The sequence below is a fragment of the Vigna umbellata genome, chromosome 10 (genome assembly GCF_029865625.1).
Source record: "Vigna umbellata cultivar VRB3 chromosome 10, Vumbellata_1.0, whole genome shotgun sequence".
Taxonomy (NCBI): Eukaryota; Viridiplantae; Streptophyta; class Magnoliopsida; order Fabales; family Fabaceae; genus Vigna; species Vigna umbellata.
Window position 1 is genome coordinate 8,845,502 of NC_142174.1, and position 72,089 is coordinate 8,917,590.

At 36.4% G+C, this 72,089-nt stretch overlaps 1 protein-coding gene and 1 pseudogene across 4 annotated transcripts; one reads left to right on the forward strand and one right to left on the reverse strand.

Annotated features, from left to right (window-relative positions):
• Positions 1–8,548: 8,548 nt before the first annotated feature.
• LOC148191818 (uncharacterized) lies at positions 8,549–15,399 on the forward strand. 4 transcript variants are annotated; one of them, XR_015782491.1, is made up of 9 exons: positions 8,549–12,457; positions 12,831–12,910; positions 13,416–13,482; positions 13,911–14,002; positions 14,098–14,215; positions 14,513–14,554; positions 14,751–14,812; positions 14,950–14,988; positions 15,115–15,399. XR_015782491.1 is itself a non-coding variant. In XM_088099915.1 (8 exons), the coding sequence occupies exons 5-8, from the start codon at positions 14,527–14,529 to the stop codon at positions 15,253–15,255; spliced, it is 270 nt and encodes an 89-aa protein (XP_087956041.1). In that variant the 5' UTR covers positions 8,549–12,910; positions 13,416–13,482; positions 13,911–14,002; positions 14,098–14,215; positions 14,513–14,526; the 3' UTR covers positions 15,256–15,399. The 4 variants fall into 4 exon arrangements, 1 of the variants encoding a protein (XP_087956041.1); XR_015782492.1 differs by having other exon boundaries at positions 8,549–11,540; XM_088099915.1 differs by having other exon boundaries at positions 8,549–12,910.
• Positions 15,400–18,927: 3,528 nt separating this feature from the next.
• On the reverse strand, positions 18,928–20,496 carry LOC148191819 (uncharacterized; annotated as a pseudogene).
• Positions 20,497–72,089: the final 51,593 nt, after the last annotated feature.

The following is a 72,089-nucleotide window of genomic DNA, read 5'->3' on the forward strand; positions in this document are numbered from 1 at the left end:
CCTAAGACCGAACCATTGGTCCCCGGCAGCGGCGCCATTTTGTTGAGAGGGTCGCACCTCCCACAAAAGTTGTGCATAAAAGAATGCAGTATAAACTAGGAAGTGACTCCTAGGTCGTCTCTCAAGGACCAAATGTGGTTCGAGTCTTAGGTCAAACACGTAGTGGGGGGATTTTTAAATGTTTTGTGAATGCAATTGAAATAAATTAAAACTAGAAATTAAATAAAGATGTAACCAAAATTAAAAGCGTTGAAATAAATTTCAAAACAGTAAAAACCGAACGGTAAAAGACACCAAAATAAAAGAATGCAGAATTCATTAGGATTTGAAAATAAAACTTTGGAAAAGTAAAGGCGCAGAAAACATAACAGCAACCTAATTGAAATGCACCAAATGAACTTAAAGTCTAAACGCAACAATAGAAGCATCAGTAAAAGCAAACCGAGATTGAAGAGTAAAATGCAACAGAAAATAAAGAAACACTTCTAATGCTATTCAAATGTATCATTAAGCTAAAACATTAAATGCGCAATGTAGCTTGGAAGTAAAATTAAATGCTCAAGTTGCATGATAAATTAAAATACAAGAAGTAAGCGTGTGTAGCTCCAAAGTGAATAATTCCAAAGTGAATAAAAGGTACTGTGTTCTCCTATCAATCAACCTAATGTGTCCCCTATCCCAAGATGTAATAAAATGAAATGTGTTCTTCATTGCAAATTGTGATGTGACTACTCCCTGTCACCGTAATACTATTCTTTCTAGTAAAACTAATGAGCTATTCCTACCTAAAAACAATTTAAAAATCAGCGTGCTACTCTCCCAAAATCAAGCACCGCATGTGCTCTTCTCCCAATGAATCAACATTTCACTCTCATCCCTGGTGGCAGCTCTCCAATAATGAAGCACTTCTTCCAGCAAAATAAAGAAAAGAAATTAAACCATTCCAGCATTACATTACCGTGCACGGATACCTACATATTCCACTTCTTTTTATTCCATTCTAATCTACTGTGGCACCACTTCTACTCATGCTTTCTCCTCCAAAGTCAATCACGCTCTCTTCCTCAACCTTAACCCTCCATATGTGTTTTTCTTTCTCCAGCTCTTCCTCCGTGGCGGCTGGACGTGTGTCCCTATTTCCTCCAAGGGTTTGTTTTTAAACCCCATGTGCCAAATAAAAATAAGATGGGCCCTCTTCTTTCCAACTCACGTGAATATCCTTCGAGTGGGTTCCCTTCACCATTCCATTCTCCACCTTGTTTTGTTCACATGCTTCTAGCCACACACATTTCTCTGCTGGACCGTGGACTTGGGTGTGTGCTGGAATGCTGGAATTGAAGGCTTGCTGGATGCTATTGGATGCACCGCTACTGTGGAGCTTGCTTTTATTGGGCTGTGGCTGCTGCCTCGGCTGGGATCCCGTGTGCACCCCTCTTCAAAAATGAAAGCTTCCTTCCACCCGTCCAGCCCACTCCGTGACACCACCTTCTTCTTAACGTGCAGCCCCCCCTTTTTTTTTTCTTTGGGCCGTGGCAACTTCCCATTTGCTGGACCGGTGAGTGAACTTATAAAAATTGAAGAAGTCTTCTCGGTGGCAGCTGGAACGTGATGCTCTTCACATGAAAGCAAGCTAGGCCGAGGTTTGCTCTGTGCACCACGTCTTCATCCCAACGTTCCATCTCATCCGTTTGCACCCCTAATTGAAATCCACACCTCCTCAATCATTTTAGTTTAAACTATAATTCATGTGGCATTTCTCTTTAAGTCCCAAAATATTATCCAACAATTTCCCTACAATTAACAATGCAAATAATTAGCTCAAATAATTCAAATTAATTAAAATAAGAATTTTTGGTCAAATTAAGCACAATTAGCAAAAACGAAAAAATACCGGACTTTTAAGCACAATTCCCTGATTAAATCTAGCACAATAAGCTAAGTGAAATTGAGAAAATATTGACTCATCACTGGGCTAACAAGAAAATTGGTTTTTCTAGATCACAAAACCCTTGAGTTAAGAGAATCATATAAACACAATCATTCTTACTTTTTCCCAACTTTCCTTTGCATCTAGCTTTGCTTTTTCTTCTCTTTTCTTTTTCTTTTTCTTTTTCTTTTCACATACTTAATTCTTAGCTCTTAGCTCAATGCTTTCAATTTCCCTTTCTATTTTCCAACAACCCCAAACTTGAACATTTATCAATACCACAGAATGTTCTCATCTTAACTCAAGGTAAAACTTTTCAACGAGGGTTTTCAAATCATGTTCAAGGCTAAGGGTTCAAAGGATAGAACACATAGTGTTCTCTTTTAGTGGCTAATTTCATGAAGTTGGCTAATACAAGGATTACCAAAAAATGACCTTGATCATATGATGCAAACAAGCAAGTAATTCAATCATAGAAAACCTGCGCAAAGTCATTCATGATTTCACAGTAATAGCATTTAATCACACGAACTCTGAAGCTCAAAACCTCACATATAAGCTCATTCACATTTGACATACACATCCTGCTTAGTATCATAATCACAATCACAACATCATGCATTTGTTCATAAAGCTTGTGAACCACCTGTATACGTATGTAATGTGCACATCTCAACATCAATCAATATCAAAGCATCATCAAGCATTACTTATCAAACAATCACAATCATAAGCAAACCATCATAACAGACAAAATTTCCAATTGAGTACATCAAACCCTATTCTAAAAACAAAAGTGAATGATAAAACAAATCCTGCTCTAGTGCTTTGAAAAACTCAACCCCAACAATGATGCTCTCTCCCAACCCCAAACTTAGATGGAAAACTAGTGAGAAAGTGAGTGGAAGGGAGATTTTCTAAAGAGGAATGAAAGGAAAAATGTAGAGAACCTTTGGAAAAGTGTTTAGGAGTGTGTGTGCAGAGAAGAATATGAAAATAGAGGCCAAAGCGTGACTTGGGGTATAAAACTACCCTAATGGGCTCGGGTTCCGTTAAGGGGCAACTTAACCCATTTTACGACACCACCGCTCAGCGGTAGTTTGCCGCTCTGCGACACTTTCGTGAAGTGCTCTTCTTCTTCCTAGCTTACCCTAGGTGCCTTCTACTCATGCCCCTCACTTGCTCCCTGCAATTAAGTTCTCAGATCACTCATGCAAATCCCTATCATGCAACTAAAGTATAACAAACAAAAATATAATCAATCAACTTGGTTGCCTCCCAGGTAGCGCTTGTTTAACGTCACGAGCCTGACCCAAAATCCACCAACACCCATCAATAGGTGTAACAAACCTAGTATCTTTCAGTAGATACTTAACCACCTAGCATCCTTCAGTAGATGCTATACCCAAAAATTTACAGAAGTAATGTCCAACTGATAAAAATTTATAAAACCAAAATAAAATCAAAAGAAAAATTGTCCTCAAATCACTGGAATGCCTTCCAGCAAGCGCTCTTTTAACGTCATTAGCTTGACCCAATAAAGCTCAAGTTCCTTCTTCATGGTTGATGTTCATATCACACCAACTCATCAACTACTTCCTGTCCACTTTTTTGACTCTTCTGGAATGTGGAGACTCTGTCTCTATCATCTCATTTTCTTTGTAGCCTTTCACAACCCACAACTTGTTTTTGAATCTCACAGGTGTACCAAGTTGGAGTCATTTTTTCATCCAGTCATCATGGACTTTTCTTCCTCTTCCAATCTTTTCTTCTTCCTGTACCTGAAACAACAAATAATGTTTACCTTTAACCTTGGGCTTTTCATCTTCAGGGCTAGTCATGAGTACATCTTGAAATGAAGCTTTATGACTAGCTTCTTCCTCCTGCATCTGCCTCTTTTCTTTGAGCACATCTACAACAACTCTTTCTTCTCGGTCTTGGAGCACCACTATACCTTCATCCACATCAATGATGACTTTGGCCGTTTTCATAAACGGTCTTCCGAGAATAATGGGTATCTTTTCAGTCTCCATCTCCATCACCACAAAGTCTACCAAGAACTGTAGTTTGCCTACACAAACTATAATATCCTCTACTATTCCATAGGGTTTCTTTGAAGATCCATCTGCCATTACTAAATTAACCTTTATAGGCTTCACATCAACATCACCAATCTGCTCAAGTAAAGAATAAGGTATCAAGTTAACACTTGATCCTAAATCAAGTAAAGCCTTCTTAATCCTTTTCTTCCCTATTGTGCATGGAATGGAGAAACCTCCTGGATCTTTTGCTTTTGGAGGAAATGGCTCCTTTTTAACAACTTTATACTTCTTTGTATCATCATTTCTACGTCTTTTCTTTGTAGAGACTTCTTCTTCAGGTTTTGTATAAACTGCAATATGCTGTAATATCTCCTTCCAAGGTACATCATTGTCCACCATATTGAATAATTCTGTAAAATCAAATTGTTTCTCATGATTTAATGGAAAAGGAAAAATATCTTCACTCTTTATCTCTCTTCTCTCTCCTTTCTCTTTTCTCTCTTCTTTTTCTCTCTCTTCTTTTTCTTTCTCTCTGTCTAACTCAACTGTTTCATCATTTGTACTCTCCAACACTTTACATTCTTCCCTGGGGTTAACCTCAGTATTAGCCCCAAAATTTTTGTCAGGCCTTTCTTCCAACTGCTTAGTAATCTGACCCATTTGAATCTCCAAGTTTTTAATAGCAGCTTCAGTGCTCTTTTGCGAAGATTCAGTTTTCTGTATGAATTGCTGAAGAGTTTCTTCCATCCTTATTGATCTTTCATTAAGTATAGAAATCTGTTGCCATAAGGTTAGTTGTTGTTGTTGCTTGTTAAATTGCCCAGTTTGTCCAGCTTGCGCACTTTGTCCTTGACCAATGCTTGGGAGTGGTTTCCACCCTTGATTGAAATTCCCCTGTGTTGAAAGGGTCGCACCTCACACAAAAATTGATTGCAAAATTAATGCAGTATAAACTAGGAAGTGACTCCTAGGTCGTCTCTCAAGGACCAAATGTGGTTCGAGTCTTAGGTCAAACACATAGTGGGAGGGTTTTTGAAGATTTTGGGAATGCGAGTGAACTAAATTAAAACACGAACAATCCTAAACCGAACAGTGCACATCAGCCAGCTAATTAAAATTGGGCTTGAAAAATGAGTGAGCTAATAAAATAAAATAAACCGAACAACTAGTAACTAAAAACACCTTCCGACTGTGATAAAAGAACTAGCCATGAGACCGAACGGTGTACGTCAGCCTTGGAAGCAATAAAAGCATAAACCAATTAAATGGATAAACAACAAGCAACGAAAACGAGACTTCAATTCTAATCAAACGCTAATTGAAAAAACAAATCTGCAACTGCGTAAGTTGGAATTGAAATTTCTCAATTAGGAAACGCATAAGCCGTGAATGTAAGTATTGAAATACGCCAAATGAAAAACCATTGAAATTAATTTAAAACGTTGCAGGCATTAGTAAAACGAAGACCCGTGTTGCACTTCTCCAGCTCCAATAAAAGAATTGAATCTCCGCGCTTTCTCAGTATCACCATGTGCACACCTCTTCCAGAACGCAACTCAAACAGCCCCTTGCTCCACCTTTTCTCCATCAATGAAACATCGTCCTATTCTCTAGAAATAATCCCATGTGCTACTGCCCTACTCTCTCAATGCCTCTCTTTCTTTCAAACACTATCCCTATTCTAAGAAAGAAAAATGAAAGCTTCCATGCTGCTGGAAATAAACTTAAGGAAACGCATATATGCGTCAGCTAGTAAACGAACGCATAAATCAGCAATGTAGAAGTTAGAACCGAAATTGTAAAATCATAAAATCCATCTTCTGTGATGAATAGTAATGAAGATAATATATGAAATCAGCGTGTTGCCTTTTTTTTAAAAGAAAAGCAAAGCAAAGAAGATATGAGTGCACCGCTCTAGAAAAGTGCGTCGCCGTTTTCCAATTGAAATCAGCGCATGCTCCAAAAGTAAATAGCCTTCATCTTTTCTAAGAAATTAATAAAAATTCCAAGATGTAGCCTTGCTAAAGTAAGCTATGTGCATCACCCAAATTCCATCACCGTGTGAGTCTTTTTTTCTATCTTCTAAAAAAATGTTCCAGTAAAAGCCAAAAAATGAAGGTGGCCTGAAATGTTGATTTTTCTTTTGGAGCAATCCGTGTGCTTCCTTCCAGGTGGCGGCTGGACCACGCTAGCCGAGACACCACATGCTACTGCATTTCAATTTAAAATTCACCCATAACCCTCCATAGCTAAAAATGTCCGTTCTTCCTCCAATGTGCGTAGCCTTCCATGCGTGGTATCTGTGTGCTTCCCATCTCGGTGTCGGCTACTGCAGCAAGAAAAGATGATATATATGCCACCCGTAATGTGCTTCCTAAAAGCCAACAAAACCTGCCCTTGCTGGATGCTCCGTAAAACTTGTCATGGGCCGTCCGTGTGTTTCTTTCTTTTCAAGCCAAACTGCTGACCGTCACCCGATGCTCTTCATTGTCCGCGTGTTTTATTTAAGTGAAAGATGATGCCCCTTTTTCGGCTGAACACCTCCAAATATCAGGGTCATTGATGCTGCTGGACGCTGGACAGTGATGCTTCTTCATGCACCTCCAAACTGTTGGGCCTGTTGTGTGTTGGACGTAGCAAATCCCCTTCGAAACTTGCTTGCACGGGCCATGATAAAATGAAGAACGGAAGCTGCTTTGTTGTAGGACTTTACGTGCTGACGCGTGGTGGACTTCCTCAAAAGCTTTGGACCACGGAATGTGTACTGGACGTGTGTGCTTGCTAGAAAAATGAAGATGTAGGTCGCGTGTGCTGCTGGAAAATGCTGGACCTAATGAACCTGCCCCCTACTTTTGCCTCGCTTCCAGAATCAGGCCGTGACACTCCTAATCTCCGTGTGCACCTCCCTCCAAAGCCAAGCTGCTGGACGTTGCTGGATGTGTGCTACTCTTGAAGGCTGCTGGATGCTCTTTACTCCAAGAGCTCCTGCACATGGACCAGGCTGTGGAATGTTAATGCATGTGCTTCCAAAAAGGCCGCTGCTGTGTGCACCCCCCAAGCTTGTTCACTAGTGGAAAAATACCTTTCTATAACGAAGCTATTATAACGTATAAAAATTATCCGTCATACTAGGTTGACCGGTGGCAAGATGGTAATAAAAATAGGACATATTATAACGTAGTTTTGTAAATCAGTTATAATATGAAACGCGGTGGCAAACTTGTAAATAAGTGTAAGACATATTATAACGTAGTTTTAAAAATCAGTTATAATATAAAATGCGGTGGTAAACTTGTAAATAAGTTCAAAACCTATTATTGATGTATTATAACGGAGTTTTAGAAATCAGTTATAATATCTCTTCCTCTTTAATTTTTCACATTTCCCTCTCGCTAGATTTCATTTCAAGTTCACTCTCACTCTCGTTCTTTTCTTCCCCTCTTCGTCTCATCCCTCTCACTTGCATTTCCCGGCATCTCCGTCATCAGCCACATCATTTTCAGAACTTCAGCCACGTTGTGGAGCGTATTCCTTCGCTCGCTGTCACTCTTGGAGGTCTCATTTCATTTCCTCTCGCACATTCGAGAGAGCACTTTCATTTCTCACATCAGAGAGCCTCACTCTCATTTCTCTCCATTTCGGTTTCCTGGCGTCTTCCTTCTCGAGAGACATCTCCTCGTCGCAAGTCGTTCATCATCACGGAAAGGCTTCTTCACTCAAAATCATCTCTATTTCCTCTATCCTTCATTTTTCACCGAATCATTCATAGAGCTAAACCCTCTGTTGGGGTTTCTTCTCCTTTTCACCATTTCCCTTCGATTCCACCGATTAAAACCTTGTTTTCACCATCAGAAACATTTTCCACCGATTCAACTTTGATTTACACCGATCAATCGGTCCAGAATAGGTTTCCTTCTTCTTCTAGGGTTTCTATCAAGTTTAATCCTTTGTTTCTTGTTCTTCTTCGAGTTTTTGTCATATTTTCGCTACGTCTTCTCTCTGGAAGAAGCTTCGATGATTTGCGTCGCGCCTACAGTCATCTTCTCAGAGCTGCTCTTCCAATCGTAGTTATAGTTCACATTCTTCTCTATAACACTTTTCCCCTCTTTATCCTGTTAATTTAGTTTTCATATTTATAGAAATTTTAATAAAACATGTTTGCTTTTATTATCATATTATGTAAAGTAATGAATGCTATTTTCACTGTTTTTATCTTTGTTTTAATTTTTCCATCATTTGTAGACCCCTACTTGAACACTGATGCGGGGACAATGTCTCCTTTCGAGCATGCGGAGTGATGAGTCAATATTTTCTTCACTTCACTTAATCTATTGTGCTAGAATTAATCAGGGAATTGTGCTTGAATGTCCAGTATTTTCCTATTTTTGCTAATTGTGCTTAAATTGACCAGAAATTGTTATTTTAATTAATTTGGATTATTTGAGCTTATTATTTTCATTTTGGATTGTAGGAAAATTTTGGAAATATAATTTAGGACATTTGGAAGGCTGCCACATAATTAAGACTCTCCATTAAAGAAGTGTCTACAATAAGGAGGACATTATGGTCATTTTAATCTTTGAAAGGGGTGCTTTATTATTGGAAAAAGGGTGACATCCAGCAAAGTGAAAACTATTGAGAAAAGTGGTGCTGTTAAACGCATACAGTAGCACGCACGTTAAGTGATGTTACGGCTGGAATGGAGACAAAGCGTGGGTGTGCACATGGAAATGAGATTCTCGATTTATATTCCAGCAGAGGGAGAGCTCCAAGAGGTGCTGCAGTTTTCTTTATTCACACTTGCACCGAAAAAGCAGTCCAGCATCTTCAGCACGGCCCAACATGTATCTTCATTTTCCAGCAACAAGCCCAGCAGGGATGAGGCCTTCATGAGAAGCTTTCCAACAGCTTCAAGAATAAGGCACGGTCCAATAGCAACTTGGAGAGCTTCACACGTCCAGGAGGGAAGCGGTCCAGCAGAGGGGTGCGTCCAAAAAAGAGGGGTGCACGTGAAGAGGATTCGCTCTTCAATGGACAACAGCAGCAACATGCGTCCTAGGAGAGTCCAGCAGCGTCTAGCGTGGAGGTGGGCCAATTAATATGAAGTAGGGCAGCCGCCACCTGGGAAAAAAGGGAGAGAGGATTCATTCACTTTTTGGGAGAAGAAGAAACTTGGAGAAAGAAAACACAGACATCAATTCATGGAGGGCTACGACTAGCTCAAAAACACACATAGGCTGAATTGAAAGCACACTGAGGGAGCATGCATTGAGGGTTACGGTCCAGACGGCTAAGGCAGAGAACTGTGATTGAGTTTGGAAGGAGGAAGCACACTCTGCCCTTTTCATTTTGTTTATTTTCTATGCACTTTGATCGAAGCGCGTCATTACTTCATGGCTGGAACGAAAAAAAAGGGTGCTCATTTTCAATTGGAAGTAACGTTTTCTCTCTTTTCATTATGGTCACGTCAAAACCTTGCATTGTTTTATTTTATTTTATTTAGTATTAAGTGTTTTTTTTTCTTTGCAACGCTGAACCAATTTGCTTGAGAAAGAATTTGATATTAATTTCCAATTGTTGAACTACTAAAAGCAATGGGCCACCGGTTTTGAAGTTATTTGTTATGAATCACCGTTCACGTTTTTCAATGTTCATCATTAACTTTCCATGATTCTAATCCATTTCTATGTCCTTTTCTTTATATTTTTCAGGTGATAACTTAGCGTTTCATTTATTAGCTTTAGGATGCATTGCCTTTATTACATGCATTTAATTTATTAGCTTTAGGATGCATTTTATTTATTAGCTTTAGGATGCATTTTATTTTGTTTCCTTAAGAAATGCACACACGGTTATGGAAGCCTTAAAAAGAGGTGTTAGTTCACTTTTGCTTTTAGTAAAAAAAAATGCTTATTCATTACTTTGGAGGTGTTGTTACGTATTGGGTGAGGAAAAGCACACTGATATATTCAATTTGAGTGATTTATCTTTGAAAAAGAGCATGGCTACCACGTTCAGCCTTTTTATGAGAGTTCCACAAGCTTACTTCTTGCATTTTAATTTGTCATGTTGAGTATTTAATTTGCATTTAACGTTTTAATTTACTTCAATGCTTTCAATTATTTTTGGTTGTCTTTAATTTCCAGTTTTTAATTTAGTTCATTTCGAATCACAAAAACACTTTCAAAACCTCCCACTACGTGTTTGTCCTAAGACCCGAACCACATTTGGTATTGGAGAGACGACCTAGGAGTCACTTCCTAGTTTATACTGCATTAATTTTGCAATCAATTTTTGTGTGAGGTGCGACCGAAAGCACACTGAGGGAGCATGCATTGAGGGTTACGGTCCAGACGGCTAAGGCAGATAACTGTGATTGAGTTTGGAAGGAGGAAGCACACTCTGCCCTTTTCATTTTGTTTATTTTCTATGCACTTTGATCGAAGCGCGTCATTACTTCATGGCTGGAACGAAAAAAAAGGGTGCTCATTTTCAATTGGAAGTAACGTTTTCTCTCTTTTCATTATGGTCACATCAAAACCTTGCATTTTTTTATTTTATTTTATTTAGTATTAAGTGTTTTTTTTTCTTTGCAACGCTGAACGAATTTGCTTGAGAATGAATTTGATATTAATTTCCAATTGTTGAACTACTAAAAGCAATGGGCCACCGGTTTTGAAGTTATTTGTTATGAATCACCGTTCACGTTTTTCAATGTTCATCATTAACTTTCCATGATTCTAATCCATTTCTATGTCCTTTTCTTTATATTTTTCAGGTGATAACTTAGCGTTTCATTTATTAGCTTTAGGATGCATTGCCTTTATTACATGCATTTAATTTATTAGCTTTAGGATGCATTTTATTTATTAGCTTTAGGATGCATTTTATTTTGTTTCCTTAAGAAATGCACACACGGTTATGGAAGCCTTAAAAAGAGGTGTTAGTTCACTTTTGCTTTTAGTAAAAAAAAAAATACTTATTCATTACTTTGGAGGTGTTGTTACGTATTGGGGGAGGAAAAGCACACTGATATATTCAATTTGAGTGATTTATCTTTGAAAAAGAGCATGGCTACCACGTTCAGCCTTTTTATGAGAGTTCCACAAGCTTACTTCTTGCATTTTAATTTGTCATGTTGAGTATTTAATTTGCATTTAACGTTTTAATTTACTTCAATGCTTTCAATTATTTTTGGTTGTCTTTAATTTCCAGTTTTTAATTTAGTTCATTTCGAATCACAAAAACACTTTCAAAACCCCCCACTACGTGTTTGTCCTAAGACCCGAACCACATTTGGTCGTGGAGAGACGACCTAGGAGTCACTTCCTAGTTTATACTGCATTAATTTTGCAATCAACTTTTGTGTGAGGTGCGACCGAAAGCACACTGAGGGAGCATGAATTGAGGGTTACGGTCCAGACGGCTAAGGCAGAGAACTGTGATTGAGTTTGGAAGGAGGAAGCACACTCTGCCCTTTTCATTTTGTTTATTTTCTATGCACTTTGATCGAAGCGCGTCATTACTTCATGGCTGGAACCAAAAAAAAGGGTGCTCATTTTCAATTGGAAGTAACGTTTTCTCTCTTTTCATTATGGTCACGTCAAAACCTTGCATTGTTTTATTTTATTTTATTTAGTATTAAGTGTTTTTTTTTCTTTGCAACGCTGAACCAATTTGCTTGAGAATGAATTTGATATTAATTTCCAATTGTTGAACTACTAAAAGCAATGGGCCACCGGTTTTGAAGTTATTTGTTATGAATCACCGTTCACGTTTTTCAATGTTCATCATTAACTTTCCATGATTCTAATCCATTTCTATGTCCTTTTCTTTATATTTTTCAGGTGATAACTTAGCGTTTCATTTATTAGCTTTAGGATGCATTGCCTTTATTACATGCATTTAATTTATTAGCTTTAGGATGCATTTTATTTATTAGCTTTAGGATGCATTTTATTTTGTTTCCTTAAGAAATGCACACACGGTTATGGAAGCCTTAAAAAGAGGTGTTAGTTCACTTTTGCTTTTAGTAAAAAAAAATGCTTATTCATTACTTTGGAGGTGTTGTTACGTATTGGGTGAGGAAAAGCACACTGATATATTCAATTTGAGTGATTTATCTTTGAAAAAGAGCATGGCTACCACGTTCAGCCTTTTTATGAGAGTTCCACAAGCTTACTTCTTGCATTTTAATTTGTCATGTTGAGTATTTAATTTGCATTTAACGTTTTAATTTACTTCAATGCTTTCAATTATTTTTGGTTGTCTTTAATTTCCAGTTTTTAATTTAGTTCATTTCGAATCACAAAAACACTTTCAAAACCCCCCACTACGTGTTTGTCCTAAGACTCGAACCACATTTGGTCTTGGAGAGACGACCTAGGAGTCACTTCCTAGTTTATACTGCATTAATTTTGCAATCAACTTTTGTGTGAGGTGCGACCCTCTCATCACGGAGGTTTTCGTCTTAGATGATAGCGGAGAGGTAAGCAAATGAAAATTTTCTACAACAAGATGACAGTCATTAGATTTTTTATTTCCTTCTAAATTCAATGGAAGGTTGAGGTTGTATGTTATGTTATACTTTCCCCTGCTCTTTTCATTTTCTCATTTTACTTCATAAGTGCAAGCTAAAACTTTCTGAGTCGTAGTAAAAGAGGATATCTGTAGTTTGTTTTCCTCTGAAGTTTTAGATTGCCATTTTCATTATTTTTTTTGTTTGTGGAAGCTTGAACTTGATCTTGGGAACTACGAATGATTTTTGGACATTAAATTAACTGGCGACAATAACATCACTACTAGAAAAATGTATCAGGTGAGCCAGATGTTTCTAATTGTTTTGTTTTGGATGTTTATAGTTTGTTATTGAGAAGGAGAGAAGAGGAGATTATGGAAGAGGAGAGGTCAAGCTCGGGCAGCCTTGGGGGAGTTTGTTGAGGTGGGGTGGCTTACTCGATCTTAGTATTTGTAAATTTTTTTGAAGTTTTACCCAATTTGCATTGCGGATTGGAATTTATTTATTTATTTTTTAACCTGGGTATTTTAGTTAATCAATGCTTCATGTTAGGTATGTCCCATTGACACCCACCCTTAATGAAATGGATCTCTTCTGGTACAGAAAATGAAATGATCTTGAAATCTGGTTTTTACTTATGTTTGATTTGACTTATGAGGAGTAGAAACTTATTTGGTTTAGGCATTAACACTTGGGTCAAATATGTATTGTTTAAGCAAAACTAGTGCAGTTGTCAAGACTTATGTAGAGCCATGTTAAGGAACTGTTTGACTAGTGATCTTATTATATATATAGTTGAAAAGAAGGTGATTGAAATTTTTAGTTACTTAAGTAAGATCTCACTTGAATAACTTTTTATTATAAATGATTTTCTTGCACACATAACAATTCATAATGTGACATTGACTACTGCTTCTGGACATCTCAGGCTATTGAAGATTTGACTAAGGCTTTAGAGTTTGAAACCAACTCAGCAGATATTTTACATGAGAGAGGTATCTTTTTCTTTGACAGTCTTCTCTCTGGTCTCTAATAGTATCTTTCCTCACTTCTTTCATTCATAACATTTCTTTCCCGTATACTACTAACTCATTCTACTTGAATTAAAGTTTTCATTTAATGTCAGCCAAGTAACTTAGTTTACATTTGCATTTTTCCTTTAGTAACTTGTAGGTTTAACTCTACAAAACAGGTTTCATCTTTCATGCCTTTTAATGGTGGCTTTTTTGTTTGATGACTTTGTTACTAACCCTGTTCTGAATGTGTGATGGTAGTTGATCAGGATCTATCAGTGTGTGATTTATAAAATTATCTATTAACTATGAGATAGAGTTTTTGGCCTTTCATTTTATGTTATAGGGAAAGCTTTTAATTTAAATTATTTTGGCTGCTAGATTTAATCTGAACATGAGGTTTTTGGCAGTTCTATCAAGATATATCGAAGCCAACAAAAGCTCAAGAATGTCTAAGTCAGATGTTGCAAATTGATGGAAGGTAATTGTTGTTAATGAAAAGGTATGCTTAGTCTTTGATTCTTCTTTCCCTTTGAAGCTATTTGTAATTGTTGTTGGTGCCTTGGTTTTCATTTTTGTTTTTTGCTTTATTTTTAGGTAGTTGCACGCATAACAGATGCTATCCAAGAATGGATAGAACGAGTGGCAAAGATACCAGTTGACGGGAAAGAAGGACCAGCTGATGTTTGTGTCATTGAATTGGGTGGAACTATAGGTAAATAATACTCAAAGAAAACTTTCAATCAATATTAAGATAAAACTTTTTCAATATTATATTTCTATATCCATTCAATTTTTTCCCATATTTAATTCTAAAGATTATGGGTTAGTTGGAAGTTGAAAACTAAAAATTGAAAATGAATTATACTTAGCAAACAGTGGGAGAAAATAATATTCATATCCATATTTTTAGTACTATATTCTAAGGCAACCACCAAGTTTCTTCTCACTTGGTGGTGGGATCGGCTATATTTTAAAGCAAATAATTTACAATGACTTTTCTTTCATGCAGGGGATATTGAGTCCATGCCTTTTATTGAAGCACTACTCGAACGTATTTATGCAGTTTAATTTGTTAATTTCATGGTTTTGATGGTTTTCTTTTTTTCTTTTTTCTTTTAAAATTGAATTTCATACTTTTGCATTTTAAGTGGTTTAAGTTCATGCAATATCCTAAACCTTTTCCTTTGAATTTATCCTAAAGTGTTTGGGTCTTCAAACTAATTCCTTTATCATTTACAATGTTGCAGCAGAGCCTAATTTGAAGGAGTCGACTGCAAGGAAAAAAATTTATGACAGATGTGATGAAACTGTGAGTGGCAGACATCTCAAATATGCATCATCTAAAGAAAAAGAAAAAACATGTGTATAGATATTTATTTATCTTATTTTGGTTTTGGTTTTGCTTTTATGCAACCTCTGACGATTGATTAAAATATATTGTTGCAGGATCCTAAGGCATATAAAGTTGCATGGAATCTTTTAAAGGTATTCCTACTATTTAGACTAAACATATTTATTCCATTTTCAGATCTTTAATATTGATATATATGTTAAAATCTCATATAGTGATATATTATTTATTGGTTTTCTGTAATTGGACTTATTCTGCAGGGCGTTGATGGTGTTCTAGTTCCAAGAGGTTTTGGTGATGGAGGAGTGCAAGGGAAAATTCTTGCGACTAAGTATGCCCGAGAACATAGTGTTCCATTTCTGGGCATTTGCTTGGGGATGCAAATTGTTGTCAATGAGTAGAGATTTGTTCATGGGTAGACGATGTGAATCAACTACTACTGAATCATTTAACACAAGTGTATATGAATCATTTAAATATGCATAATATAAATGATGTATTAAATATTACACTATTTAATATTTGAAATGAATTTTATTTTGTTAGTTTCATTAAATATTTTTATTTGAACCTATATTGATTATAAATTGATGGAATAAGATGATAATACAAGTATATTATTATAATTTTCAAATGTAATAATTATTTTTTTTTAAAAAAAAAACATATATTATAACGTACTAAACCATGTACGTCATGATAAGTTGATCACATATTATAACGTACAAAAATATATGGTAATAATAAATCACATATTATAACGTACAAAAATTTCTACGTCATGTTACCTTCCACCTATTATAACGGACAAACGAAAATTTGTCATAATAAACTACGCATATTATGACGGATTTTAGAAACTACGTTATAATATGTTCAACATATTATAACCTAAATTTCTGCTACGTTATAAAATGCGCAGACTTACTATATCGCCCAGAACTATGTTCCCAGTAACTACGTTATAAAAGATCATTTTTGTACGTTATAAAATGTCATTTTTCCACTAGTGGTTGGACCAGCTCTTCTATTTTTTCAAGCACATAAATTACCGCATGCACCTCCAAAAAGTAAATCCACACCTCTCTCTCTTTTTAGTTTAAACAATTGATGTCACATTTTCTTTTGATCTCCAAAATGTCCCAAATATTATCCAACAATTTTCCTACAAGTAATAATGAAAATAATTAGCTCAAATAATTCAAATTAATTGAAATAAGAATTTTTGGTCAAATTAAGCACAATTAGCAAAAACGGAAAAATACCGCACATTTAAGCAAAATTCCCTGATTAATTCTAGCACACTAAACTAAGTGAAGTCAAGAAAATATTGACTCATCACCCTGACGGTATGGAAATTGATTGGCCATGAAGTTAACATCCTCTAAAGCTTCTGTTGGAAAGGCGCATTGACCATTGATATGGTCAACCCCACATAATTCACACAACTGTGGTTGAACCTGTGCAACAGTCTTTAACTCTTTTGGCAGTTGTGCAAGTGTTTTTGTGAGAGTCTCCAACTGTTGAGTTAGTATCTTGTTCTGTGCTAGCAAGGCATCATTGGTTTGTAACTGTAGAACTCCTTTTTGTTGAATAGGAGCCCCTCTTTCACTGTTCAGTTCATTATCACTAGTAGCCATATTTTCAATTATTTCTGTAGCTTCCTCTAGAGTTTTCCATTTGATATTTCCTCCTGCTGAGGCGTCAAGCATCATCTCGGTTTGTGAACCAAGACCTCCAAGGAAGATCAGGACTACTTCCACTTCGTCAAATCCATGTGTGGGAGTCTTTCTTAATAAGCTTTTATATCTGTCCCATGCATGACCTAGTGATTCCTCCATGCCTTGCCTGAATGATGAAATCTCTTGCTTTCCTTTATTTACTTTTGATTATGGGAAATATTTGTTCAAGAACTTTGTCACCACAGCTTCCCACTCTATAAAGCTTCCTTCTGGAAAAGAGTTCAACCAAAGCTTAGCGTTGCCTCCTAATGAGAATGGAAACAGGCTAAGTTTGATTGCTTCGTCAGGCACCCCATTTATCTTCACTGTATTGCAAATCTCATTAAAAGTTGTGAGATGCTCACATGGGCTTTCGTGAGACAACCCATTAAATTGGTTACTCTTCACTAGTTGGATTAATGTTGGTTTCACCTCCATATTAGCTGCATTGACCCTTGGTCTTGTTATGTTATTGAAATGCTGAGGTCCAACTACATTAGAGTAATCTGCAAGAGTCCGTCTGACATTATTATTCTCCATCTCCTCAATGCTATGGTAAGAACCTTGTGGTGATGGTTGTAAGAGATCTTCCGGAGGAGGGAAAAGTTCTCTAGATGTACGAATTCTTCTCCTCCGTCTACTCTCGTCTAAGCCTTCAAGAAGAGGTTCCGAGGTTTTCTTCCTTCTAGTTCGAATTGCTTCCTGCATACACAAGAAAACAAGTCCCTAGAAAAAATTTTTAGCACAAAAAGATAGAGAAGAAGATATAAAATCAGAGATAAAAAGATAAAATAAAAACAATAAAAATAAAAATAGAAAGTAAAAACAGAAAACAGAAATAAATAAAAACAAAAAAATAAAAACAAATAAAATAATAACCGAAAAAAATAAAAACAGAAAATAAAATAAAATAAAATAAAATAAAATAAAAACCGAAAAATAAAAACAGAAAATAAAAATAGAAATTCAAATTTCAAAATTCAAAATTCAAGTCAAAGATAATCAATAACCACACAAATAAACTAGTTAAACCACGAGTCCCCGGCAACGGCGCCAAAAACTTATGACAAATTTATGAACACCGAAAAACGGCGCCACAAACTTGTTTAACCCTCTGCAAGTGTGACCGAATCGTAACAAGTAATAAAACTCGGTAAGACCAAGTATCGTTCTCCCAAGGGACTCACGACCTAGTTAGCTATATGATTCGTTGATTATTTAAGACTTGTGAACAATTGATTTTAGGTTTTAAATGCAAAAGACAATAATTAAACATGTATGCATGAATTTGATCAATGGAAAAGAGGAATACAAACACTTTAATGAATTAGATGGATGAGTATGTTGTTGGGGTTATCAATTTCATCTTAGCCACTCTCATATACTTTTAGGAATTCATCATTCTTTTCATCAATGCTAATCTCACTCTCTAAATCACCTTGCAAGAAGGCCTATCCTTAATTACGAGTTCATACAATTCCTAGCATCCCTAAAAATTAATTCTGAAGCATAGAAGCTTAAAGGCAACCAATATGCTATTGGGAGGTTTTCCCCGGATCTAGATTTCCCCGTATGTTCCCATATCGACAAAATCAATAATCAAGGCATCGAATGAGTTAAACAATGCATGCTTTGAGCAAAGAGGAAAAACCCTAACTAATGATGAAAGAAAGCATGTATCTTAAAATAAGATGTTTAAACACAAATTCCATATATGAGAGTTTCACAAGATTACATTGATTCCCCAACAACAATACAAGGTTTAGTTCACCATATTCATGGTGAAACTAGATGAACAATAATGAAAGAATGAAAGATAGAACCCTAGAAAGAGGACTAGGTAGCCTGAGCATCCAAGATCTTCCTCCAAGGGGTGGAAAAGAGAGTGTTTGCTTCGTCTCCAGCCAAAGATACAAACCCTAGGACGTCCTAAAGCTTATATACTATTCTAAAATATACAGAAAATTAGGCCCAAGCCCAAAATAGTGCCGCTCAGCGGTAAACTACCGCTCAACGGTAAGTGCGTGAGTTGATTCTTCCCCTCAGCGGCATTTTCACCCCTCAGCGGAGCCAACTTGATTTCCTGAGTGCCGCTCAGCGGTAAACTGTCGCTAAGCGGTACTTGCGACTTCTCCTTTTGCACTTTTTGAGTTCTTTTCTTATTCCATCTCTATCCTTCTTCACTTCTTTCACCAAATTCACCTTAAAACCTGCATAAAACACTAAAATCAAGCATAAACCTGTCCAGCTCTCTCATTTCTAAAAATATAAACAAAAACATGATTCCAAGCTAGTTTCTAAGTGTTAAAGGTTGCTTTTAGTATCAATTTTAAGCATGAAAATAACAGTTTTTCAACTGTTATCAGGACTTCCATTAAACGCTCTTTTCAATCTACGGTAAGGGTGATTTTGAGGAAGGAATCTTCGGTGTCTTGTGTACACAGTTTTCTGCCCATGCTTCAGTTGAAGATAGCTGGTATTTTCTTCACAAATCGGACATGCAAAATGACCTTTAACACGGTAACCACTCAAGTTCCCATATGCTGGGAAATCATTTATGGTGCAAAACAACATTGCACGCAAACAAAAGTTTTCTTCTGAATATGAATCGAAGACCTCAACGCCCTCTTCCCACAACATTTTTAAATCGTCAATTAACGGTTTTAGATAAACATCAATGTCATTTCCTGGTTGTCTAGGACCCGATATCATCATAGACAACATCATGTATTTTCTCTTCATGCACAACATAGGAAATAGATTGTAAATCATCAAAAGAACTGGCCATGAACTATGTTTAATACTTAAGTTGCCATAAGGATTCATACCATCGGTAGCAACTACAAGTCTTAAGTTTCTCGGCTCTGCACTAAATTCGGGAAATGTGCCGTCAATGTTCTTCCATTGTGGGGAATCAGCTGGGTGTGGAAGAAGATTATCACATTTTCTTCCATTAACGTGCCACATAAGATTCTTCGCATCTTCTTTAACAGAAAACAATTGTTTCAACCTAGGTACTATAGGTAAATACCACATGACCTTAGCTGGTGGACCTTCATTGTGTTCATCGTTATTTCCATCAAGTTTCTTCTTAAATTGTGACGAACCACACTTCGGACACACCTTCATTGAAGCATACTGATCTCTATACAATACACATTCATTGGGACATGCATGTATCTTTTGCTATTCCAAACCCATTGGACATAGAATTTTCTTCGCGTCGTAATTATGCATAGGTAACGTGTTATTTTCTGGTAGCATCTCCTTCAGCAACTCCAACAATTCCTTGAAACTTTTATCAGTCCATTCGTTTCTTTCTTTCAAACAAAACAATTTCAAAGTAGCCGATAACCTTGTAAAATTAATACATCCTGGATACAACTCTTGCTCCAAATTGTTCTTAAGAATATCATATAAATGAGCTCTTCCAAAATTTTCTTCGCCAACGTCACGTTCCATTTCGTCTAAATGATCACTCATCCATTTATCAACGTAATATGAACCTCTTAAAGTTGTTGGCTTATATAATACTTCCCCATGCCAAGTCCAAACTGTATAACTTCTCATTATTCCATAGATGAACAGATGGTCACGGATGTTGTCCAAGTCTTCGTATACTTGATTGAGACAACGAACACAAGGGCAAAAATATGCCCCGTTCACTGGTTTTGCGTGTTCTTTAACATATTGTATGAAATCAGAAACCCCTCGCTCATACTCTTCACTAATACGACACTGATGAATCTAGCTTCAATGCATACTACTACACTGAACGAAAAGAATCAACAGAAAAAAAAACTAACTTACGTAGAGAAACAAAAATAAATACTTATCATACGTTGAAGGAAAAAAATAAAGTATCATAGTATACGTACACGAACAAAAATATCTATCGTTATACATATATCATACGTCCATAATCGACAAACACGAACACATATATCATACGTAAGAGATGTTGAAGGAAAGAAAAAACAAACTTGAAATGGTGTCACTGGAGAAGATGAACGAAGTTCGCTGACAACGAACGAACACAAATATCATACGTTGACGGAAAAAAAAAACTATCATAGTATCATTATACATATAGATATCATACGTCCAGAATCGACAAACACAACTCAAACACGAGCACATACATCATACGTAAGAGTATTTTAAGAAAAAAAAACATACTTCAAATGGTGTCACTAGAGAAGATGACGAAGTTCGCTAACCCCGTTTGAAAAACAGCCTAAAGATAAACGAAAAATAATCGGTCAACCTTAGAAATGAGAACCAAATGACATTATAAAGACAGAAACGACATAAAAATAACCTTCTTTCTTTATCGCAGTCGTCCACCAAGAAGAAAGTTCAAGCAGAAATGGAACCGCGAAAAATAGTGAGACTGTGTTATGTTTTTACACTCAATAAATAAATTTCACATCGAATACAATAAAAATTTGACGTTATGTTTGCAAACAACGTCGAAGTCCCAAATCATTCGATGTTTTCTTTTAAAGCAGCACGCCTTTTTTTATTAATTTTTTCTTATAAATTGCAAAGGTTACGTCGAATTTGAAGGGGCTTAGACGTAGTATTGGAAGCCAAAAGTTTTTACCTTTTTAATTATTTTTAGTTTTTTCTTTTAAACACGAGAGCATTAATAGAACGTTGAAGGCTGCCGGCTGGGACATGAAGGGAATTGATGTACTTGGGAGCATTCACATACAATGCAATCTTCATTCACAATTCACATATTGTTTACTAAAATAAATCTTCATTTCATTTTAAAATAAAACCGAAGCAGTACTTAAAGCCAGAGGTCACTTAATGGCACGATTACAAAATATAAAAAATAAAATGCACATAGAAAAGTAGTCCCTATTCTTACCAAGAATATTACATTCAATCTTCATCAGTTGACTCATCATCAAAATCTTCAGTTTCAAAGCCAATGCAATTCTTGTTTCCCTTCTTCTCCCATCTCAAAAGAGTATCTTCAACTCTCTCATCCCTTTCAAACTTCTTCCTAAATTGATCAACAACATATTTCTCAAAATCAATTTGTGGAATGAAGGCAGTATGATCTGCAGCAGGAGTAGGTGTAGTTCCAACAATTAGCTCATCTCTAAACAACCATTCATTCACATTCCTTTCCAGCCCAATAGAACACAGACTTAGTATACCAATTTTTTGTGACTTGTTCCACACAAGTCTGACTTCTTGAGATACATCTACTCCTAGGACTATCAGCACCTAGCTGATAAATACTCCATATGGCAATTTGTGCGCATAATTATGACCTGCAGCGATCATACGATCTTTTAATACCGCAACCCAATTGGTTGGAATTCTAGTCTTGATAACATTCAACAGAAATACATCTTTTGTTGACAGTCTATCCTCGACAAGTCTTCCAGGCAGTAGTAGCCAAGTCAGGACATAAGCAATCAATTTCTCCTCCTTGTTTAAGCCATCATGTAAGTACTGCTTATCAACCATGTACCTTCCTGGATATCTTAAGCAGTTTACATATATAGCTCTCTTTGTAAAAAATTTGTTTGACTCAGAATCACGGATATGAGAATCCAAACCTTCAGCTTTTAGTCCAGCAATATGTGACCAAACATTATCGTCAATAGTAATGTTAACACCTTTGACCCTTGAGTGAATGACCCCATTTACAACCCTCAGGTTTGTGTAGAAAACCTCTACCAAATCTGCATAGCAATCTCCTTTCATCTGGACAAAATCAATAAGCCCTTGATATGCAATCCATTCTTGAAAAAGGAACCCTTCTTTCTTGAATAATTGCAAGTCCAGATACTTGTGAGGAACTACATATTTTATAACTCTCTAGAATAAAAACTTTCCTCGGATCTCGTCATCACTTATCCATCCAAATGGGTTTGCGTTTCTTGTAACCCAGGCAACCTTCTATTTTCTTCTACATGATGTGAACAAGCCATGTCTGGATAGAATTCTTGGAACGTCTTTCACAATCTAGTAGTTTTTAACTTCTAAACTTCGAAGCTTAAAATATACAATAGTTACGGCGAATTTTACTAGGCTTAGTTTTACTAATTGTCAGCCAGAAGACAAAGAGTTTGACAAAAGACAAAGGATACGTCCTATTCTGTGGATATACGACGTTTTCCTCTTCATTCCTCGCGCCTCTTTTTTCCTTTTTAAAACCTCTCATAACCTCTCAGTACCATTATATTTTAATATAAGATTTACATTTTGAGATAACCTCCCATTAGAAATGCAACGTTACGGATATTCGAGGTTTTCTTCTTCAGCCTCCCGCCCTTGTCTATGCTTTTTTCATTTATAAACCTCCTGTAACCCATTATTACCTTTATATGTTAAGATAAGATATAAAATTATTTTTATTTTTATATTATATAAACTTTTTTAAATTTATCTTGTAATATTTACATATTATAAAATATAAGAACGATTTGTCGGTTAAATTTAAAGAGCATAAAATTTTGATTCTTTAAAATATTAATTTTATTTCATATGGAAAATAATAATAATAATATTTTATGAGAATTGTGTTTTAGTTATAGATCACAATAATTAAAATCATAATAAATACTTTTATATTATTAAAAGTAATTTGAAATGAATGTTTTCTGCTATAAAGAAAGGTATGATTATACTAAAAGACTTTGATTGATTTTTAAATTATAATACTTTAAGTTTGAGAAAAAATTAAGTTGACAGTCAAACTAAAGGTTAAGATAGAATATCGTGGACAAAAATTGAGACAGCTCAGTTAGAAAAAATATATTTAGACATGTTAACAATAGAGATGCATCACACTAAGTCAAAGATCGAGAAGAGAAAGCGTGTATGGAGAATAGTGAGACACATCTAGACCAAAAATTAAGACAGAATGGGTTTGGTCGAAGATTAAGACAGGTTAAGTTTGACGGCGGAGACTTTAACCCAAAATGAATGTTTGGAGATTAAGACTTAAGGTCCAAACAAACTAACATAAGTTGAAGGTCGAAACGGGTCGGCCAGAGCCAAAGGTAGGGATGGGCTGACCCGAGCCAAAGGTAGGATATAGGACTATCTCCTGAATAATAATTATTATAGGAAATAAAATAAATTGTATTTTTCTTATTAAAGATTAACATCTTTGTGGCGAATCTTTCTTTTAGTGTTTTTTAGGTGCCTTAAACATTTATACCTATACTTATACATAGGGACACCAAATACATATGTAGACATTTTGGAAGTCATAAATATGCATTTGCAACATTGAGGGAGCACTCTTTTGGTTCTTGGTCTACAACTCTAATTCTTATCAAAGTTTAACATATTTGTGGCAAATATTTCTTTTATGGTTTCTTAGGTTGCCTTAAACATCTATACCTACATATATTGTGGTGTTTCCATCTTGGTCTTACGAACCTCGAGAAAAAATTTTAAAAAGTCGAGACGGACGGGTCAGGAAATAAAAGAGATGAATTTGTATATTTGAAATGGACCGATCACGACTACCACATGACGTTTATAAAAAACTCGAATTTAAAAAGTCGACGACGATCAAAGATCAAACGAAATTAGAAGAACTTTTATTGCCCACGTTGAAATAAATTATTTTGAATAATTTAATAATTATAATTAGTTATTAATATAAATGATTATGATATCAAAAAATACTATGATTAACATTATTAGATAAACAAATTTGACCCCTCTCATATATTATTTATTCGCTTTTTAGTATTTACACAAACATGTGATCAATATCAAGCCATGTTGTCATTAATATGACCGTAAATAATCATTAAAAACTCATTTGCATTTCTTAATTTATAACGCTTTGAATCGATTCTTTGTTACGTAGAATCAATTATATTAACTTAGCAAAATTGATAGTGGAATTATATGAATATAGAGGGGCACATCAAACTTCTTAACTTCGTGCCCTCCAAATATCCCCTTCTTCGCGGGTGATTCAAAAGTAGACAATTTATGGGGAGCGTGATGTCAATTTGTTTTTAAATGAATCCAACGAAATTTATTGTTTTTTTCTGAATGATGTTTGCACGTCGAATTCGGCAGGGCTTTGACGTTTATACAAGAAAGTGGAGTGTGGCAGTAACTAAGCATAATTACCTGATGTAAAGACCTGGAGTTTATTCATTGTTCACATCCATTTTATGTGATAATGACGTCCTATACCCCCTTAAAACACAACATCTAAAATGAATCTAAAGATATTTATTACTTTTTCACCGAATGATTTTTTAGCGTTCATTTTGCTGGATCAAAAAGTACATTTCGATGAAGTATATTTGTATATATTTTGTTTTTTCCCTCTCATAGCACGTCGAAGGCAGCGGGGCAGTGGCGTGAAGGTAGTTGCAGTATAATGGGAGAATTAATGGTGGCCTCTTAACTTCACATTAATAGAACGTCTTATTAGATAGGCTTCGACGTTTTCTTCTTCCGCAATAGCAAAATGTGGCGTCTAATGATTCTTTTTTCTTTATAATCAGACATGAATTTTTTTCTTTTTACTTCTTCTTAATTTATTCAAGTTAGTAGTGTACTGAAATTTGCACTTTTAACCAGTGATCAGTTTTTGACCAATATCAGAACAGAATAATCTTCTATTCTCAACTAGATTCAGGGTTAGTCCACATAAAATGCAATCAACATTCACAAGTCATAGATTGTTTACTAAAATAAATATTTATTTCATTTCATTCTCAAACCAAAAGAAATACAGAAACCATAGGTGGCTTGTTAGCCATGATTAAAAAATAAAAAACAAAAAACATAGAAAAGTAGGGTCTAAAAGGGTTAAATATGTTTTTAGTCCCTTAAGTATCAGACGATTTTGTTTTAAGTCCCTACTCAGAACTTTGATGGTTTTTAGTCCTTATTGTTTTGAAACTCTGACTATTAGTCCTTAAAAATGGACGGTGTTAAGTTTTGGTAGAGGTGGCAAACGGCGTTGCCACGTGAAATACCAGCTGCCCTCTTCTCTTTCTGCCACGTTCTTGATTGAAATCAAATTAACAAATAGGGTTCTTAATTGGGCAATTAGGGTTCTTAATTGGGGCAAAGTAAATTTTTTCAATTGGAGAAAATTTCACGAGCACTGGAACGAAAGGGAACAAAATATGAATGAGAAAGTCTTCAACCTGCCACCCAGGAAGAGTCTCTATCAAATACTCCGATATGCTGCTAGCGTCGGTGGAAGCCGCCGCTTCAACACCAACCTTACTGACGGTGGAAGATAAAGGTAATGTTTTTTTTTATGAGAAACGTCGAAAAGAGAATCAGGGGCGGAGTTTGAAGGAGAAGGGGTTTCTTGTGATGAAGAAGAAGCAGAAAGTTTAACACCAGCGAGAAGGAACCTATCATTCGCAGATTGAATCGACATGTTGCACTCTCTGCACAAAACTTGAAGGCTCTTCTCTCCTATGACAACGCAGAAAAGAATCAATCTTCAACAATTTCAAACATCTGAAAAAACAGTTTCCTTTTTCATTTCTGTTTTGTTCGTTTAATCAGTTACTAACCTGACAAACATTGCAGATAGGGTGTTGTCTGGGTCGAAGAAGAGAGAAACGCTTGTGTTTGGAGGCTAGTTTGTTTGCGTGGTGGATGCACCGTTTCATCACACCCACTGTTTCTTAAGAACCCTAATTAACTTTGCCCCAATTAAGAACCCTAATTGCCCAATTAAGAATCCTAATTGTTAATTTGATTTCAATCAAGAACGTGGCAGAAAGAGAAGAGGGCAGCTGGTATTTTACGTGGCAACGCCGTTTGCCACCTCTACGAAAACTTAACACCGTCCAATTTTAAGGACTAATAGTCAGAGTTTCAAAACAATAAGGACTAAAAACCATCAAAGTTCTGAGTAGGGACTAAAAACAAAATCGTTTGATACTTAAGGGACTAAAAACATATTTAACCCGGTCTAAAATAATTATCAAGAAGATTCAATTGAATCTTCAACATCAGAATCTTTAGTATGATCTTGATCAAGAGTAGGTGGACTTCCAACAATTTCCTCATCATTGAAGAACCATCCATTCACAGTCTTTTTCAGCCCAATAGAAGACAGAATTGGTATACCAATTTCTTCTGATCTTTTGCACACAATTCTTCTTTCTTCTTCAGATGCATCCACTCCTTGGAGTTCCAGCACCTTGTTGATAAATACTCCATATGGTAATTTGTGTGCATAATCATCTCCTACAACGATCATGTGGTGTTTTAGTACCGCAACCCAGTTGGTTGGGATTCTAGTCTTGATAGCATTCAACAGAAATACATCTTCTGTTGACATTTTGTCCTCTTTCAATCTTCGAGGCAGCAATAGCCAAGTCAAGACATAAGCAATCATTTTCTCCTCCTTGTTTAAGCCATCATGAAGGTACTACTTATCCACCCTGTTCCTAGATATCTTAAGCAGTTTATATATATATATAGCTCTCTTTGTTAATCATCTGTTTGACTAAGAATCATGGATATGAGAATCGAAACCTTCAACTTTTAGTCCAACAATATCTAACCAAACATTATCGTCAATAGTAATGTTAACCCTTTGACCCTTGAGTGAATGACTCCATTTACAACCCTCAGGTTTGTGTAGAAAACCTCTACCAAATATGGATAGCAATCCCCTTTCATCTGCACAAAATCAGTAAGCCCTTGATATGCAATCCATTCTTGAAAAAGGAACCCTTCGTCCTTGAACAATTGCAGGTCCAGATACTTGTGAGGAACTACTTTTTTTATATCTGTCAAGTATAAAAACTTTGCTCGCATGTCTCGATCACTTATCCATCCAGATGGGCTTGAATTTCTTGTAACCCTGGCAACCTTCTCTTTTCCTGTTGATGATGACGATGGAGAAGCCATTTCTGAATAGAATTCTAGGAACGTCTTTCACAATATCGACTTCTTAACTTCATAACTTCTCTGCTTAAAAAATACAAAGGAGACGTCACATTTTAGGGAGATTCGAATTATAGAGGGCATCGACATATTAATTGTCAGCCAGAAGACAAAGAGTTAGGAAAAGACGTCACATTTTGGGGAGATTCGACGTTTTCTTTTTCATCCTCCCGCCATCCTATTTTTCATTTTCCTTTATAAAGTCGATCATAATCTCCAATTACCATTTTATTTCAATATAGTATTTACATTTTAAGATAACCTCCCCCATTAGAAATGCAACGTTATCGATATTCGAGGTTTTCTTCTTCAGCCTCCCGCCCTTTTTCTGTCCTTTTGTTGGTGAAATTTAAAGAGAATAAAATTGTATTTGTTTTAAATATTAAATTAATTTCATACAGTAAATAATAATAATAATATTTTATGAGAATTCAATTTAGTTATAGATCACAATAATTAAAATCGTAATAAATATTATTATATTATTTAAAGTAATTTGAAATGAATGTTTTAGGCTAAAGATAAGTATTATTATACTAAAAGACTTTGATTGATTTTTAAATTATAATACCTTAAGTTTGAGAAAAAATTAAGTTGACTGATAAACTAAAGGTGTTAAGATAGAATATTGTGTACAAAAATGAAGATAGGTCAATTAGAAAAAAAAATTGTCAAAAAGTTGTCAAAGTATAATTATCGAAAAATATTTAGACAAGTTAACAACAGAGATTTATCATTCCAGATCAAATATCGAGAAGAGACAGTGTGTATGTGGAATAGTTAGACAGGTGTAGAACAAAAATTAAGCAGAATGGGTTGGGTCGAAGATTAAGGCAGATTCGGTTTGATGATGGAGACTGGTTGACCCAAAATGAATGTTCGGAGATTAAGACCAAAGGTCCAGAAAAACTAACATAAGTTGAAGGTCGGGATGGGTTGACCCGAGCAAAAGGTAGGATAGAGGACTATCTCCTGATTATTAATTAATATAGGAAATAAAATAAATTTTATTTTTCTTATCAAAGATTAACATCTTTGTGGCAATCTTTCCTTTAGGGTTTCTTAGGTGCCTTAAACATTTATGCCTATACTTATATATAGGGACACCAAATACATATGTAGACATTTTGGAAGTCATAAATATGCATTTGCAACTTTGAGAGAGGAGGATTCTTTTGGTTCCTTGTTTACAACTCTAATTCTTATCAAAGATTAACATCTTTATGGCAAATGTTTCTTTTAGGGTTTCTTAAGTTGCCTTAAACATTTATACCTATATTGTAGTGTTTCCATCTTTGTCTAAAGAACCTCCAGAACACATTTAAAAAGCTCGAGATGGACGAGCCATGACATGAAAGAGATGGATCTGTATATTTCAAATGGACCGATCACGACTACCACATAAGCGTTTATAAAAAAACTCGAATTTAGAAAGTTGACGACGATCAAACGAACTCTATGAAAAGCTTCTATTGGCCACATTGAAATAATTTATTTTGAATAATTTAACGATTATAATTAGTTATATTTGTATAAATGATTATGATATCAAAAAATACTATGATTAACATTATTAGGAAAAAACATTTGACCTCTCTCATGCATTATTTCTTCGCTTTTTAGTATTTTAACAAATGTATGATCAATATCCAGCCACGTTGTCATTAATATGACCATAAATAATCATTAAAAACTCATTTGCATTTCTTAATCTATAACGCTTTGAATCGATTCTTTATTACTTAGAATCGATTATATTAACTTAGCAAACTTGAGAGTGGAATTATATGAATACAAAGTGGCACATCAAACTTTTTAACTACAAGCCCTCCAAATCTCCCAATCTTCGCGGGTGATTGAAAAGTGAACAATTTTTTGGGATCGGGACGTCATTTTGTTTTTAAATGAATCAAACGAAATTTTTTTTCTAAATGATGTTCGAACGTCGAATTCGGCGAGGCCTCAATGTTCACACTAAAAGGTGGAGTATGGCAGTTACGAAGCATAATTACACGATGTACGTCATCAGTTCATCTATAAATATAGCTTGCATTTCACATTATCCCTGCCTCCGGTTTCCGTATTGAACATAATAGGATTCATGTATTTTATCTCCTTTGCATTTTCTTTTCCTAAGATATCTAAGCATTTTTGTTCTTCATATTGCAATTTGATAACTTGAACTTGAAAGTGGTTCATTCATCGTCATTTCATATGAAGGAGCCCTTTCAAGTTCAAGTTAACAAAATGTTTTTGTAGTACAGAAATGGTTAACATATCTTACTGAAAGGGAAGTGCTTAGGAAAAAGAAATATGGCTCACAATATGTTTTATGCTGAAACAATTTTGAGATCTAAAATAATTATATAAAAATATTGTTCAACGTCATCATTTAAAATTGTATGATTCTTTTTTAAATTGTGCATAAGTTGGACTCCTTTATTATATTTCAGAGCTATCTTTTTTCTAAGAGAGGGTCCAACTTATGGACAATTTAAATTTGGAATCTATTTACATAGTTGACGTCGAATGTCGAGTACCCTCGATGCAAAGACCTGGAGTTTATTCATTTCTCACATCCATTTTATGTGATAATTGACGTCCTACACCCCCTTAAAACACAACATCTAAACTGAATCTAAAGATATTTATTACTTTTTCACTGAATGATGTTTTAACGTCAAATGCGACTTGGAATTGACGTACATTTGGATCAAAATGTACATTTCGAAGAAGTATATTTCGAAGAACTACATTTCAAAATGTACCGTGCATTTGGATATATTTTGTTTTTCCCCTCTCATAGAACGTCGGAGGCGGCGGGGCAACGACGTGAAGGGAATTAAAGTATGCTAGGAGAATTAATGGGGAGCTCTGAACTTCAAATTATTGACGTGAAGGGTTAGTCCACATACATCACAACCAACATTCACAATTCACAGATCGTTTACTAAATTCAAATATTCATTTAATTTCAATCTAAACCCCAAAGAAATACAGAAACCATAGGTGGCTTACTAGCATGATTAAAAAATAAAAAACAAAAAACATAGAAAAGTAGGGTCTAAAATAATTATCAAGAAGATTCAATTGAATCTTCATCATCAGAATCTTCAGTATGATCTTGACCAAGAGTAGGTGGACTTCCAACAATTTGCTCATCAATGAGGAACCATCCATTCACAGTCTTTTTCAGCCCAATAGATGACAAACTTGGTATACCAATTTCTTCTGACCTTTTGCACACAATTCTTTCTTCTTCAGATACATATACTCCTTGTAGTTCCAGCACCTTGCTCATAAATACTCCATATGGAAATTTACGTGCATAATCATCTCCTGCAGCGATCATGTGGTGTTTTAGTACCACAACCTAGTTGGTTGGGATTCTAGTCTTGATAGCATTCAACAGAAATACATCTTTTGTTGACATTTTGTCCTCGTTCAATCTTTCAGGTAGTTGTAGCCAAGTCAAGACATAAGCAATCATTTTCTCCTCCTTGTTTAAGCCATCATGTAGGTACTGTTTATCAACCTTGTACCTTCCTGGATATCTTAAGTAGTTTATATATATAGCTCTCTTTGTTAAAAATCTGTTTGACTCAGAATCACGGATATGAGAATCCAAACCTTTAGCTTTCAGTCAAGCAATATCTGACCAAACATTATCGTTAATAGTAATGTTAACACCTTTGATCGTTGAGTGAATAACCCCATTTACAACCCTCAGGTTTGTGTAGAAAACCTTTACCAAATCTGAATAGCAATATCCTTTCGTCTGCACAAAATCAGTAAGCCCTTGATATGCAATCCATTATTGAAAACGGAACTCGTTCTTGAATAATTTCAAGTCCAGATACTTGTGAGGAACTACCTTTTTGATATGTGACGAGTATAAAAACTTTGCTCTCGTGTCTCGATCAGTTATCCATCCAGATGGGCTTGCGTTTCTTGTAATCTGGGCAACCTTCTCTTTTCTTGTTGATGATGACGATGGAGAAGCCATTTTTTATTAGAATTCTAGGAACGTCTTTCACAATATTGACTTCTTAACTTCATAACCTCTCTACTTAAAAAAATACACAGGAGACGTCGAATTATAGAGGGCATCGACGTATTAATTGTCAGCCAGAAGACAAAGAGTTAGAAAAAGACGTCACATTTTAGGGATATTCGACGTTTTCTTTTTCATCCTCCCGCCATCCTATTTTTATTTTTCCCTTTATAAAACCGCTCACAAGCTCCCATTACCATTATATTTCAGTATAATATTTACATTTTCAGATAACCTCCCACTGGATATGCAACGTTACCGATATTTGAGGTTTTCTTCTTTTTTTGGTGCTTTCGTCATTGAAATTTAAAGAGAATAAAATTTTATTTGTTTAAAATATTAATTTAATTTCATATCGAAAATAATAATAATAATAATAATATTTTATGAGATTTGAATTTAGTTATAAATCACAATAATTAAAATCGTAATAAATATTGTTATATTATTTAAAGTAATTTGAAATTAATGTTTTAGGTTAAATATAAGTATGATTATACTAAAAGAATAAGTTGACTGATAAACTAAAGGTGTTAAGATAGAATATTTTGGAAAAAAATGAAGATAGGTCAGTTAGAAAAAAATGTTGTTAAAAGAATGTTTTCAAAGTATAATTATCCAAAAATATTTAGACAAGTTAACAACATAGATGCATCATACCAGGTTAAATATTGAGAAGAGACCGCGTGTATGGAGAATAGTCAGACAGATCTAGACCAAATATTAAGCAGAATGGGTTGGGTCGAAAATTAAGACAGATTAAGTTTGACGGTGGAGACTAGTTAACCCAAAATAAATATTCGGAGAATAAGACCAAAGGTGCCTTAAACATTTAGGGTTTCTTAGGGACTTGGCAATGTTGAGAGAGGATTCTTTTGGTTCTTGGTTCTCTGATTCTTATCAAAGATTAACATCTTTGTGGCAAATATTTAATTTAGGGTTTCTTAGGTGCCTTAAACATTTATACCTATATTGTGGCGTTCTTTGTCTTATGAATCATAAGTAAAATTTAAAAAAGTTGAGACAGACGGGATAGGTCATCAAAGAGATTTGTCAGAATTCTAGGAACAACAAAAATTTTCTTAGGGACCAACGATATGTTAACAAAAATAAATTGTATTTTTCTTATCAAAGATTAACATCTTTGTGGCGAATCTTTCTTTTAGGGTTTCTTAGGGCCCTTAAAAATTTATACCTATACATAGGGACACCAAATACATATGTACACATTTTGGAAGTCATAAATTTGCATTTGCAATGTTGATAGAGGATTCTTTTGGTTCTTGGTTCTCTGATTCTTATCAAAGATTAACATCTTTTAGCAAACATTTCTTTTAGTGTTTCTTAATTAGATGCCCTAAACATTTATACCTATACTGTGGCGTTTCCATCTTTGTCTTATGAACCATAAGTAAAATTTAAAAAAGTCGAGACGGACGAGCAAGGTCATGAAAGAGATTTGTCAGAATTCTAGGAAAAACAAAAAATTTTTTAGGAACCAACTATATGTTAACAACTTTTTTGACAATATATTGTCACTATTTTATTGGTCTATACATTTGAAATGGAGCGATCATGACTACCACAAAAGCATTTATATAAAACTCAAATTTAAAAAGTGAATGACGATGAAAAATCAAACGAACTCTTAGAACAACTTTTATTTGCCACATTGACATAAATTATTTTGAATAATTTAATAATTATAATTAGTTTTTAGTACAAATGGTTATGATATAGAAAAATAGTATGAATAACATTATTAGGAAAATACTATGAATAACATTATTTGCATTTCTTAATTTATAACGCTTTGAATCGATTGTTTATTACTTAGAATCGATTATATTAACGTAGCAAAATTAAGAGTGGAATTATATGAATATAGAGGGGCACATCAAACTTTTTAACTTCAAGCCCTCCAAATCTCATCTTCTTCGCAGGTGATTCAAAAGTAGACAATTTCTGGGGAGCGGGACGTCATTTTGTTTTTAAATGAATCAAACGAAATTTTTTTTGAATGATGTTTGAACGTCGAATTCGGCGGGGCTTCGACGTTCATACAAGAAGGTGGAGTGTTTCAGTTACTAAGCATAATTACAAGATGTACGTCATCGGTTGATCTATAAATATTGCATCCATCACGTAATCCCTTGCTTCCTGTTTCCGTATTAAACATATTAGGATTCATGTTTTTTATCTTCTTGGCATTTTCCTTTCCATAGATATCTAAACATGTTTGTTCTTTAAATTGCAATTTGCTCGCTTGAATGTCAAAGTGCCTCATTCATGTCTCAGTTCATATGAAGGTGGCCTTTGATATTCAAGTGAACAAAATGCTTTTTACAGTAAAGAAATGATTAAGTTATCTTACTGAAAGGAAAGTGCTTGGGAAAGAGAAATATGGTTCACAATTTGTTTAATGCTGAAACAATTTTATGATCCAAAATAATTATATAAAGAAGTTCAACTTCAACATTGAACTATGTATGAATCGTTTTTTAAATTATCTTGGAGTTGTCTTCTACCATTAGATTTTAGAGCTATTTGATTTCTTATGGTGGAAACAACTCCAAGACAAATTAAATTTATAAATTTGAGGTAGAATGCTGAGTGCATTGGATGCGAAAGACTGCTCAATGACATGTCTACATTTAGTCAGCAAGGAGTTCAGAAGAATCCAAAGAGATTTTTTACTTATTCAGTGAATGATGATTGAACGTCGTATTCGGAGGGCATCGACGTTCAGAAAGTTAATGTAAAATATTTGTGATCAAGGACATCCTATATCATATTCATCATAGAAATATCTACGTTTAGTCAGCAAGAAGTTCTTAAGAATCCAAAGAGATGTTTTACTTTTTCAGTGAATGATGTTTTAACGTCGAATCGTGAGGGTCTTCGATGTTTAGGATATTGATGCCAATTATTTGTGCTAATGGACGTCCTACATCATTATTCATTATAGTAATGTCTATGTTTAGTCACCAAGGAGTCTTAAGAATCCAAAGAGATTTTTTATCATTATTTATCATAGAATGTCTTCGAATCCAAAGAGATTTTTTACTTTTCCCTGAGTGATGTTTGAACGTCATTTTATGCGGGGCTTCGACGTTCAAAAACTTAATGTCAATTATTTGTGCCTAAGGACATCCTATATCATTATTCATCATAGAATGTCTTCGAATCCAAAGAGATTTTTTACTTTTCCCTGAGTGATGTTTGAACGTCATTTTATGCGGGGCTTCGACATTCAAAAACTTAATGTCAATTATTTGTGCCTAAGGACATCCTATATCATTATTCTTCATAGTAATGTCTACGTTTAGTCATCAAGGAGTTTTAAGAATCCAAAGAGATCTTTTACTTTTTTAGTGATGTTTGAACGTCGAATTGTGCGGGGCTTGGATGCGTAGGGTATTACTCATGTGTAATGCTTTTAAAATGATTTAATTTTGCCACGCGGGTCATCTAATTTTTAGTATTTTTTTGTTTTTAATTTTTAATCATTCAATGGCACGTCCTATATTATTATTTATCTTAGAATGTGTTCGATTAGTCAGTAAGGAGATAATATTGAATCCAAATAGATTTTTTACTTTTTTATTGAATGGTGTTTGAAAGTCCAGTAATGCGGGGCTTCGACGTGCAATCGATGTGGCAGTTTCTAGTCATAATTACACGATGTACTATTTTTATAATGATTTAAATTTCGTCAGCGGATCACCTAATTTTTAATATTTTTTACTTTTTAATTTTTAATCATTCAATAGCACGTCCGACTCTATGGAGTAGTGGGATCATGTTTCCAACGATGTTTTTCACGTCTTTGGTTGGGGGCTTGATGTCAATTAGTTCTTAGTTGAATCAAAAGAGATGTATTACTTTCCACTGAACGATGTTTGACCGTCATCATTTCATCTATAAATATAGCTTACATTTCGTGTAATCCCTGCCATCCTGTTTCTCTGTTGAACATATTAGGATTCATGGTTTTTATATCCTTTGCGTTTTCTTTTCCTTAGATTTCGAAGCATTTTTGTTCCTCAAATTGCAATATGCTCACTTGAATTTCAAAGTGTCGCATTCAGGTCTCAGTTCATATGAAGGTGGCCTTTGATATTCAAGTCAACAAAATGCTTTTTAGAGTACAGAAATGATTAAGTTATCTTACTGAAAGGGAAACGCTTAGGAAAAAGAATAATGGTTCACAATATGTTTAATGCTGAAACAATTTTATGATCTAAAATAATTATATAAAGAAGATGTTCAACTTCATCATTCAACAATGTATGAATCGTTTTTTAAATTGTCTTGGAGTTGTCTTCTACCATTAGATTTCAGAGCTATTTGAGTTCCTATGGTGGAAACAACTCTGAGGAAATTTAAATTTATGAAGTTGACGTCGAATATTGGGTGCTAGGACGCAAAGGCCTCGTATTGACGTCAACTATTTGGGATCACCGACGTCCTATAACTTAGAGGATTTCAAAAGGAAATCTCCTCTTACAAAATACTTAATCTAAAATGAAGACCAAAGATGATGGAAGAAGACATTACAACCAAAACCAGGAATAAAAAAAAAACCAAAAGGAAAAAGATAACTTGAATTTCGTTGCAGAAGTAATGTAGGATATTTTGAAAGGGACTACTTGAAATTCATAAGTATTAACTTTTTCTGTGTTTTCCCCCATGCTTTCATGGTTAACAAAGAAATGTCTTCTTTTAGTAAAGGAAAAGAAGGAAAACACAAGAAAAAAGTTCACATGAATTTGATTAACGAAGTTATGTAGGATAGGTTTTCAAAGGGTCTACTTGAAATTCATAAGTGTTAACATTTTCCACTGTTTTAGCCCTTTGCCTTCATGGTTAACAAAGAAATGTCTTCGTTTAGTGAAGGAAAAGAACTAAAGCAATTGAAAAAAGTTAACATGAATTTGATTAACGAAGTTATGTACGATAGGTTTTCAAATGGTCTACTTATTAATTGTGTGAACAGAATGTTACGTCAAATTCAGCTGGTATATATGACGTTTTAATCTTCATTCAAAAGCCAAAATTCGCTCCATTTTTTATTACTTTTCTTTTTCCTTTTAAACTCTCACTTTAACGTCCAAGCTTTGTAGATCTTCGACGTTTTTTTCGTTAGAAGCAACAGAGTTTTTTTACTTTTTCACTGAATTTAGTTACGACAATGTCACCGGTTATTGTTTACGTTGCCTGTTATTTTATTGACGTTGAACGCGTGATGTTGTGCATCCTTATATACACTGAATTTGAAAATCTTATGTTCACTTTGTTGTTTCTATATTGGTAAACCCTAATACTGAGGAAAATTATCTGGTATCCAAATTCAAATGGCTTCTTCATCACATCCCTCAATAGACAGAGGAAAGGCTATTGTGGCTGCAAGAAATGTTGATCTCTCCAGGTCGATTAGTGATGAGGAGACTCGTCTAGAGTTTTTGAGGTGGACGAAGTTTAAACATATCGTTCCTCACAAATATCTGAACCTCGACTTATTTGAAAAGGAGGGATTTCACTTCCAGGAATGGATTGAAACTCAAGGTCTCTCTACACTTGTCCAAATGAAGGGTGATTAGTACCCTGACTTAGTAAGGGTCTTCTACAACAATATGAGAAACATAGATGGTGTCCTTCATTCTCGAGTAAAAGGAGTAAATGTTCACATTGACAATGATGTTTGGTTTGAACTTGCTAGAATAAAAGCCCAAGGCTTATTCTCTCACTTATGGTACTTAGAAACAAACAGATGGCTGAAGAAAAAGGACGTGTACAGTAACTGGTTAAGGTTTCCTGGGAGATACACAATTGAAAGATTATATGTGCATGATGGACTGAATAAAGAAGAAAAGATAACAACACACATTCTTGCCTGGGTGATTTTACCTGCTAGACCTGTACAAGACAGAATGACAACTAAAGATGTTTTTCTACTGTATGCCATCAAGAATGATGTTCCTACCAATTGGGTGGAAGTAATAAAAGATCATATGATTGATGCTGGAACCAAACATGCATGACATCCACCATATGTTGTGTTTATCAGCAAAATCCTGACCCTTCAAGGTGTGGATGTTAGTGGTGAAAAGAAATGCTCTTGTAACTGCTCAAATGTGATAAATCGAAACACCTTGAATTCCATTGGCCTTGTGAAGACCACAAAGGGATGGTGCTTCAAGGATGAAGAGAATATGGTTCAAAGTTCTGGAAGCACGCCTGCACTAAATGAAGACCGCACCAACTTCGTCCCTGAAACCAATTTTGAAAGATTTGTTGTTGAAAAACTCAGGAGACTCAAACAGAAGATAAACTCTCTGCATGAGAAAAAGAATAAAAATGATTCTCCAACTGAAGATTCAAGTGAAGAGTCTAGTGATGAGGATTCAATGCAAATATTCTGAATAAGAACTGAGGCTTAGAATTTTAGTATGGAGTCAATTTTGTGTTTCTGTTTTGTGTTTGTTTTGCTTCTAATATGATTATAATCACTATGAATATGAATGAAATTGTACTACTTGAAATGAAATTCAAATCTGTTAACTTATTTCTTATGTTTTCTATAGCTCTTTCATGCGTCACCCTAACTTTTGTGACCTTGAAAGAGCTATGAGGAAACATAAAAATATGATATCAGAGTGACACATTATGATTAAATTTTATAAGTGCAGGACTAGATCAAGGATCCACCAGTATATTTATAGAAATGGACTTGATCTTTGACATCATCGTTTAAATATGTGACGTAACATTAACATTTTTCCTATTTTTATCTTTTAAAACGTCGACGGTCTTAAGAATCGACGTAAAAAAACTTCAAGGATTTAATAAAGAATCATAATAACATTAAACAAAGAAAAATATGAAAATATAACCACGAAAAGTATATATTAAAATTTCAAACAGAGTTCAAACATACAAAAATATACTAAAATATATTAAAATATTACATTAATTCCAGAAAAATAAACTAAAATGGACTCTTCTTCCTAATCTGAGTCAGATGTTTCCATAGACTCATCTTCTGTTGTGTCATCTTCATCATCAGATTCACTTGCTGAGGGAGTTATGACAGCATTGTCTTCATCTGATTTCTTGTGAATCATGATCAGAGATTTTTCAACTTTTGAAATTCTTGTTGAAAGCCTTCGAAATTGATCCACAACAAATCTTTCAAACTCAGTCTGTAGAGTGAAGGTAGAAGGAGTTTCGTCAACATCCTTGAACACCCAGCCATCTTTTGTTTTCTTTAGACCATTATGTATCAATGCCGCTTTTCCTATTTCATTTGATTCGGTGCACCGAAGTTTTTTTCACCAGTAAGATCAACTTGATGATCCTTCAATACACAGCTGATAAAAACACCATATGGCAGAATATGTCCATGACTACTTGCAATTTCAATCATGTGCTCACTCATAACAACAACCCAGTTGGTTGGTATCCGAGTTTTTATGGCATGAACCAAAAATAAATCTACAGTAGTTAGACGATCACGTAAACATCTTCCAGGTAGTATTACCCAAGTAAGTACAAAAGCACACATTTTTTCTTCCATTTTCAAACCATCAAGTAGATACGGCTTGTATACCTTTAGCCTTGTTGGACTTCTCGGATATTCCTTGTAAATTTTCTTCTTGTTGGTCCATTGGTTGAGTTCAGAATTTCTTTCATGAGACATGAAGCCTTCTGCTTTGAGACCAGTAAAAGATAGCCATATCTCGTCATCAATTTTAATATCGACACCTTTCACCCGAGAGCATATAACACCATCGACAACCTTCAGATTGTGGTAGAAGACCTGTACCAGGTCAGGATAGCAATCACCGGTCATTTCTACAAATTTTAGAAGACCAACATCTACAAGCCATTATTGAAAGATAAAGCCCTCCCTTATGAATAATTCCACATCCAAGAACTTGTGAGGGGCCACCTTGAAGAGTTTTCTATAACATCCAAATTTGTATTGTTCTTCGTCATCACTGATCCACCCATTTGGACTAGCATTTCTTAGAAGGTGTGCAGCCTTCTTTCCACGCTGTGAAGATGAAGAAGCCATCTGAGAACAGGAATTAGACATTTAAAGGAAGGGTTTAAGAATTTTGTTTTTGACAATGATACATGATAGATTTAATCAAACTATATGACGATTTATTTGCCTACAGAAGTATTCATTTTTCAACCTTGAAGTTTATTAACTTTTAATTTCCCTGTTAAAGTATGTCGTCCAATTCGATTTCTCTTCGACGTCCTATATCTTTTACTTGAACAAGAAACTACATTAAAAAATTGTCAACCGCATAATAAAATGTTGTACCCTTTAGAAATTCGTCGCCCATCAAGACAATCCTTATATTGTCAGAGTTCAACTTTAACCGCAAAATAAAACGTCGAACCCTTTTGACATTCGTCGTTGATGAAATTATTTTAGTGGGATATATAAAATTGGTAATTTTAGTTGGGCCTGAATCTGATAAGAAGTGATGCACAACTTTATAAATACTAGATTTCAAAAACGCACACAGTGTTTTCTAAACTGAACAATTATAAACCCTAGAAATGTGAAAGACGTTCCAGAATCTGATCAGAAATGGCTTCTTCATAATCATCAAGAAGAAAATGGAAGGTTTCCCGGATTGTAAGGAATGCTAATCCTACATGTTGGATTATTTATGACGACATTCGACGGAAGCTTTTTAGTCTAAGGAAGATTAAAACTTTGGTTTCTCACAGATATCTGAAACTGGTGACCGTGTTCTACTCCAACTTAAAGATGAGTGATGAAACATTTTGTAACAAAGTCAAGGGGGTTGATATGAAGCTGATCAAAGAGGTTTGGATTGGGATTGCCGTTTATCAACCGATCAGCAAAGAAGGCTTTCTCTTTCAAATTTGGATTGGTCATCATGGACTTATTGGATTCATAAGAGAAAAAATGATGATCATCAGCAAGTCTATCCCATATCTGATTCTTGGAGTGCAAACAAAACAGATTCAACAAAAATTGAAGAAGATGAGTGGGGTAGATGGTTATGGTGAAAATAGATTGTATGTCAGAATCGCTCAAAACGATTCTTGGGGCTCAAGTAAATTGAAAGCTGACTGCAACAGAAGAATATGGATTTTCGTTGTTTGATTTTAATTTTGTAATCAGTGGCTTCTTAAGCCATCTTTTCTTTTGCTGGTTGTAATCATCTTTTGTATGTCAGAATCGCTAAAAAGATTCTTGGGGCTCAAGTAAATTGAAAGTTGACACAATCATTGACAAAAGACTCTTAGGATTGAAAAATCACCGACAAAATGGAAAGGAAGGTGATGTGAACAACCAAAAAGTGATCAACAGTAATTCTGCAACAAAAGAATATGGATTTTCTTTGTTTGATTTTAATTTTGTAATCAGTGGCCTCTTAAGCCATCTTTTGTTTTGCTGGTTGTAATCAATCATCATTTTTAATAAAATTCTCTTTTGGCAACAACATTAGTGAATGGTGATTGAATTGTTTAAATTGATTAAATCACTTATATGATTGTAATTGAAATTTTTAATGTTAAATCATTACATTAAATATACCCTTGCACTCTTTTTGTTTTTTTATTCTTTTAGAACACCAATAGTACGTCAATTAGTAAAGCTACTCGACGTAATATTAATAGAAAAGTTAAGAAACGAAGAGGTTAACGTCATTCTTCAGACTTCAACGTATTATTGTCAGGCACATTACTCCTTTTTTATTTCTTTTTCCATTAAACCAACAATAAACGTCCAATTTCTCGGGCATGTGACGTATTATTCGTTAACGAAAACCTAATGGTCTCTCCCTTTTTTTATTTATCCTTTTTAAATTCAAATAGAACATCCAACTTTATATGGGAAAACTTAGTTTGTTGGGCTTGATAAATGTTGTGTTAGAAACGAAGAGATCCACGTCCTATACTGACACCATTAGACGTCTAGGTATATGGGAAAAGAGTGTTGGCAGGGCATAATAAATGCCACGTTAAAACAAAGAGATAAACGTCCAATATTGACACCAATGGACGTCCATGTTATTTGAGAAATACATAGGGATGTCATTTTTCCTTCAGTATTTGACGTACAATTATTTGAAGGATTTCTAAAAGAAATCCATTATTACGTAGGTTATAAATGGAAACGAAACAAAGGAAAAACATAATAGCACTAAACATACGAAAAAAATGAAAATCAAACCACGAAAAGATCCGCAGGATTGCTGAAATGTAGAAGGATTTTTGTGAATGGAGGTTGTAGCGTTTTAAAAGGTTGCAAAATCCAAATCTTTCAACCTTTTTCTTTGTTAAATTGTAGAAGGATTTTTTGAATACAGTCTATTATAAATTCATAAGTGTTAACATTTTCCTCTGGTTTGCTACCATGCCTTCATCGTTAACAAAGAAATTTCTTCGTTTAGTAGAGGAATTGACAACAAACCAATGGAAAAAGTTAACATGAATTTGTTTACGGAAGTTCTGTAGTTTAGTGAAGGAGGAGTAGCGTTTTGAAAGGATACGAAATCCAAATCTATCAACCTTTTCCTTTGGTTTTCTATACTTCTTCAAGCTTTTTTGTGTCCTAGAAGGAGATTACAGAAAACACAAAGAAAAAAAATTAACATATGGAGTTCATAGCAGTAATTTTATAAATGGATGTGTACAGGTTATCTAAGGCTCCGAGACTGTATTTATAGAAAAAAAGAATTACTATTGGGAAAGGCCTAATGTGGGCTAACCTTTGGCTTCAATAATAATTATTGTTGGGAAAGGCCTGATATGGGCCTGATAAGGGCTTCAATAATAAAAGATAGTCTACTTAAATGATATATGGGAAAATGCAGTTTGCTGCTAGAAACGAAGAGGTTGATGTCAATTTCTTCAGACTTCCAAAGTGTCTTTTTGGTTTATTTCTTTTTTCTTTTAATCCAACAATAAACGTCTGATTCCTTGGGCATCTGACGTATTATTCGTTATCCCAAGGCAAAAAGTCACTCTTATTTTTCTTTTTCCTTTTTAAATTCCCACAGAATGTCTAACTATAGGGGGCTTCGACGTGAAAGGCATTGGAGTGGTTGTTTGTTCTGTTATGGGACGTTGAACTTTGACGTTATATGTGAGTACGACAGGTCAAAGCCAAATCCCCACATAATTTGACATCATATCCGCTTAATAAAATGTCTAAGCCACGAGTAGAAGGACATTTTTTCGTTTGGTTTAGAAGAAAAAATTAAAAACATAATTTATGGAAAATACAACGTCCAACGTGAAGAAGAATTCGACGTTTTGTGGTTGGTTTAAAAGAAAAATAAAAATTAATAAAAAAGGAACTAAATAACAAAACGTCTAAGCCAGTATAAAACTGACATTTTATGGGTTGATATAAATGAAAAATAAACAAATAACTGCTAGCTGTAATATACAACGTCGTTCTTTTGTTACGGTTGACGTCATATTAATTAAATCAATATTTAGTACTTATTTATTTTGTATTGGACGTCGTTTGCTTCATTATTGACGTTATGTGATTACGACCACCACGTCCAACCCCAACTTGTTTGACGTTCGATATTGTTTTAAACGTCGACCCCATAACAGGTTGACGTACTGTTTGGTTTATAAGAAAAAAGAAATAAAGAATAAAAAGAGATTCTCTCTTTGGCTTCATGCTGGAATATAAAACGTCGAATATTTATCATGGTTGATGTCAAATGTCGGTAGGAGTAATATTGCTAGAAGCAAACCACTATTTCTTCACTTTTTTATTTTAAATTAAACGTCAGATGTTTCTTTAGTTGACGTTATGTGATTCTAAGGTCATTGTTTGACGTCATTCTATGCCTTATTTGACGTGAATACATTTTAGATTACGTCAATATGCTCCTTGTTTGAGGTTAATACATTTTAGACGGTGCACTATTTTAGGAAAACACGTGGGGCGATTCAATTTATTTACAAAAATGCCACCAGTCATTTTTAATGTTGAATATTGAGTACTTCGACGTTGACCGCATGACGTTATACGCTGCTTTTGTACTAGTGTTAACTCATTCGATGTCATGAATACTGATTTTGTCAATATGGACACATACGGGGAAATCTAGATCTGGGAATCTCTCAATAGTAGTATAAACCTAGACATAGGAATATGATGGTTGGTTGCCTTTAAGCTTCTGTGTTGTGTAACGCATGAATAATTGCTAAGGAGACAAGACATTGTAAACTAGTGATTGGGATTAGACTTTCTTCACCAAGACATCGAGTTTAAGGTAATTTAGAAAGTGGCATTAACATTAATGAAGAAAGATGAATTCTTGAATACATGAGAGTGGATAGGATGAAATTGATAAACCCTAACAACATATTCATTCATATATTTCAAACCACGTGTTTTGTTTCTTCTTGCCCATTGATCAATACATGCATTCATATTTACTTTTCAGTATTTTGCATTTAAACCTACAAGAATTGGTCACAAGTCTTAGATAATCAACAAATCACATAACTGTTAGGCCGTGAGTCCTTTGGGAGAACGATACTTGGTCTTACCTGTTTTATTACTTGATACAATTCGGTTACACTTGCCGAGGGTGAACAAGTTTTTGTCGCCGTTGCCGGGGACTCGTGGTTTAACTAGTCTATTTGTGTGATTATTGATTAACTTTGACTTGATTTGTATTTTTTAATTTTATCTTTTTGATTTATCATTTTATCTTTGTATTTGTAAGTTTATCTTTTTGTTTTTATTTGTTTTATCATTCTATCTTCTACTTTTCTTTATCTATCTTATCTATCTTTTTGTTCTAACAATTATTTCTAGGAACTTGTTTTCTTGTGTATGCAGGAAGCAATTCGAACTAGAAGCAAGAAAAATTCAGAACCTCTTCTTGAAGGCATGGAGGAGAGTAGAAGGAGGAGAAGAATCCGTACATCTAGAGAACTATTCCCTCCTCCCGAAACACTTTTAGAACCTTCACCACAAAGGTCTAACCAAAGCATTGAAAATATGGCAGAGGACAATAATGGTAGACGCACTCTTGTAGATTACACCACTGTGGTTTGCCCTCAACATTTTAATAGTATAGAAAGGCCGAGGGTCAATGCTGCAAATATGGAGGTGAAACCGACATTTATACAATTGGTGAATGATGAGTCGATATTTTATTCACTTCACCTAGTTTATTGTGCTAGAATTAATCAGGGAATTGTGCTTGAATGTCCAGTATTTTCCTATTTTTGCTAATTGTGCTTAAATTGACCAAAAATTGTTATTTTAATTAATTTGGATTATTTGCGCTTATTATTTTCATTTTGGATTGTAGGAAAATTTTGGAAATATAATTTAGGACATTTGGAAGGCTGCCACATAATTAAGACTCTCCATTAAAGAAGTGTCTACAATAAGGAGGACATTATGGTCATTTTAATCTTTGAAAGGGGTGCTTTATTATTGAAAAAAAGGGTGACATCCAGCAAAGTGAAAACTATTGAGAAAAGTGGTGCTTTTAAACGCATACAGTAGCACGCACGTTAAGTGATGTTATGGCTGGAATGGAGACAAAGCGTGGGTGTGCACATGGAAATGAGATTCTCGATCTATATTCCAGCAGAGGGAGAGCTCCAAGAGGTGCTGCAGTTTTCTTTATTCACACTTGCACCGAAAAAGCAGTCCAGCATCTTCAGCACGGCCCAACATGTATCTTCATTTTCCAGCAACAAGCCCAGCAGGGATGAGGCCTTCATGAGAAGCTTTCCAACAGCTTGAAGAATAAGGCACGGTCCAATAGCAACTTGGAGAGCTTCACACGTCCAGGCAGCAGCACACCGTGGCCCATGAGGATTTGTGACATCCAGCAATTGGAGCAGCCACGCGTCCAAGTCCAGTAGAGCATCTAGCACTCACGGTCCCATTTGGAAGTGCATCCAGCAAAGCACAGGGGTGTCCAAAGAAGCAGCCTTCACGCAGCAGCCACCGAGAGAGAGATTCACGCTCACGGTTCATTTTCCAGCTTAAGCACACTTCACGCATGCGGCCCACACATGAAGATATGCGTTTCACCATCCAGCAGCCTGGGAGAAAAACCTGGTCCAGAATCACTCCACGGTCCAGCTTTGGCACAAGGGCACTGATATTTTTGAGTTTTCGGGAAGCAGCAACAGGGGGTGCACGTCCAGAACAGCAACAAGCACCAAGCATGGGCTTCATCCAGAGGGAGGTGCACATCTTCACGCATTCAGCAAAGAATCCACGTAGGCCAAGTAGCAAGGCATGGTCCAGTAGCAACTTGGAGAGCTTCATACGTCCAGCTTGAATGAAAGCTACTCCACGGAGACAGTGAGAGGAAAGGGTGTTCAAAAGGAGAAGCCAGCAGCAGCTGCCACGACCCAAAAAGCAGAAGCAGTAGCACAAGGTGGGCTCCTTCACGTCAAGCTTGGGAGGTGCAATTTGAAGGAGTTGACACGAGATTCTGGTCCAGCTTGTGAAGCTCTCGGTCCAACTTGAAGAGGTTTTTATGGAGAATGGAGGGAGGGCATGAGGTTTTAACGAGTTCCAGTGGCCGCCTCTCTCTGAGTTTTGGTTTTTAGGCTTTTGGCTTTGAACGTCTTAGGAGAATGTAGGAATTTGTTGTTTTTGCTTTGAATCAGGAAGATCCGCCACCTTCATTTTGTGTTACTAGCATTTTCTTTCATTTGTTCTAGAAGCAGCAGGGGAATTGAATTTTCTTTTCTTTCTTTAGAAAATAGCACGCTGACTCATGGGAGAAAAGACGTTACGGTCTGGATGAAATTTTTACAGCATATATATTTTGGCTTTTAAATGGAAGCGGGGTGAAGGGTGGAGCCGCCACTCTCTCTCTCTCGGTTTTTATGTTTTTAAACTTGTGCCTGGAAGTTTCAGGGATGGAGAGCAGATTTTATTTTGTAATATTGAGATTGGAATTATTAGGATTAACTTTTATGTTTTTCGTTAACTGCAAGGTGCTGTGACGGTGAGAAGAGACATGGAGTTTCATTTAATTTTCGTTTGAAAAGCACATCCAGTTTTCATTTTGCTAGAAGCCATTCCATGAATTAATTGCATTTCAATGTGTCGTGCACTTTGGCATTTAATGCATTTAAATTTGAATTGAAGTTTATTAGCTAAGTGTGTTTCTCTATTTCCACTGCAATGAGCATTTCGATTATCAGCTAACTTTGTTTCTTTTATTCCAGCGACTATGTGCGTTTCAATTGATTAACATAATGTTTCTTTGAATTTTTATTCCAAGTTACAAGATTGTGCATTTTAATGTTTCAGTTCAAGTGTTACAATGTAATAGTTTTAGTTGTATTTGGATATTCATCTCTTGCATTGTTTAGTTTACTTTTCAATTCACTGTGATGTCTATTATTTCGGTTTAATGTTTCCGTTCACTATGTTGTTTATTCTATTCGGCTTCTTTATCTTCATGTAGTTTCAATTTCCTCACTTGCTTTAGATAACGTTAGGTATCAATGTAGAACCGTTCGGTCATCTGTAGGACCGTTTGGTCTTCCTGCTTTGTTCATTTATTTCAATGTTTTCAGTTATGATTAGTTGTATTTAATTTCTAGTTTTAATTTAGTTCAATTGCATTCACAACTTTTCACAATCAACCCCCCCACTACGTGTTGATCCGAGACTGACCCCAATTTGGTCCTTGAGAGACGACCTAGGAGTCACTTCCTAGTTTATACTGCATTAATTTTGCAATCAACTTTTGTGTGAGGTGCGACCCTCTCATCAAATTGGCGCCGCTGCCGGGGACCAATGGTTCAGTCTTAGGTCTTTTGTTGTGTTTGTGTGTGTTGTGTTTTGTCTTGTGTTGTGATGTGATGTGATGTTCTGTTTTGTGTGTGCGTGTTGCATGTATAAATGTGTTGTGTTTTATTAGTTTCGTGATTTTTAGTATTCTTCTTTTTCCATGTCTACCTATTTTGATTTTGTGAATACTGCTTATTTTGCTAGTGCCTCTGATCATGATTCTCCTTCTGCATGTTACTCTGATTGTAATTCTGCTGATTTTTATGCTGAGAACAATGTGGCTCATCCTCAAATTTCTGAGAGCTCTCTTTGGGAGCCGGTTCCACCTAATGAGGATGGTGATCATTTAGTTCTCACCACTGGACTGATGAATTTGTTGCCCAAGTTTTATGGTCTTGCAGGTGAATGCCCACATGAACATTTGGATAGGTTTTATCGAATTTGCTCTTTAATGAAACTTCCAAATGTCCCGGACGATCTAGTTTTCTTAAGAGCATTCCCGCACTCATTAGAAAGAGCACCAAAAGATTGGAAAGACTCTCTTCCTCCAGGATCCATTACCAGATGGGAAGATCTTGAGCATAAATTTCTGAGTAAATTCTCCCATGTGCAAGATGGATACGACAACGGTCTTGGATGGAATGACCCTACCTTGGGATGGTACAATGCTCCACAACATCAATATCAAGAACCACCATTCCAGAGTACCTTCATGCCTCCACCAGTCCAGCAATATCAGAGTCAGCAATATGATGCTTCTGCCGAAACAGCTCCTCAGCCTTCTACTTCTGAGCCTACATTGCAGGAGTTGTTGGAGCAGATGACCATGCAGAACCTTCAGTTTAGGCAAGAGAACATGCAGTTCCAGCAAGAAATAGGAGCTGCCATTCAGAGTATGACTGATCAGATAGGGCAGATGGCCACTCAACTCACTGAGGAACAGTCTCAAGATTCAGAGTTACCATTTCAGACTGTTCAGATTCCAGATGATGATGATAGTGGCATCAACATAGAAGATGGGGAGAAGAGTCATGAACTTACTATTGTGCCATCTACTTTCCCATCATCCTATGTCCCTACTCTTGCACCTGAGGAGAGTGATGAGTATTTTGAGGAGCAGGCAGAAATAAGCAGTAACCCTGAACCAGGTAGACCACCTTCATCTTCCCACACTTTAGCAATCTTCAAGGAAGAGGAGGTAAACATACCTCAATTTGATTATGTTGATGATTATGTTGTTGAGGATTATGTTGATGATTGTATTGTTGTTGAGTCTGATTTTAATTTTCCCTATATGCATGATGAGAACCAATTTTTGCTATCGCATCCGAATGTTTATTCTCCATGCATTGAACATGAATCTGAGTCTGTAGTTGATATTGCTTGTGATTTTGAAATTGATTCATGTTCTGAGGATGTATCTGTTGTTCAGCCTGTTACACTGGGATTGGGTGTTATACCCCTATGTGTCAATTCTTTGGAGCCACAATGTACTAACCATGCTGCAGGAGGTACATATGAATTTGACCAACATGCACCCCCAGTGGAAGACAAGGGTGCTTACATACACAATAGTTTGAAGATCAACAGGCACCTGCTGAACCTGCTCATCAACAATCATTGCATAGATCCAGCTGTGGAAAACATTTCACTGCTAGATCAGATTTGGAGGATGAAGCAGTTCGTCCTCAAAACCTCCTTGCTGGATACTATGGTGGAAGACATCTCCCTGAAAGTCCAAAATTGGCAACTGCCACCATGATCAGGGGAGTTTCCTTTCTCTCTTCTTCCTCTTTCCCTACTTTTATTGCACTTGTCCATGATCTGTTGACTGTTATGATTTCTGATCTTATGCTTGTGACACATTGAGGACACTGTGTAGTTTAAGTGTGGTCTATTGGGGGAGATTTTTATTTTTCTTTGTTAGTTTTTGTTTTTCGTGTTAAATTTTTTCTTTTCTAGGTAGTTTTGTTTTATCTTGTATACAATTTTGCATGATTCTCTTCATTTATGGACTGTGTTAAAGTTGTAGACTCGTCTTTCACTTCACTTGATTGATACTTATTGGTTTGAAATCCCTTGCTTTTCTTTGCTGGGGAAGATGATTATGATGTTTGAGAGGTTGAATTGATTGTGACAATTATCCTGTGTGAGATTTGAGCCACTTTATGTTCTTTCTTGTGTGTGATATGTCTCTTGATTGCTTGCGCATATGCCTTGGCTTGACTCTTGTTGATAATTCTTGATTGATATGCATGTTTGGAAGTGATAAAGGCAGTTTTGTTTTTGAGCCTCTCTAGCCAAATAAGCTTACCTTGTTCTGATTCTTTGAAAACCCTTGTTGAGCCTATACTTTCCTCATTTCTTTGTTTTGAAGCTCATACACTAGCCCTAAGGAAAAACCATGATTACCTTAACCTTAGGGAATTTTGGAGCTTTGGAAGTGTTTTGGGAACAAGTGTGGTCTCCTTGGGGATTCTGATGAGTTGGCTAGTTAGTTCCTCTTCTTGTTTTGTTTTTGTAAATATGTTGTGTATCTTGTCTCTTGAAATTGTGTGCTGAAGAGAGAAAAGAAAAGAGACAGGATGGAAAAAAAAGAGAGTAGAAAAATAGTAAAAAAATGAAAAAAAAATTGTGAATAATTGTGAATAATGGAGTCAAGAAGAGGATTGAATTAGAGGTTTGGGTGTGTTTGACTGTGTCTACACTTGTTCCCCATTGCTCCTCTATTTCTTTTGGTTTGTAGCTTCTCATCCATATCTATCCTCCCTTGTCCTTGGCCCCGTTTCACCCACAAAAGACCTTTTGATTTGAACATGCATATGTTTTGAGTGTTGATATTAGAGTCTTGCCAAGTCTGTTGTTGTTTGCTTTCTTGAGTGCATTGAGTTGAAATTCTTTACCTTATACACTTGAGAGAAACACTGATAGTGCATCTGTGAGGTTTTGTTACTTTCGATTCACCTCTTGAGCTGATTAATTATTTTACCATGTTTTGAATTGCTTGGACGATTTCATAAGTATCTGGATTCCTTGATTCGGTGTTGGATATTATCTACATCTTTTCTTTGTCTAGATTCCTTGAGGACCGTGTAAATTCTGTTTGTTTCCTTGCAAGTCTTTGTTTTCGGTGTGCTGAGTTTGTGTCATTTCCCTGATGTCCTCTGAACTATTCCTTGATTTGCGTCTTAATTTTGCCCAGGAGTGCAAAAGACTAAGTGTGGTCTATTTTGATGAGTCGATATTTTATTCACTTCACCTAGTTTATTGTGCTAGAATTAATCAGGGAATTGTGCTTGAATGTCCAGTATTTTCCTATTTTTGCTAATTGTGCTTAAATTGACCAAAAATTGTTATTTTAATTAATTTGGATTATTTGCGCTTATTATTTTCATTTTGGATTGTAGGAAAATTTTGGAAATATAATTTAGGACATTTGGAAGGCTGCCACATAATTAAGACTCTCCATTAAAGAAGTGTCTACAATAAGGAGGACATTATGGTCATTTTAATCTTTGAAAGGGGTGCTTTATTATTGAAAAAAGGGTGACATCCAGCAAAGTGAAAACTATTGAGAAAAGTGGTGCTTTTAAACGCATACAGTAGCACGCACGTTAAGTGATGTTATGGCTGGAATGGAGACAAAGCGTGGGTGTGCACATGGAAATGAGATTCTCGATCTATATTCCAGCAGAGGGAGAGCTCCAAGAGGTGCTGCAGTTTTCTTTATTCACACTTGCACCGAAAAAGCAGTCCAGCATCTTCAGCACGGCCCAACATGTATCTTCATTTTCCAGCAACAAGCCCAGCAGGGATGAGGCCTTCATGAGAAGCTTTCCAACAGCTTGAAGAATAAGGCACGGTCCAATAGCAACTTGGAGAGCTTCACACGTCCAGGCAGCAGCACACCGTGGCCCATGAGGATTTGTGACATCCAGCAATTGGAGCAGCCACGCGTCCAAGTCCAGTAGAGCATCTAGCACTCACGGTCCCATTTGGAAGTGCATCCAGCAAAGCACAGGGGTGTCCAAAGAAGCAGCCTTCACGCAGCAGCCACCGAGAGAGAGATTCACGCTCACGGTTCATTTTCCAGCTTAAGCACACTTCACGCATGCGGCCCACACATGAAGATATGCGTTTCACCATCCAGCAGCCTGGGAGAAAAACCTGGTCCAGAATCACTCCACGGTCCAGCTTTGGCACAAGGGCACTGATATTTTTGAGTTTTCGGGAAGCAGCAACAGGGGGTGCACGTCCAGAACAGCAACAAGCACCAAGCATGGGCTTCATCCAGAGGGAGGTGCACATCTTCACGCATTCAGCAAAGAATCCACGTAGGCCAAGTAGCAAGGCATGGTCCAGTAGCAACTTGGAGAGCTTCATACGTCCAGCTTGAATGAAAGCTACTCCACGGAGACAGTGAGAGGAAAGGGTGTTCAAAAGGAGAAGCCAGCAGCAGCTGCCACGACCCAAAAAGCAGAAGCAGTAGCACAAGGTGGGCTCCTTCACGTCAAGCTTGGGAGGTGCAATTTGAAGGAGTTGACACGAGATTCTGGTCCAGCTTGTGAAGCTCTCGGTCCAACTTGAAGAGGTTTTTATGGAGAATGGAGGGAGGGCATGAGGTTTTAACGAGTTCCAGTGGCCGCCTCTCTCTGAGTTTTGGTTTTTAGGCTTTTGGCTTTGAACGTCTTAGGAGAATGTAGGAATTTGTTGTTTTTGCTTTGAATCAGGAAGATCCGCCACCTTCATTTTGTGTTACTAGCATTTTCTTTCATTTGTTCTAGAAGCAGCAGGGGAATTGAATTTTCTTTTCTTTCTTTAGAAAATAGCACGCTGACTCATGGGAGAAAAGACGTTACGGTCTGGATGAAATTTTTACAGCATATATATTTTGGCTTTTAAATGGAAGCGGGGTGAAGGGTGGAGCCGCCACTCTCTCTCTCTCGGTTTTTATGTTTTTAAACTTGTGCCTGGAAGTTTCAGGGATGGAGAGCAGATTTTATTTTGTAATATTGAGATTGGAATTATTAGGATTAACTTTTATGTTTTTCGTTAACTGCAAGGTGCTGTGACGGTGAGAAGAGACATGGAGTTTCATTTAATTTTCGTTTGAAAAGCACATCCAGTTTTCATTTTGCTAGAAGCCATTCCATGAATTAATTGCATTTCAATGTGTCGTGCACTTTGGCATTTAATGCATTTAAATTTGAATTGAAGTTTATTAGCTAAGTGTGTTTCTCTATTTCCACTGCAATGAGCATTTCGATTATCAGCTAACTTTGTTTCTTTTATTCCAGCGACTATGTGCGTTTCAATTGATTAACATAATGTTTCTTTGAATTTTTATTCCAAGTTACAAGATTGTGCATTTTAATGTTTCAGTTCAAGTGTTACAATGTAATAGTTTTAGTTGTATTTGGATATTCATCTCTTGCATTGTTTAGTTTACTTTTCAATTCACTGTGATGTCTATTATTTCGGTTTAATGTTTCCGTTCACTATGTTGTTTATTCTATTCGGCTTCTTTATCTTCATGTAGTTTCAATTTCCTCACTTGCTTTAGATAACGTTAGGTATCAATGTAGAACCGTTCGGTCATCTGTAGGACCGTTTGGTCTTCCTGCTTTGTTCATTTATTTCAATGTTTTCAGTTATGATTAGTTGTATTTAATTTCTAGTTTTAATTTAGTTCAATTGCATTCACAACTTTTCACAATCAACCCCCCCACTACGTGTTGATCCGAGACTGACCCCAATTTGGTCCTTGAGAGACGACCTAGGAGTCACTTCCTAGTTTATACTGCATTAATTTTGCAATCAACTTTTGTGTGAGGTGCGACCCTCTCATCAAATTGGCGCCGCTGCCGGGGACCAATGGTTCAGTCTTAGGTCTTTTGTTGTGTTTGTGTGTGTTGTGTTTTGTCTTGTGTTGTGATGTGATGTGATGTTCTGTTTTGTGTGTGCGTGTTGCATGTATAAATGTGTTGTGTTTTATTAGTTTCGTGATTTTTAGTATTCTTCTTTTTCCATGTCTACCTATTTTGATTTTGTGAATACTGCTTATTTTGCTAGTGCCTCTGATCATGATTCTCCTTCTGCATGTTACTCTGATTGTAATTCTGCTGATTTTTATGCTGAGAACAATGTGGCTCATCCTCAAATTTCTGAGAGCTCTCTTTGGGAGCCGGTTCCACCTAATGAGGATGGTGATCATTTAGTTCTCACCACTGGACTGATGAATTTGTTGCCCAAGTTTTATGGTCTTGCAGGTGAATGCCCACATGAACATTTGGATAGGTTTTATCGAATTTGCTCTTTAATGAAACTTCCAAATGTCCCGGACGATCTAGTTTTCTTAAGAGCATTCCCGCACTCATTAGAAAGAGCACCAAAAGATTGGAAAGACTCTCTTCCTCCAGGATCCATTACCAGATGGGAAGATCTTGAGCATAAATTTCTGAGTAAATTCTCCCATGTGCAAGATGGATACGACAACGGTCTTGGATGGAATGACCCTACCTTGGGATGGTACAATGCTCCACAACATCAATATCAAGAACCACCATTCCAGAGTACCTTCATGCCTCCACCAGTCCAGCAATATCAGAGTCAGCAATATGATGCTTCTGCCGAAACAGCTCCTCAGCCTTCTACTTCTGAGCCTACATTGCAGGAGTTGTTGGAGCAGATGACCATGCAGAACCTTCAGTTTAGGCAAGAGAACATGCAGTTCCAGCAAGAAATAGGAGCTGCCATTCAGAGTATGACTGATCAGATAGGGCAGATGGCCACTCAACTCACTGAGGAACAGTCTCAAGATTCAGAGTTACCATTTCAGACTGTTCAGATTCCAGATGATGATGATAGTGGCATCAACATAGAAGATGGGGAGAAGAGTCATGAACTTACTATTGTGCCATCTACTTTCCCATCATCCTATGTCCCTACTCTTGCACCTGAGGAGAGTGATGAGTATTTTGAGGAGCAGGCAGAAATAAGCAGTAACCCTGAACCAGGTAGACCACCTTCATCTTCCCACACTTTAGCAATCTTCAAGGAAGAGGAGGTAAACATACCTCAATTTGATTATGTTGATGATTATGTTGTTGAGGATTATGTTGATGATTGTATTGTTGTTGAGTCTGATTTTAATTTTCCCTATATGCATGATGAGAACCAATTTTTGCTATCGCATCCGAATGTTTATTCTCCATGCATTGAACATGAATCTGAGTCTGTAGTTGATATTGCTTGTGATTTTGAAATTGATTCATGTTCTGAGGATGTATCTGTTGTTCAGCCTGTTACACTGGGATTGGGTGTTATACCCCTGTGTGTCAATTCTTTGGAGCCACAATGTACTAACCATGCTGCAGGAGGTACATATGAATTTGACCAACATGCACCCCCAGTGGAAGACAAGGGTGCTTACATACACAATAGTTTGAAGATCAACAGGCACCTGCTGAACCTGCTCATCAACAATCATTGCATAGATCCAGCTGTGGAAAACATTTCACTGCTAGATCAGATTTGGAGGATGAAGCAGTTCGTCCTCAAAACCTCCTTGCTGGATACTATGGTGGAAGACATCTCCCTGAAAGTCCAAAATTGGCAACTGCCACCATGATCAGGGGAGTTTCCTTTCTCTCTTCTTCCCCTTTCCCTACTTTTATTGCACTTGTCCATGATCTGTTGACTGTTATGATTTCTGATCTTATGCTTGTGACACATTGAGGACACTGTGTAGTTTAAGTGTGGTCTATTGGGGGAGATTTGCAACACATGAAAGCCCATATGAACATCTCACCACCTTCATGAGATTTGCAACACCGTGAAGATTAATAGGGTGCTAGATGAAGCAATCAAGCTTAGTTTGTTTCCTTTCTCATTGGGAGGCAATGTTAAGCTATGGTTGAACTCTTTTCCAAAGGATAGTTTTACCGAATGGGAAGCTGTGGTTGCAAAGTTTTTAAACAAGTACTTCCCACAATCTAAAGTCAACAAAGGGAAGCAAGAGATATCTTCTTTCAGACAAGGCATGGAGGAGACATTAGGTCAAGCATAGGATCGGTATAAAAGCTTGTTGAGAAAGACTCCCACGCACGACTTTGATGAAGCAGCAGTAGTTCTAGTTTTCCTTGGAGGTCTTGGTTCAGAAATCAAGTTGATGTTAGATGCCTCAACTAGAGGTAATATCAAATGGAAGACTCAAGAGGAAGCAACCGAGTTAATAGAGAATATGGCTACTAATGATAACGAGTTGCACAGTGAAAGAGGAACTCCAATTCAACATAAAGGGGTTCTACAATTACAATCAAATGATGCCTTGCTCGCTTAGAATAAAATCATAACTCAACAGTTGGAGAATTTAGCAAAGACACTTGCAAAATTGCCAAAGGAGCTAAAGGGAGTTGCACAAGTTCAACGACAGCTTTGTGAACTATGTGGTGGTGACCACATTAACCGTCAATGCACTTTTCCAGTGGAGGCTTTGGAAGATGTAAATTTCATCGCCAATCAATTTCCATACCGCCAAGGTCATTACAACCAAGGGTGGAAACCTCACCCAAGCATGGGTCAAGGTCAAGGACAAACTGGACAAGCTGGGAAATCAGGACAATTTAACAGGCCACAACAGCAACCATCATTATGGCAACAAGTTTCTACACTTAATGAAAGATCAACAAAGTTGGAAGAAACTCTTCAACAATTTATGCAGGTGACTATTTCCAACCATAAGAGCACTGAAGCGGCCATTAGAAACTTGGAGATGCAAGTTGGCCAAATAGCTAAGAAGTTGGAAGATATGCCTGATAAAAGTTTTGGGGCTAATACTAAGGTTAACCCTAAGGAAGAGTGTAAAGTTTTAGTGAATGTGAATGTTGAAAGAGTTGAGTTAGAGAGAAAGAAGACAAAGAAGAGAGAATAGAAAGAAAAGAAGAGAGAAAAGGAGAGAACGAGAGAAAAGAGAAAGAAGAGAAGAGAAAAGAGAAAATAATTGAAAAAATTCTTCCTTATCCAAAAGAGTGTGAGAGAATACAGAAAGAGAGACAATATGGGAATTTTAAAGATATCTTCAAGCAAGTGGATTTTGATCTACTTGTGAATGAAGCATGGCAACAATTTTCAGCTCAGGTAAATCATATGAAGTAAATCTCCAAAAGAAAAAGATATATAGATGAGGAGACTAATGAGTGCAAAGCTGTAAAGAAGAAACCACTTTCTCCAAATGTGAAAGATCCAGGAAGTTTTACCATTCCTTGCATCATAGGGAAGGAAAAGATAAGGAAAGCCCTACTTGATTTAGGGTCAAGTGTCAATTTGATGCCTTTATCTATACTTGAGCGAATTGGAGATCTTAAAGTTAAGCCAACAGAGATGACTTTGCTAATAGCGGATGGATCTCCAAAGAAGCCTTGTGTAGTGGAAGATGTTATGGTTTGTGTAGGCAAACTACAATTCTTGGTGGACTTTGTGGTGATGGAGATGAAGGATGAAAGGATTCCTATTATTCTTGGAAGACCGTTTATGAAAACGGCCAAGGTCATCATTGATGTAGATGAAGGAATGATAGTGCTTCAAGACCAAGAAGAAAGGGTAATTGTTGATGTCTTCAAAGAGGAACAACAGATGCAAAAGGAAGAGGCTAGTCATAAAGCTACATGTCAAGATGTACCCATGACTAGCTCTAAAGATGCAAAGCTAGACTTCAAAGGTAAAAATTGTTTCTTGTCACAGCTTAGGGAAGAAGAAAAAGATGGCAAAGGAAGGACGGTTCATGATGACTTGATGCAAGCACAACTCAAACTTGGTAAACATGTAAGATTCAAGAACAAGTTGTGGGTTGTAAAAGATTATAAAGAGAAGGAGTGATAGAGATAGAATCTCCATATTCGAGAAGAGTCAAAGAGGTGCACCAGAAGCAATTAATGAGTTGGTGTGATGACAAAAAGATGAACACCAACGTTGAAGATGGAACTTGAACTTTACTGGGTCAAGCTAGTGACGTTGAAAGAGAAATTGCTGGGAGGCATCCCAGTGATTTAAGAACATTAATTTCTTTAGTTTTTATTTTTGGTTAATGTAATTTTATAAACTTTGGACATTTTTGTATGTTGAGACTTTTGGTTATAGCATCTACTGATGGATGCTAGGTGGTTAAGTATCTACTGAAGAATAGTAGGTTTGTTACACCTACTGATGGGTTTTGGTGAATTTTGGGTCAAGCTCGTGACGTTAAACAAGCGCTACCTGGGAGGCAACCCAATTGATTTACTTTATTTTGTTTGTTTATTTTGATTTTGCTTTAGTTGCATGATAGGGATTAAATGTTTGAGTGATGAGAGAACTTAAAGGCATGGAGTGAGTGAGAGGGATGAGTATAAGACACCTAGGGAGAGCTAAGAAGAAAGAGAAGAAGTCACGAAAATGATGCTCAGCGATACTTTCCTCTGAGCGGTATCACTACAGACTTGGGGTTTAATTGTTTGGTCCATTTGGGCTCAGTGGGAGTAGGGCCTATTAGGGTTTTTTTATATCCTATGGTGCAGTTTTGCTTCTATTTTCATATCTACCTCTTCTCACACACTCTCAAGCATTTTTCTAAGAGTTCTCTCCACTTTTCCCTCTTCCCCCTTTACAAAATCTCTCTTTCACTCACTTTCTCACTAGGGTTCCATCCAAGTTTGGGGTTTAGTGAGAGCACTGCAGTTGGGGGATGATTTATTTTCATCAATTGCTAATGCCACTCTCTAAATCATCTTGCAAGAAGGCCTATCCTTAATTACGAGTTCATACAATTCCTAGCATTCCTAGTAATTAATTCTGAAGTGCAGAAGCTTAAAGGCAACCAATATGCTATTGATAGAAATTCCCCAGGTCTAGATTTCCCCGTACGTTCCCATATCGACAAAATCAATAATCATGGCAATGAATGAGTTAAACAAAGCAAGCTTTAAGCAAAGGGGAAAAAACCCTAACTAATGATGAAAGAAAGCATAAGTCTTAAAATAAGATGTTAAAACAAATTCCATATATGAGAGTTTCACAAGACTACATTGATTCCCCAACAACAATACAAGGTTTAGTTCACCATATTCATGGTGAAACTAGATGAACAATAATGAATGAAAGAAAGATAGAACCCTAGAAAGATGAGGAGGTAGCCTGAGCATCCAAGATCTTCCTTCAAGGGGTGGAAAAGAGAGTGTTTGCTTCGTCTCAGCCAAAGATACAAACCCTAGGAACACCTAAAGCTTATATACTATTCGTAAAATTACAGAAAATTAGGCCCAAGCCCAAAATAGTGCCGCTCAGCGGTAAGTGCGTGCGTTGATTCTTCCTCCTCAGCGGCATTTTCACCCCTCAGCGGATCCAACGTGAGTTCCTGAGTGCCGCTCAGCGGTAAACTGCCGCTAAGCGGTACTTGCGACTTCTCCTTTTGCACTTTTTGAGTTCTTTTCTGATTCCATCTCTATCCTTCTTCACTTCTTTCATCAAATTCACCTTAAAAGATGCATAAAACACTGAAATCAAGCATAAACCTATCCAGCTCTATTATTTCTAAAAATATGACCAAAAGCATGATTTCAAGCTAGTTTCTAAGTGTTAAAGGTTGCTTTTAGTATCAATTTTAAGCATGAAAATAACAGGTTTTCAACTGTTATCAAGAACGATACTTGGTCTTACCAAGTTTATTACTTGATATGATTCGGTTACACTTGCCGAGGGGTTAACAAAAGGAAAGCTAGACTGATTCCTAATTTTGCTCCACAGTTTCGAGAGCAATTCGTGAGCAAAAATTGAAGGAGATTAGCCAAATACCCTGCACCAGCTAACATAGCAGTGGTGAAAGAATTTTACACCAATGCAAGGAGGTTTGGTAATCATCCTGCTGAAGATTACTTGAGCTATGTTAGAGGCCACGCCATTCGGTATGATCCTGACTCTATCAACATATTTTTAGATACTGAATGGGTTGGTGAGCAATGTCAATTCGCTCTCTACATGGAGGAAGGAACTGATTTTGATGATATGGAGAGTGTTTTATGTGTAACTGGAGGACACTTCTAGGGGAACAGAAATGGTGCAGTGGTGAACATTAGGAGGATTGATTTAACTCCTCTAGCAAAGTATTGGATGCATTCTCTCATGCCAACATTCAGCCATGCTCCCATGTTTCAGACATCACTGTCAGCAGGGCACTTCTTCTATACTATGTGCTCAGAGATATGAGCATTAACATTGGCTAGGTGATAGCCAATGAGATACAGGTGTGTGCCAACATTATGAACAACAAGGCACCTTTGGGACATCCCTCCTTGATTACGCACCTGTGTGAGGTAGCTGGGGTGAATACTTCTGGCCCACCGTTTGAGAGGTTGAAAAAAGCTATTGATGAGGCCTACTACAGATAGTACTTTGGAGGTAAGGAGGCAGCTCAACCAGTTCCACCACGCCGTCCTCACAAAGGGAGAGGACCAGCATAGGGTCAGGCATCTGCAGAGACTCATGAGGCAGAACCATTTCAGATGAGGGACATGTACATGTACATGACTCTAGGTCTAGCTATACTGTTAAAATGTTGAGGTCCAGCTACATTGGTGTAATCAGCAAGAGTTCTTCTGATATGATTATTCTCCATATTTTCTGTGCTATTGTCAGAACCTTGTGGTGATGGTTGCAACAGAGTTTCCGGAGGAGGGAAAAGTTCTCTAGATGTTCTGATTCTTCTCCTCCGTCTACTGTCTTCTAATCCTTCAAGCAACGGTTCTGTTGTTTTCTTGCTCCTAGTTCGAATTGCCTCCTGCATACACAAGAACACAAAACCCTAGAAGATTTGGTTAGCACAAAAAGATATAAAAGAAAATATAAGATTCAGAAAATAAAGACAGAAAACAGAAAAAAAATAAAATAAAATAAAAATTCGAAATTTAAAAATAAAATAAAAAAAATAAGTCAAAGATAATTAATAATCACACAAATTAACCAGTTAAACCACGAGTCCCCGGCAATGGCGCCAAAAACTTGATGGACAAATTTATGAACACCAAATTATGATGTCACAAACTTGTTTTCAATCGGCAAGTATGACCGAATCGTTCAAGTAATAAAACTTGGTAAGACCAAGTATCGTTCTTCCCAAAGGACTCACGGCCTAGTTTAGTTATGTGATTTCTTAATTAACTAAGACTTACAAACGAATTAATTGGGGTTTAAAATGCAAGACAGAAAATAAACATGTATGCATGAATTGTGATCAATGGCAAAAAGCAAAAGATAAACACTTTCAATGAAATTTATGTATGGATATGTTGTTGGGGTTCAATTTCATCTTATCCACTCTCATATATTTTAGGAATTCAACGATCAAATCACCATTGTTAATGCCACTCTCTAATGTACCTTTCCAGAAGGCTTCTCCCTAATCACGAGTTCATACAATTCCTAGCATTCCTAATGATTAGTTCATAAGTACAGGACCTTAACGACAACCAATATAAAATTGGGAGAAATTCCCCGGATCTAGACTTCCCCGTACGTTCCCGTATCGACAAAACCAATAATCATGCATCGAATGAGTTAAACCATGCAAGCATTAAACAAAGAGGAAAAACCCTAACTAATGATGAAAGAAAGCATAAGTCTTAATTAAAAGATGTAAAACAGATTCCATATATGAGAGTTTCACAAGACTAGATTGATTCCCCAACAAACATAAAGAGGTTAGTTCACCATATTCATGGTGAACCTAGATGAATTACAATGAAAGAATGAAAGAATAAACCCTAAAAAGGTGAAGCGGAAGCCTCAGCATCCAAGATCCTCCTTCAAAGGGGTGGTAGAGAGAGTGTTTGCCTCGTTCCAGCCAGAGATACCTAACCCTAGGAAACCCTAAAGCTTATGTATCATTCGTAAATTACAAAAAGTCAAGTCCAAGACCATTAAAGTGCCGCTCAGCGGTAAACTACCGCTCAGCGGTGATTGCGTGACTTGTTTTCTCCCCTCAGCGGCCATTTTGCCCCTCAGCGGATCTCCCATGACTTCCAGAGTACCGCTCAGCGGTAAAATACCGCTCAACGGTGAGTGCGTGACTTGTTTTCTCCCCTCAGCGGCCATTTTGCCCCTCAGGGGACCTCCCGCAAACTCCTGAGTGCCGCTCAGCGGTAAACTGCCGCTGAGCGGTGACTTCGGCTTCTCCTTTTGCACTTTTTATTGTCTTTTCTGATTTCATCTCTCTCCTTCTTCACTTCTTTTACCAAATTCACCTTAAAACCTGCACAAAAACACTGAAATCAAGCATAAACCTGTCCAACTCTCTTATTTCCAAAAATATACAGAAAAGCATGATTTCAAGCTAGTTTCTAAGTGTAAAGGTTGCTTTTAGTGTCAATTTTAATCATGAAAATAACAGTTTTTCAACTGTTATCACAACCCCAAACTTAAAACTTTGCTTGTCCTCAAGCAAATAAGATGTAACTCTATCTTTAAACCAATTCATATGATGATTCACTTCATTCAAAAATCTTCTTTTCAAGATAAGCAAAAACTTCACTCAAACTTATGACCAAGAGTTCGATCAAGATGTGCACATGCTTTAGTATTCACAAAGTCATTTAAATTCCAACAAATGCTATTTTCATGAATGATCAATCAATTAAACATGGATGTTCATGTGTTCATGTGATATTTCTTCACTCAGTCAAGTGTTTCACTCACACTCAAGTGTATAAGAGATGATCACTCATTCACTCTACTATCACAATGTTACATGAATTAACTTTGCCTTTCATTTTACCACAATCAAAAACATTCACAAGCATGCATCATCACAAGGACTTTTCTATGGCTTATAATGTGGCTGGGCTAACAAGAAAATTGATTTTTCTGGATCACAAAATCCTTGAGTTAATAGAATCATAACAACACAATCATCTTATTCATTCCCAACTTTCTTTTGCCTTTGCATTGAGCTTTGCTTCTTTTTCTTTTCTTTTCTTTTTCTTTGCATATTCTTACTTTTTTTTAACTCTTAGCTCAATGCTTTTCATGTTTTTCCCAACAACCCCAAACTTGAATATTTAACAATACCACACAAGATCTTCTACTTAACTCAAGGTAAAGATTTTCAACTAAGGGTTTTCAGTGTATATTCAAGGCTAAGGGTTCAAAAGATAGAACACACAGTGTTCTCTTTTAGTGGGCTGATTTTATGAATTTGGCCAATAAAAAGGTTTTCAACAAATGGCCTTGATCACATGATGCAAAACAAGCAATTGATTCAATCATAGAAAACCTGGGCAAAACCATTCATGCTTTCAAAGTAATAGCATTCAACAATAACAACTCTGAAGCTCAAAATCTCACACATAAGCTCATTCACATTTAACATACACATCCTGCTTAATTTCACAATCACAATCATGATATCATGCATTTGTTCACAAAGCTTGTGAATCACCTGTATAAGCATTTTAATGTGCACATCATCTCAACATCAATTAATCATAAGCATCATTCAGTATTACTTATCACACAATCACAGTTAATAGCAAACCATCACAACAAACCAGGTTTCAAATAAAGTACATCAGCCCTAATCTAAAAACAGAAAATACTTACAAAACTCTGGGTTGCCTCCCAGTGAGCGCTTGTTTAACGTCACGAGCCTGACCCAAACTTTCAAGGATCAACCAACAACATCATTGTGGAAAATTGTTGCACCTCTCCCCCTAGATAAGGTTTGAGACGTTGACCATTCACCACCCAACTCTTTTGTGGATCAGCAGCAACTGGATTAAATATTTCAATTGCTCCATGCGGATGCACTTCTTTTATCACATATGGTCCTGACCATTTTGACTTCAGCTTCCCAGGAAATATCTTCAATCTTGAATTGAACAATAATACCTGTTGTCCTGGATTGAAAACTCTATTCACCAACTTTCTGTCATGATAAAATTTAATTTTGTCTTTATATGCCTTGGATGAATCATATGCATGTAATCGCATTTCTTCAAGCTCCAAAATCTGCCGTCTGCGTGTGCATTTAGTTTCATAAGGATCGAAATTCAAGAATTTCAAAGCCCATAATGCTTTATGCTCCAATTCTACAGGCAAATGGCATGCTTTCCCATAGACTAATTGGAATGGTGATAATCCCATAGACGTCTTCATTGCTGTCCTATAAGCCCAAAGAGCATCATCCAATTTGAGAGACCAATCCTTTCTTGATGAAGTCACTGTTTTTTCCAGGATCCGTTTTATCTCCCTGTTAGATACCTCAGCTTGTCCATTGGTTTTGCGGATGATAGGGTGCAGCTACCTTATGTTTTACTCCATAGTGTTTGAGTACTTTCTCTAGCTGATAATTGCAAAAATGAGATCCTCCATCACTGATCAACACTCTTGGAGTGCCAAAACGTGAGAATATCTGCCTCTTCAGGAATTTAATTACCGTGCTAGCATCATTTTTAGGACAAGCTAATGCTTCCACCCATTTACTCACATAATCCACTGCTACCAGAATATATTCATTGTTGAAAGATGGAGGGAAGGGTCCAACAAAGTCAATACCCCAACAATCAAAAACCTCCACCTCTAAAATACCTTGTAAAGGCATCTCATGACGTTTAGTGATTGTCCCTGCTCTTTGACATTTGTCACAATTTTTAGCATGATTATGAGCATCTTTAAACAAAGTTGGCCAATAAAATCCTGATTGAAGGACTTTTGCTGCTGTTCTTTCTCCATTAAAATGTCCTCCATAAGGTGAATCATGACAATGCCAGAGAATTCCTTCTGCTTCTTCATTTGTAACACATCTCCTCAGAAGATTATCTGCTCCAATTTTGAACAAATAAGGATCATCCCAAACAAACTGTTTGGCATCATGCAAAAATTTCTTTCTTTGTTGCCAAGTTAAGTCTTCCGGCATGACCCTTGCAGCTTCGAAATTAGCCATATCAGCAAACCAGGGTCTCTGCTGAATATACATGAGTGATTCATCTGAAAAAGATTCCCAGATTTCAGACTCCTTGCTAGTGACTTCATTATTGACTAACCGTGACAAATGATCAGCAATTAAGTTTTCACTTCCTTTCTTATCACGGATGTCTACATCAAATTCTTGCAATAGTAAAACCCATCTAATCAGACGTGGCTTAGAATCTGGTTTTGTCAACAAATATTTGATAGCTGCATGATCTGTATAGACAGTTACCTTGGACCCAATAAGATAAGGTCTAAATTTCTCTAGAGCATACACAATAGCAAGAAATTCTTTCTCGGTTGTAGCATAATTCAATTGAGCATCATTCAGAACCTTGCTAGCATAATAAATTGGATGAAACTTTTGTTCTTTCCGCTGGCCAAGGACAACTCCTATTGCATAATCACTTGCATCACACATTAATTCAAAGTTTTGATTCCAATCTGGTGCTACAATTACTGGAGCTGACACTAACTTCTTCTTCAATGTGTCAAAAGCTTTCAAGCAATCTTCATTCATCACAAAAGGTGCATCCTTCATCAAAAGATTACTCAATGGTTTAGCAATTTTTGAGAAGTCCTTGATGAATCTTCTATAGAACCCAGCATGACCAAGAAAACTTCTAATCCCCTTTACATTTGTTGGTGGAGGTAGTTTCTCAATGACTTCTACTTTAGCTTTGTCTACCTCAATTCCTTTAGCAGAGATTTTGTGCCCCAATACAATTCCTTCAGTTACCATGAAATGACATTTTTCCCAATTCAAAACAAGATTTGTCTGAACACATCTTTTGAGGACAGTGTTCAAATTAGCCAAACATCTTTGGAAAGAATTTCCAAAAACTGAGAAATCATCCATGAATACTTCAATGCATTTTTCTAAAAGATCCGCAAAAATTGCCTGCATACACCTCTGAAACGTAGCTGGAGCATTACATAATCCAAAAGGCATCTTTCTATACGCAAAGATACCAAAAGGACAAGTAAAAGCCGTCTTCTCCTGGTCTTTTGGATCCACCACAATTTGATTATATCCAGAATATCCATCTAGAAAACAATAAAAAGCCTGCCCTGATAACCTTTCTAGCATTTGATCCATGAAAGGAAGAGGAAAATGATCTTTCCTAGTAGCTTTATTCAGCTTCCTATAATCAATGCACATACGCCAACCAGTAACTGTCCGAGTAGGAATAAGTTCATTCTTATCATTATAAATTACTGTCATCCCACCTTTCTTTGGAACCACCTGTACTGGACTCACCCATTCACTGTCAGAGATTGGATAGATGATACCAGCTTCTAACAGTTTCAACACTTCTTTTCTGACAACCTCCTTCATAACAGGATTTAACCTTCTCTGTGGTTGAGCACTTGGTTTATAATCTTCTTCCATAAAAATTTTGTGCATGCAGTAAGTTGGGCTAATACCTTTGAGATCTGATATTGACCACCCAATTGCTTCTTTGTTGGCTTTCAGAATTTCTATCAATTGCTCTTCTTCTTGTGAAGATAAAGAGTTATTGATGATGACTGGCTTTGTTCCATCTTCTTCTAAAAACACATATTTCAGATGTGATGGCAATCTTTTTAATTCTGGTGTCTGTGTTTTGACTGTTTCTTCCTTATCAATTATTTCAAATCTTGGATCTTCCTTTGGACTCTTTTTCAATGTTTCCAAGTCCATCAGACATTCATCAATCAATTTCTCTTCTTCTTCATCTAAATCTTCACATGCATCAATGAGAGTTTTTTCCAATGGAGAAATATTTCGCACCATCCTTTCTTGCACCATACAAACTTCGTCAAGTTCATCAAATTGAAAACATGCTTTGTCATCATTTGGATATGTCATGGCCTTGGATACGTCAAAAGTGACTTCTTCATCGTCAACTCTCAATTTAAGCTTACCATTCTCTACATCAATCAAAACTCTAGCAGTCTTCATAAAAGGCCTCCCAAGAATAAGAGGAACATCACTAGTTCCTTCCATCTCCATCACAATAAAATCCACTGGGAATACAAATTTGTCAACCTTCACTAGAACATCTTCAACAACTCCATATGGATACTTAAGAGACCTGTCTACCAATTGAAGAGCCATTCTGGTTGGTTTAATTTCCAGCCCCTGAATTGTTCTGCACATGGATAACGGCATTAGATTAATGCTAGCTCCCAAATCAATCAATGCTCTTCCAACTTTCACATCTCCTATGGTGCATGGAATAGTGAAGCTTCCTGGATCTTTAAGTTTAGGAGGTAGTTTCTGTATGATTGCACTGCAGTTGCCCTGTATATTGATAGTTTCCTTCTCAATGTACTTGTGTTTCTTTGTGAGGAGTTCCTTCAAAAATTTCGCATATGCTGGCATCTGTTGCAATGCTTCAGAGAATGGTATAGTAATCTCCAACTTTTTAAACAATTCCATGAATCTTTCCAACTGCTTTTCTTTCTCCTTCCTCGAATAACTCTTTGGATAAGGAAGTGGCTTTTCATACTCTTTTTCTTTCTGTCTCTCCTCTCTCTCTTCTCTCTCTTTTTTTCTCTCCTCTCCTCTTCTTCTTTTTCCTTTTTCTCTCTCTCAACTCTTTCTTTCCACTCACATGTTTCTTTTTCACTCTCACTCTCATTTTCTTTCTCTTCTCTTTCTTTTTGTCTCTCCTCTAACACTCTACCACTTCTAGTCACAATAGTTTTACACTCCTTTCCCAGATTATCATGTTTCATCTCGTCAACTATTCTCTCAACATAAACCTCCATTTTTTTAAATGCAACATCTACATTATGACAATAAGACGCATTCATCTTCAAGAATCTTTGGAAAGTCTCTTCAAGCTTTGTTGTTTTCTCAACTGGAGTACATTGCATCTACCATTTTGGTTGTTGCACTTGAACCATTGAGACCTGTTGTATTTCCTGTGGTATTTGAGAAAGTTTCATAGTTACTTCTTCAAGCTGTTGAGAGATAATTCTATTTTTAATAAGCAAAGCTTCATTTAATTGTAACAACTCCTTCTGACTAAAATCTCCTTTTTCAATATTGAGTTCATTGTCATTAGTAGCCATATTTTCAATAATTTCAGTTGCTTCCTCTGGAGTTTTCCATTTAATGTTTCCTCCTGCTGAGGCATGAAGCATCATCTTAGCTTGTGAACCAAGACCTCCAAGGAAAGTTAGGACTACTTCTTCTTCTTTGAAGCCATGCGTGGGTGTTTTTCTTAGTAGACTTTTGTATCTATCCCATGCATGCCCCAGTGATTCTTCCATGCCCTGCTTAAATGAAGATATCTCTTGCTTGCCTTTTGTCACCCTTGATTGTGGAAAGTACTTGTTCAAAAACTTTGTTACCACTGCTTCCCACTCTGTGAAACTTCTTTCTGGAAAAGAGTTCAACCAAAGCTTAGCATTGCCTCCCAATGAGAAAGGAAACAAACTAAGTTTGATTGCTTCGTCTGGCACCCCATTGATTTTCACTGTGTTGCAAATTTCATTAAATGTAGTAAGGTGCTCATATGGGCTTTCATGAGATAACCCATTGAATTGATTACTCTTCACCAGTTGGATCAATGCTGGTTTGACCTCCATATTGGCTGCATTGACTCTAGGTCTAGCTATACTGTTAAAATGTTGAGGTCCAGCTACATTGGTGTAATCAGCAAGAGTTCTTCTGATATGATTATTCTCCATATTTTCTGTGCTATTGTCAGAACCTTGTGGTGATGGTTGCAACAGAGTTTCCGGAGGAGGGAAAAGTTCTCTAGATGTTCTGATTCTTCTCCTCCGTCTACTGTCTTCTAATCCTTCAAGCAACGGTTCTGTTGTTTTCTTGCTCCTAGTTCGAATTGCCTCCTGCATACACAAGAACACAAAACCCTAGAAGATTTGGTTAGCACAAAAAGATATAAAAGAAAATATAAGATTCAGAAAATAAAGACAGAAAACAGAAAAAAAATAAAATAAAATAAAAATTCGAAATTTAAAAATAAAATAAAAAAAATAAGTCAAAGATAATTAATAATCACACAAATTAACCAGTTAAACCACGAGTCCCCGGCAATGGCGCCAAAAACTTGATGGACAAATTTATGAACACCAAATTATGATGTCACAAACTTGTTTTCAATCGGCAAGTATGACCGAATCGTTCAAGTAATAAAACTTGGTAAGACCAAGTATCGTTCTTCCCAAAGGACTCACGGCCTAGTTTAGTTATGTGATTTCTTAATTAACTAAGACTTACAAACGAATTAATTGGGGTTTAAAATGCAAGACAGAAAATAAACATGTATGCATGAATTGTGATCAATGGCAAAAAGCAAAAGATAAACACTTTCAATGAAATTTATGTATGGATATGTTGTTGGGGTTCAATTTCATCTTATCCACTCTCATATATTTTAGGAATTCAACGATCAAATCACCATTGTTAATGCCACTCTCTAATGTACCTTTCCAGAAGGCTTCTCCCTAATCACGAGTTCATACAATTCCTAGCATTCCTAATGATTAGTTCATAAGTACAGGACCTTAACGACAACCAATATAAAATTGGGAGAAATTCCCCGGATCTAGACTTCCCCGTACGTTCCCGTATCGACAAAACCAATAATCATGCATCGAATGAGTTAAACCATGCAAGCATTAAACAAAGAGGAAAAACCCTAACTAATGATGAAAGAAAGCATAAGTCTTAATTAAAAGATGTAAAAACAGATTCCATATATGAGAGTTTCACAAGACTAGATTGATTCCCCAACAAACATAAAGAGGTTAGTTCACCATATTCATGGTGAACCTAGATGAATTACAATGAAAGAATGAAAGAATAAACCCTAAAAAGGTGAAGCGGAAGCCTCAGAATCCAAGATCCTCCTTCAAAGGGGTGGTAGAGAGAGTGTTTGCCTCGTTCCAGCCAGAGATACCTAACCCTAGGAAACCCTAAAGCTTATGTATCATTCGTAAATTACAAAAAGTCAAGTCCAAGACCATTAAAGTGCCGCTCAGCGGTAAACTACCGCTCAACGGTGATTGCGTGACTTGTTTTCTCCCCTCAGCGGCCATTTTGCCCCTCAGCGGATCTCCCGTGACTTCCAGAGTACCGCTCAGCGGTAAAATACCGCTCAGCGGTGAGTGCGTGACTTGTTTTCTCCCCTCAGCGGCCATTTTGCCCCTCAGCGGACCTCCCGCAAACTCCTGAGTGCCGCTCAGCGGTAAACTGCCGCTGAGCGGTGACTTCGGCTTCTCCTTTTTCACTTTTTATTGTCTTTTCTGATTTCATCTCTCTCCTTCTTCACTTCTTTTACCAAATTCACCTTAAAACCTGTACAAAAACACTGAAATCAAGCATAAACCTGTCCAGCTCTCTTATTTCCAAAAATATACAGAAAAGCATGATTTCAAGCTAGTTTCTAAGTGTAAAGGTTGCTTTTAGTGTCAATTTTAATCATGAAAATAACAGTTTTTCAACTGTTATCAGACTCATGAGGCAGAACCATTTCAGATGAGGGACATGTACATGTCTCTTATAGATGCCCAGATGCAATCCATCCACAGAGGGCAAGTGGCCACAACTAAGATGATCATTGGGATGTATGATACACCCCCAGCACACAAGTGGACCATGGATAAGTTTCATAACGTGGTGGCATGGCCAGAGGAGCAAGCCTAGGGTAGTAGAGCTGGAGCAGCTAAAGCTTCAACTATAAATGATTATGAAGATGATGATGATGATGAGGACGCATTTGAAGATGCTGAGGATGATGAAGAGGAGGAAGATACAGATGACTGCACAGGTTGATGAGGAGTTGAGATAACATTTACTGATGGATGCTAACAACACTGGAGCAGGATCTTTTCTATCTTTTGTTCTAAATCTGTTGAACTTATTTGCTTCTATTCGTAGAATAGAGTTTAATGTAATCAGTTTGAAACTTTGTCTGTTATGATGGTTTGCTTGTGACTTTTGTGTGATAAGTAATGCTTGATGATGCTTTGATATTGATTGATGTTGAGAATGTGCACATTATATGCTGAGATATAGGTGGTTCACAAGCTTTGTGAACAAATGCATGATGTAGTGATTGTGATTATGATGCTAAGCAGGATGTGTATGTGGAATGGTTAAATGAGCCTATATGTGAGGTTTTGAGATCCAGAGTTTTGATTGAATGCTATTACATTGAAAGCATGAATGACTTTGCCCAGGTTTTCTATGATTAAGTCACTTGCTTGTATGTGTCATATGATCAAGGCCATTTGTTGGTAACCCTTTTTAGCCAAAATGCATGGTTCTAGCCCATTAAAAGAGAACACTATGTGTTCTATCCTTTGACCCTTTAGCCTTGAACATGATTTGAAAACCCTTTCTGAAAAAGCTTTACCTTGAGTTGAGTTGAAGATGTATTGTGGTATTGATAAATGTTCAAGTGTGGGTTGTTGGGAAGTCTAGAAAGGGAAAATAACAAGCATTGAGCCAAGAGCTAAGCATGTGAAAATAAAAAGAAAAAGGAAGAAAACAAAGAAAAAGAGAAAGGCTCAATGCAAAAGTAAGTTGGGAAAAGAAGGAAGAATGGTTTTGTTTAAATGATTCACTTGACTCAAGGATTTTGTGATCTAGAAAAACCAATTTTCTTGTTAGCCCAACCACATTATAAGCCATAGAAAATTCCTTGTGATGATACTTACTTGTGAATGTGTTTGACTGTGGTTAAATGAAAGGCAAAGTTAATTTATGTGACATTGTGATGAGTGAATGAGTGACCTCTTATACACTTGTGTGTTTGAGTGAAACACTTTTTCTGGTGAGGACAAATTCCATGAGCACATAATTTCATCTATGCTTAGTTGATTGATCATTCATGAGAATAGCATTTGTTGGATATTAGGGAATTATGTGAACACTAAAGCATGTGTGCATCTTAACTAAATTCTTTGTAATGGCTGATTTGAGTATTTACTTGTCTTGAGAAAAGAAGTTTTGAATGTGGTGAACCATTGTATGGATTGGTGGAAGATTGAGTTACATCTTGTTTGCTTGAAGACAAGCAAAGTTCTAAGTTTGGGGTTGTGATAACAGTTGAAAAACTGTTATTTTTATACTTAAATTTGACCTTAAAGACAACCTTTATGACTTAGAAACTAGCTTGGAATCATGTTTTCGTTGAAGTTTTGGAAATAAGAGAGTTGGAAAGGTGTTATGCTTGATTTCTTTGTTTTTGCAGGTTTTAAGATGAATTGAGTGAAATAAGTGAAGGAGCTAGGAGTTTGATTTAGAAAAGGAAAAAAAGTGCATAAAAGGAAGAAGCCGCAAGTACCGCTCAGCGGTAAATTGCGCTGAGCGGCACTTTGAATACCCGTAGTCACCGTTGAGGGGCAAAACTGCAGCTAAGGGGCAAAAATAAAAGACATGCGCTTACCGCAGAGCGGTATTTACCGCTAAGCGGCATTCTTATGGGCTTGGGCTTATTTTCTATAATATTTAGAACTATATATAAGGCTTTAGTCTTCCTAGGGTTAGTATCTTTGGCTGGAACGAAGCAGAAACACACTTTATCACCCTTTGGAGGAGGACTTTGGATGCTAAAGTTCCTTTCTCAACTTTCTAGGGTTCTATCTTTCATTCCTTCATTGTACTTCATCTACTTTCACCATGAATATGGTGACCTAAACCCTTATTTTTTATTGGGGAATCAATGTAATCCTTTGAAACTCTCATGTATTGAATTTGTT

Excerpts from the sequence above, each read along its gene's own strand:
- LOC148191818 (XM_088099915.1), top strand. The coding sequence starts at position 14,527 with ATGCCTTTTATTGAAGCACTACTCGAAC. Across the intron at positions 14,555-14,750 it reads TATTGAAGCACTACTCGAAC|CAGAGCCTAATTTGAAGGAG; the intron begins GTATTTATGCAG and ends ACAATGTTGCAG. Across the intron at positions 14,989-15,114 it reads TTGCATGGAATCTTTTAAAG|GGCGTTGATGGTGTTCTAGT; the intron begins GTATTCCTACTA and ends CTTATTCTGCAG.